The sequence below is a fragment of the Phyllobates terribilis genome, unplaced genomic scaffold (assembly GCF_046119375.1).
Source record: "Phyllobates terribilis strain yellow unplaced genomic scaffold, ASM4611937v1 Scaffold_2__4_contigs__length_985480577, whole genome shotgun sequence".
Classification (NCBI taxonomy): domain Eukaryota; kingdom Metazoa; phylum Chordata; class Amphibia; order Anura; family Dendrobatidae; genus Phyllobates; species Phyllobates terribilis.
The window spans coordinates 784129414-784201502 of NW_027362762.1; positions in this window are offsets into that span (position 1 = coordinate 784129414).

Genomic DNA, 72089 nt, shown 5'->3' on the forward strand with positions numbered 1-72089 from the left:
ACAAGAGGAGGTGGAGGAAGTAGAGGAGGAGGAGTTGTATGTGTGTCACCCTGGCCTGGATGCCACAAGTGTAATTAAAGCTGTGTCTGAGAGCAAGGGGGAGGTTCTCTAGTTAGGGGAACATTAGCATGCAGTACCTCCTGTCTCAGGCCAGCAGGGGGAGCAGGCTGCCCCTATAAATGCTGGTGCTGGGGGCAGGGTTAGGGAGAACTTGATGGCCTGTCTCAGCACTGAGACTTGTCCCAGAGCAGAGCAGGGACAGACAGTTGCACTGCACCTAAGAGGAAGTGTGGCAGGAGGAGAGCCACAAGCCAGAGACAAGAGGCGAAGCAAGCCTGTCTTGGCAGATAAAAGACTTACTTTACCAGACTTTGGTATCTGAGGCTGGGAGGATTCTACATCCCCCAGCAGAGAACCAGTCCGCAAGGGACTGTATATTCCTTGGCCTAAGAAGCCTGGAGGCCCTGCCACAACCGAAGGGACCAGCAAAGCCGTACAAGGCTGGGAGTAGAAAGGAACCCACGTCGCAGGCCATACAGGCGAGAATACACGGAAAGCTCGGAAAAGTGGGCTGTTACCCTATAACGAGGAGATAGCCAGAAGGAGCGCAGAAAGCACGGTAGGCCTACACCCTCACCCTGACCAGGGCCAATTTCCCCGTTGCTCTCAGACATCCAGGTCCCCTCCTAGCCGGGACTGTTTATGGGTCAGTTTACCTGTTTTAGTAAAGACCCTGCACTGCAACCTGTTGTCTGTATGCTCCTTGCTCCTCCAGCACTATGAACACTGGGACTCTCACTACCATCACTCCCACCATCCATTATACTGCCCTGGGGCCGCACTCTTCCCGTGGGGAGTCACACTACCCTAGCTGCACACCTCATCAGCCCCAGCGGTCTGCATGCAGCGGCGGTTCCTAATAACCGCAATCCACGTTTGGCGTAGTCGGACATAATCAATAACACATAACGGACTACCACTGGTCTGACCACCCTGAGCCACGGACCGGGTCGCCACTACTACCCCCATCGTTCCCCTATTGCCCGGATCCGAGTGCCCCACGGCCCAGGGGGCGAGTCAGCTTTGGCGTAGTCGGCAGGATTTCGTGCCCGCAACCACCGGGTACTGCGTGCCTGAAAAAGACTTTTGTAACTTACCTGTGGCGAAGTTTCCCTCCATCCGGAGCTCATTCCCTCCATCAGACGCCATCTTGGACCATTCCCCGCCGTTTTCTGCTGTCTTCCCGCCATCGGCAGCTGCTTCCCGCTATCGGACGCCATCTTCGGGATGAAGAGGGGCGTGGACGTCAAAACTGCGCGAGATCCGAAGCTCCGCCCCACGCACCGACGCTGCGCAAGGTCCTGGAAGGGAGAGAGAGCGACGCTGATGTCATCGGAGCGCGACGCCAGGTCCTCGTCCATAGCAGCAGCAGCGGAGCCGCGGCCTACAGAAGAGGATCGTCGGAAGGTAGGCCACGCTTAACTAGGGGGGAGCACGATGTCGGATACAGAGGCGCCCACTACCACCAACGCAGCTGCAGCAGCGATGATGCCCTTTTGCCTGCCCTACATCCCTGGAGCGGCCTGGCTGCCCAAATACTCAGGGGAGCCCCATGCCCTAACTGACTTCAAGGAAAGGCTATACAGTTTGTTCCACGTTTACCCCCTGACAGAGGAACAGAAGGTCAGCATATTAACAGGGCAGTTAACTGGCGCAGCCCAGAGGGAGGTAAAATCATGGCCCACTGAGGAGAAAAGAACTGTGAAGGGTATTCTGGCCCAGCTGCGGAGTACCTTTGACACACGTACCTCCGCTGAAATTAAAATGAGGTTCTATTGGTGTAAGCAGCGGGCACAGGACAGCATCAGAGACTATGCCCTAAATCTGCAGGAAGCCCTGAGGGCTATTCAACAAACTGACCCTGGCAGTGTGCAGGAAACGGATAAGCTGCTAACAGAACAATTCATAGAAGGTCTGCTGTCTAGCGCCCACAGGGCCCAACTGCGCCTCTTGTTATTTCAGAACTCCGACCTGACCTTTGCCCAATTTAAGGACAGGGCCATAAGGGTGCTCCGTGAATCTGTAACCAGTGGCGCTATAAACCCCGGCGCCCTGCTCTCACCAACCACCAGGAGGCGGTGCCCTCCTCTATGGATCCCGTGGGGGATGATGCACAGGCCCTGAACCAAGCCCCGTCGAAAGACCTGCACCACCAAGTCCAGGAGCTGACCAGGAGCGTCGCGGCGTTGACCAGGACCGTCCAGGCGTTGCAAGTGGACCCGTCAAGACCCATCGAGCTGGCTTCAAGTCCGGAGGATGTCCCGTGGCGTCGACAGAGGAGGATCCCGTCGTTCAGAGGGAGGCCCACAGACCGCTACGCAGAGGGTGGACAGCCCATTTGCCGTCAATGCAACCAACCCGGACACATTTCCAGGTACTGTAATTTAAACGGGTCCAACCTGGGGCAGAGGGCCAACCCCCAGGCATAAGATCACCAGGCCCTTACAATTGGCGTAATAAGTACGTTGGGGGGCGCCAGGTTTTACCCGTGGTGCTGGACGGTATCCCCATGAGCGCCTTGCTGGATACTGGGTCACAAGTAACCACTATCCCTTATGTACTTTTTAAGCAGTATTGGACTGATGCTGATATCACACGGTATCCAGACAGTAACTTGAGCATCATCGCCAGTAATGGCTTACCCGTGCCGCAGATGGGGTTCAAGGAGATGACCATTAAAATTGGTAAAGTTGAACTACCGGCACAGGGAGTGATTATTGTGGACATTGACCGTCGTGAAAGTCACCCTAAAATAACTGTGGGTACTAACGTAATTGAAAATTGTCTTTCAGAGGTAATTGTAATCTTACAACAGGTGGCGGTGAATGCTAGTTCCAGCCAACAGAGAGTCCTCAACAAGGAGATAAAAGCCCTGATGAGACGGCAGCAGGTAGAACTGTCTGGTGGTGAGATCGGTAGCGTAAGACTGAGTGACCCATTCCCCATTTCCATGCCTCCCAAAAGTGAAATGATGATCTGGTGTCGGACTGCAATCGGGTTGAGAGGTAGAGACTACCAAGCCATGGTAGAAACCGTGTACTCAGACAGCAGGCCCACCATTTTGACAGCCCGGGGGGTGGTTGATGTCCGTCATGGGAGGGTGCCCATCTGCATTCTCAACATTGGGGAGAGGGAGGTACACTTACCCAGGTACGCTACACTCGCCAAGCTGTTTGTGGTCGAACACAAAGCTATCAGGGCCGTGGAACCCTTGCCTCCATCTCCTCAGGCAGAGGGTAATGGCTCCCAGAAACAAAAGGAGGACTGGTGCCAGAAACTCAACGTGGGTGCTGACTCCACTCCCCTGCACCAAAAACAAGGAGTCTACCGGGTGGTACAGGAGTACGAGAGAGTCTTTAGTAAGCACCCGCTAGACTTCGGCAGAGTAAAAGGGATAGAACACCACATCCCCACAGGGAGCCACCCACCAATAAAAGAAAGACACCGACCTGTACCCCCTGCACATTATCAGAACGCCAAGGGCATGCTAAGAGAAATGAAAGAAGCTGGGGTCATTAGAGACAGCTGTAGCCCCTGGGCAGCCCCCTTGGTTCTGGTGAAAAAGAAAGACGGCACCATGAGAATGTGCGTCGACTATAGACAAATCAACCGTATCACCCACAAAGACGCATATCCGCTGCCTAGAATAGAAGAGTCTTTAGCCGCACTAAAATCTGCTAACTTCTTTTCTACTTTGGACCTTACTAGCGGGTACTGGCAGGTTCCTGTGGCAGAGGCTGACAAGGAGAAGACCGCCTTCACCACCCCGATGGGACTGAGTGAGTTCAACTGTATGCCCTTCGGGCTCTGCAACGCACCAGGGACCTTCCAGCGGCTGATGGAATGCTGTCTAGGGCACTGAAACTTCGAGACGGTCCTCCTTTACCTGGACGACGTGATCGTCTATTCGAAGACCTATGAGGACCATCTAAAGCACCTGGCCGAGGTGTTCGAAGCCCTGGCAGGCTACGGCCTGAAGGTAAAACCATCGAAGTGTCACCTGCTGAAACCAAAGGTCCAGTACCTAGGGCACGTGGTAAGCACGGAAGGAGTGGCACCCGACCCTGACAAGGTCACGGCAATCAAGAGCTGGCCAAGCCCCTCGAACATCAAAGAGGTGAGACAGTTCCTCGGGTTGGTAGGCTACTACCGAAGGTTCATCCCCGGGTTCACTAAGATGGCAGCTCCTATGCAGGACCTCCTGATCGGACAGTCTAAGTCCAGAAGTCAAAAGCCACCCTTCAAGTGGGATAAACCGGAAGAGGAGTCCTTCCACCAGTTGAAGATGGCCCTCACGGGGGATGAGATCCTGGCCTACCCTGATTATGGCCAGCCATTTATCCTTCACACAGACACCAGTAATGTGGGACTGGGAGCCGTACTGTCCCAAAACCAACAGGGCAGAGAAAGGGTGATCGCGTACGCCAGCCGGAAGCTGAGACCCACCGAGAGGAACCCGGAGAATTACAGCTCCTTCAAGCTAGAATTCTTGGCGGTGGTGTGGGCCGTGACGGAATGCTTCAAGCATTACCTGGCCTCCGCAAAGTTCACCGTGTACACTGACAACAACCCGTTGACACACCTGGACAATGCAAGACTGGGTGCCCTGGAACAGCGGTGGATGGCCCGTCTCTCCAACTATGACTTCGTGATCAAGTACCGGGCAGGCAAAACCAATGCCAACGCGGACACCCTATCAAGGATGCCTCACTTACCTGAAGGTGACGAAGACCCAGAAGAGCTGGAGGAGGTAGAACTCCCCGCGTTTCACCGGTATGGAGCAGCTCAATACTGTCACCGCGTGAAGGAGGAGGATCTAACAACCGTGATGATCAATCCCCTACCTCACCACAGCTGGGCCGAGACCCAAGATAGTGACCCTGCAATCCGCCTGGTAAAAGATCTGCTGACCCGGGAAGACGCCCGCTTAGATCCAGATGCCCTAGAGGAAGCCAAGCAGCTATGGAAAGAGAAGAGCAAGCTGTTCCTCTACGAAGGCAAGTTGTGCAGAAGGATTGTCAACCACCGGACGCACGAGCTGACCTGGCAAGTCGTGGTCCCAAGCCGAGATGCAGCTATGGTCCTGGGGGCTTACCATGACAGAGCGGGGCACTTCGGTTGGAAGAAACTGGAGTTCCTGCTAAGAGGAAGATTCTTTTGGGTCGGCATGAGAGGAGCTGTAGAAAAATGGTGCAGAGACTGTGGCCCTTGTCACCTAAGGAGGAAGGACCGCACCAGCCAGAAGACACCCTTGAGGCCCATCGTCACCACGCAGCCTCTTGAGCTGGTTGCTCTAGACCATGTCAAGTTGGCTCCAAGCCAGTCAGGGTACATCTACGCCCTGACAATCGTGGACCACTATTCCCGTTTTCTCGTGGTGATCCCGGTAAAAGACTTGACAGCCCAAACAGCGGCCAGAGCCTTCCAGCAATATTTCTGCCATCCACACGGGTATCCGGAACAGGTCCTGACAGACCAGGGTCCAGCGTTCGAGGCTGAAATCTTCCAGGAGTTCTGCAACCTCTATGGCTGTAAGAAGATTCGTACAACGCCTTACCACCCCCAAACCAACGGGATGTGTGAGAAGATGAACAATATAGTCCTTGATCTCCTGAAGACGTTGCCCCTGGAGGAACGCAGCCTGTGGCCAGAAAAACTGCCGGACCTGATAGACCTATACAACAATATCCCGGTGAATGCTACAAACTGCACCCCGGCTTACCTGATGCGAGCTAGACCAGGTAAGCTGCCGGTAGACCTGGAGATGGGAGTCCTAATACCTGAGTACACCTCCCCAGATGCGGACTGGGATATGGAAAGGCAACTGCAGTACAAGAAGGTACAGGAGAGTGTGGAGAAGAGCCTGGCCCAGGTGAGAGAGAGGCAAGAAAAACTCTTCAACCAACACGCCCCTGCTGGTCCCCTAGAACCTGGTGAGCAAGTCCTGAAGCGGAAGAGAAGGCTACATAAGTTGGACGACCAGTGGGAAAAGGAACCCTACACCGTACTGCAGTCTGACCACGACAACCCAAAGGTGTGCGTAATCACCAAGGACGGAGGAGAAACCACTAGTGTCATCTCCAGAGACCACCTCAAAAGGTGCCCCGAGCAACTCCGTAGTGCAGAAGAGGATCAGAGTGACCTTGAACCCGCAGAGGACAAGGAAGAAATGATCAGCACTGTTCTCGGAGAGTTCCCTCAGTCCTGGACTCGCATAAATGATGCCATAGTGGTACCTGTCCTGCATTTCCTGCAACCGGCACAGCAACAACCAACACCAGAGCCGGAAGGTGAAGAGGAGCAAGCGGTTCCAGAGGCAGAAGAGCCTGTACCAGCAGCCCAGGAGAGTCAACCCTCTGCTGACAGTGAGCCTGCCATGCCTGCGGTAAGCCAAAGGACCCGCAGACAGCTGCCTGCCCTACCTGTACACCCAGCTGGTAGCGGTACCCCTAACGCTAGTGGGGAAAGCCAGGTTGGTCAACCACCAGACAGTGGGTTAAGGAGGTCAACCAGGAGCACAAAGGGGCAGATACCCGCTCGCTGGAAAATATAGAGCGCGCTAAGATTGTAAATCACCCTGTTGCCAAATGTTGAATTGTTTGAAAAGTTACATGCATGTTTGGTAATTCTGTGTTTCAGTTTCTTGCAGCTACCGTAAGGACTCAAAGGTTTTGGACTTTTTATAACCGGGACCTTGTATGGACTGCGTTCGGAGCCTAACCCAGGAATGAACTAAGACTGTAAAGGACTTGGGGTAGGACAGACCCCCACCTGGTTAAGGCTCCCCGTTGTGCTGGTGATATGGACACCCGGTCACAGGCCACACTGTGACCTTAAGAACTCAATCTGTGCATCGTTTGTCTATTAATGTTTTATAGTTATGCATATTGTCTATGTTTATTGTTTAGTCCCAGAGTAGTAAATTTCACTAGGGGGGAATGTGTCACCCAGGTCTGGATGCCACAAGTGTAATTAAAGCTGTGTCTGAGAGCAAGGGGGAGGTTCTCTAGTCAGGGGAACATTAGCATGCAGTACCTCCTGTCTCAGGCCAGTAGGGGGAGCAGGCTGCCCCTATAAAAGCTGGTGCTGGGGGCAGGGTTAGGGAGAACTTGATGGCCTGTCTCAGCACTGAGACTTGACCCAGAGCAGAGCAGGGACAGACAGTTGCACTGCACCTAAGAGGAAGTCATGGTGCAATACATTCTGACGTATAGCCTGGGCCAACGGGATCCAGAGGTGGGGCAAATCACGCTGGAGGAGTGGTCTCAGATCAGGGACCTATGCACCCTTCTGCACAGTTTTGAAATGGCGACGAAGATGTTTAGTGCTGACGATGCCATTATCAGCATGACTATTCCAGTGATTTTCATGCTGGAGCACATGTTAAACTGAATTCGGAGTCAGGTGGTGGCACAAGAGGAGGTGGAGGAAGTAGAGGAGGAGGAGTTGTATGTGTGTCACCCTGGCCTGGATGCCACAAGTGTAATTAAAGCTGTGTCTGAGAGCAAGGGGGAGGTTCTCTAGTTAGGGGAACATTAGCATGCAGTACCTCCTGTCTCAGGCCAGCAGGGGGAGCAGGCTGCCCCTATAAAAGCTGGTGCTGGGGGCAGGGTTAGGGAGAACTTGATGGCCTGTCTCAGCACTGAGACTTGTCCCAGAGCAGAGCAGGGACAGACAGTTGCACTGCACCTAAGAGGAAGTGTGGCAGGAGGAGAGCCACAAGCCAGAGACAAGAGGCGAAGCAAGTCTGTCTTGGCAGATAAAAGACTTACTTTACCAGACTTTGGTATCTGAGGCTGGGAGGATTCTACATCCCCCAGCAGAGAACCAGTCCGCAAGGGACTGTATATTCCTTGGCCTAAGAAGCCTGGAGGCCCTGCCACAACCGAAGGGACCAGCAAAGCCGTACAAGGCTGGGAGTAGAAAGGAACCCACGTCGCAGGCCATACAGGCGAGAATACACGGAAAGCTCGGAAACGTGGGCTGTTACCTTATAAGGAGGAGATAGCCAGAAGGAGTGCAGAAAGCACGGTAGGCCTACACCCTCACCCTGACCAGGGCCAATTTCCCCGTTGCTCTCAGACATCCAGGTCCCCTCCTAGCCGGGACTGTTTATGGGTCAGTTTACCTGTTTTAGTAAAGACCCTGGACTGCAACCTGTTGTCTGTGTGCTCCTTGCTCCTCCAGCACTATCAGCACTGGGACTCTCACTACCATCACTCCCACCATCCATTATACTGCCCTGGGGCCGCACTCTTCCCGTGGGGAGTCACACTACCCTAGCTGCACACCTCATCAGCCCCAGCGGTCTGCATGCAGCGGCGGTTCCTAATAACCGCAATCCACGGGTGGCATAGTCGGACATAATCAATAACACATAACGGACTACCACTGGTCTGACCACCCTGAGCCACGGACCGGGTCGCCACTACTACCCCCATCGTTCCCCTATTGCCCGGATCCGAGTGCCCCACGGACCAGGGGGTGAGTCATATGCGGAAGGGCTAACATCTGCAAGGTCCAGACGGTCGGCAGCACCAAGGCGGCAGGCATGTGAGGGTGGGGGAGATGGTTTTACCAGGGCGCATGGTAGCAGCCAAACTAGTGAGGAAGGTGCAGGAGCCCAGGAAGAAGTGGAGGACGAACTGATGGAAGACTCATCAGATGAGGGAGACCTTGATCACATTTCTGTTGTGCGAGGTTGGGGGGAGAGGACAGAGGAAGGAAGCATGATTGTTACCTCGCCACCAACACAACAGGGACTTGGTGCTCCTGGATGCGCAAGACACATGAGTGCCTTCTTGCTGCACTACCTGCAACATGACCCTCGAATTGGGAGAATTAGAAATAATCCTGACTACTGGGTTGCCACACTGTTAGATCCCCGGTACAAAAGTAAATTTGCAGAAATAATTCCTGCCATAGAAAGGGATGCACGCATGCAGGAGTATCAGCAGAGACTGTTGCAGAATCTTACATGTGTTTTTCCACAAAACACCAGTGGTGCACGCAGTGAATCTCACAGTTCCAACTTGCCAACCGTGGGACTGTCGAGTGTTCAGCACTCAAACCGTAACAGAAACACAGTATCTGCTGGTAACATCAATTTTGCGGAATCATTTCACCACTTTTTTAGCTCATCCTTTGCAAGGCCACAGGAAACAAGAAGTCTGACACATAGTCAACGCCTAGAGACGATGGTACAGGAGTATCTCCAAGTAAACATTGAAGCCATGACTGTGTCACTGGACCCTTGCTCTTTTTGGGCTTCCAATCTGGATAAATAGCCGGAGCTCGCCACTTACGCCTTGGAGATCTTGTCATGCCCCGCAACCAGCGTTCTGTCTGAACGTGTGTTCAGCGCTGCTGGTGGTGTGCTGACAGATAAAAGCGCACGCGGCTCTCCACTGATAATGTAGACACACTCACGTTCATAAAGATGAACAAATCATGGATCCGAAATGACTTTTCTACCGCTGTGTCATCCTGGGGAGAGTAAAAGCTTGATGATTGGTTAAAATCACCTCACCAACCATTTTAAGCTTTCAAATTACTAATCATGTTTATCTGTATCTTGGCTGGAAAATTATTAGGGCTTTGTAGCAGTGTGCAGTAATGATTCTATTAGGCCATCTATACTAAGCTCCACCAGATTTAAAATTACTAATCATGTTTATCTGTATCTTGGTTGGAAAATAATTTGGGCTTTGTAGCAGTGTGCAGGACTGATTCTATTAGGCCATCTATACTAAGCTCCACCAGATTTAAAATTAATAATAATTTTTAGCTGCATCTAGCCCGGAAAATAATTTTGGGGCTCCGAGATGCGCAAGACACATAAGTGACTTCTTGCTGCACTACCTGCAACATGACCCTCAGATTGTCAAACTTCAAAGTAATCCTGACTACTGGGTTGCCACACTCTTAGATACCCCACTCTTCAATCAACCTTTTCATTTTAATAAAGAACAAAAAAATGGTCATTTTTGAAATTATAAGCATTAGCAGGTTATTAGAAACTGAAATCAAACAGTTTTCAACTCAAAACTTTATTCTAGGTGATGTTACATTTGCACATAGGACCCCTTGTTCGAAAGGAGCTTCTGAACTCTCTCGTCCATTGAACTTGTCAGGTTTTGGATGGTTTCTGCGTCAATTGTTTTGCATGAGGACAGAATACCTTCCCAGAGCTGTTGCTTAGATGTGAACTGCCTCCCGCTGTAACGGGTCTGGGAGGCGGAACCTCTGGGCTACAATACTAGGGGGCGGTCCTTGTAAGGGAGCGGGTGGCGACCAGGTAGGCAGTCACAGGAGGTGACCTGGACAGTCTCTGAGTGAACGGGACAGTCTCTGAGTGAACGGGACAGTCTCTGAGTGAACGGAACAGTCTCTGAGTGAACGGGACAGTCTCTGAGTGAACGGGGCTGGAGGTCACGGCAAGTGACCGGGGCAGTCTCTAGGTATAGGGTTGGTACGACCTGTGGCGGCTGAAGATAGACGAGAGCTCCCAGATGAGCAGGCGAGAGTCTCTGGATGAACGGGTGGTCACAGCATGTGACGGCGGAGCCTCCAGGAAGACCAGCGGACAGGCGACAGATGAGCGCTCCCAGGTGAGCGGGCAGAAGTCTCTGGACAGGCGGGTGGTCACAGCACGTGACGGCAGAGCCTCCGGGTAGGCAGACAGACAGGTAGCAGATGAGCGCTCCCAGGTGAGCGGGCAGGAGTCACTGGACAGGCAGGTGGTCACAGCATGTGACGGCGGAGCCTCCAGGTAGGCTAGCAGGCAGATAGCAGATGTGCGCTCCCAGGTGAGCGGGCAAGCTGGTCCATAGACAGACTGACAGGAGTTGGTAGGCAGACCGTCGGACCTCAGGCAGGCAGGCAGGTAGCTGATGTGCGTTCCCAGGTGAGCGGGCAAGAGTCTCTGGAATAGCTGGTGGTCACAGCACGTGACAGCGGAGCCTCCGGGCAGGCAAGCAGGCAGGTAGCAGATGTGCGCTCCCAGGTGAGCGGGCAGGCTGGTCCTTAGACAGACTGACAGGAATGGTAAGGCAGACCGTCGGACCTCAGACTAGCAGGCAGGTAACAAGTAATCAGGCAGGAATCTGGCAGGTAACTGGCAGGTATCTGGCAACGGGACCTGAGGGCTGAAGCACAGGTGAGACACTGGTGCAAACAACATTGCTCGGGCACCTCCATTTTGGAGGAGGTGCCTTATATATGATGAAGTCCTCCGGCCATTGGCCGGGGACTCCTTACGACGACGCGCGCGGCCCCTTTAAGAGGAGGGGAGCGAGCGCGCCCTAAGCACAGGGGCCGGGAAGGAGCGCGCGCTGACAGCAGAGCGGGAGAGGGACGCCAGGCACGGGGCAGAGCGGTGAGGGGAGCAGCGTCCCTGCCTAGCAGAGGGCAGGGACGCCGGCACTACACCCGCCATCATAAACACTCCTTTTGATGATGCTCCAGAGGTTCTGAATGGGGTAGAGGTCAGGGGAGCATGGGGGTCACACCATAAGTTTGTCCCCTTTTATGCCCATATCAGCCAGAGATGCAGATATGTTATGTGCAGCATGAGACGGTGCATTATCATGCATGAAAATGATCTTGCTGTGGAATACACGGTTCTTCTTCTTGAACCATGGCAGGAAGCGCTGTTTGAGAAACTCCACATACATTATGGAGTTCATCTTTACCCCTTCAGGGATCCTAAAGGGGCTGACAATCTCTCTCCCCATGATTCCAGCCCAAAACATTACTCCACCTCCTCCTTGTCGGCGCTGTAGCCGTGTTTGCGTGGGGTGTCTATCAACCAGCCATCCTCCACTCCATCCATCTGGACCATCGAGCGTTGCACGGCACTCATCCGTGAACAAAACAGTTTTGAAATCAGTCTTCATGTAATGTTTTGCCCACTGGAGCCGTTTTTGCTTGTGTACAGTAGATAGAGGAGGTCGACAGGATGGCGTACTCACAGCTGCAAACCTCTGAAGGACCCTGCATCTTGTTGTTCGGGGGACGTTGGAGGCACCAGCAGCTTCAAAAACTTGTCTGCTGCTATGACAAGGCTTTTTTGCCGCTGCTCTTTTAACCTGACGTAATTGCCTGTAGGAAAGAGTCCTCAATTTGCCCTTATTAGCTCGCACACGTGTGTACTGTGAATCAGCTACATACTTCTTGATTGCCAAGACACTTCATCCTGATCATCGCACAATGTTGATTGTAGTCATGCCTTGACCTAAACACTCCACAATTTGTCGCTTCTCAGCAGCCGACACATCCTTTTTCTTTCCCATTTTGGCAGAAAATGTAGGCTGCTTATTAATGTGGGACAGCCTTCTTAAGTAGTCTTGCCTTTCATTGGACACACCTGCCAAACTAATTAGCACAGGTGTCTGCAATTGCTTACAGTGATATAAGGAGCCCTGACACACATTACCATCAATGAGTTTAACTGACAAACAAACAAATTCTTCCCTTATCACTCCTAAACACTTTTTGCATAATAATTTGGAACACAGTGTACATGTGCTTTTCCACAAAACACCAGTGGTTCACGTAGTGAATCTTACAGTTCTAACTTGCCAACCGTGGTCTGTATGGAGTTGTTCAATAAAGGGCCCAAAATTAAGATAACATAGATGGGAGAGGTCTCTATGAATAGGAATTCCTAAGAATTTGATACCCTGTGAGGGCCAGGCAAAGGGAAAGTTGGACTGGATGGAATCCTGTATAGATTTGGGGAGGGAGACATCGAGGGCCTCAGACTTCGCTGTATTGATTTTAAAATTTGACCATGTAACAAAGTGATCTATTTCAGCCATAACAGCTTGCTGATGGATATATGTGATTGACATCATCAGCAAATGCAGAGCACTTGTACTCGGTGCCTCCCACCTCAATCAACCTAATATTGGGGTTATGGCGAATTGAAGAGAGCAGGTGCTCCGTCACTAGGATGTATAAGAGAGGGGACAGAGGACATCCCTGCCTTGTCCCATTGGTGATTATGAAAGGTGATGAAAATGTTCTGACGCGCCCCCTGGGCCTTGGGACATCCGGAGCCGGACCCTTTTTGGTGGATGCTGGTGGTTGTAGTCTCCGTGGCGGCGACCCGGTTCCGTGGCTCAGGGCGGTCAAACCAGTGGCGGAACTATTTATGTGGTTTTGATGTTTAAATGTCCGACTACGCCACCCGTGAATTGCGTTCAGAGTGAACCGCCGCTGCAGGGCAGACCGCTGAGGCTGGTGTTGTGGGTGCAGCAGAGCGTAGCATAACTCCCCACGGGAGGAGTATAGCCTCAGGGCAGTGTATGCGGAGGATGGGGGTGATGGTGCAGGGCAGCAGCAGTAATGACACGGAGTCAGTGATGCAGTCCAGGGCCCTTACTCACAGTTCTTATTATCCAGACCACTTCTGCACGTAACGGCTGCCCACGTCGTACTGTGCTCACCAGGTGAGGGGCTCAGACAACTCCCAGATAACTTTGGAGCGCTTCACAGGACCCCCTTTGTGTGTCCCTTATCTGGCCTTTCTTACCAACCCTTCTGTCCAGCCGCCTCGGGCCTCCTCTTGGTAAACTTGGCGCCAGTTTCCCTGAACCTATGTGCTGCCCTCCTAGCGGATGTAGCGAGGGGCTGCGCCACATAAAATGCCACAGCCTCCGGTTTCTAGCTGAGGGTCATTTCCCGCCTCCCCTAGTTTCGGGGACCGGTCTCCCCCTTTGGCCTGACCCCTCCACGCAGGTGGATTCGGGCGTGCGGTGGCGACTCGCCCGTCCACACCCCTGGGATCCCTTCGTTCCTCGTTCCTGGAGCCTTCTCCACTCCTCTTCCTTCGTTCTCCCTCTTCCAGGCCTGGGCCTCTGTTACTATGCCCACCTCTGGAGCAGAGCTCATACAGAGCCCCTGCTCCCTGTCACTTCTGCTCAGACTTCTCTGCACTGAACTAAGATGGTGCCCACCTTTTATACTCCCTTCTCAATGCACCCAGGAACTGCTTACACCCTGCTCCTGCACTACAGGGTTCCCCTTCCTCAGTGTTCCCTCCCCCCACTCCAGCCAGGGACAGGGACTGTCGTGCCCATCTTAGGGGCATATTGGTCGCCCTGCCCCACGGCAATGTGGTGTAATGCATGCAGGTGTCGGGGTCCTGATCCACACTCCATACTTACCTGAGAGTGAGATATCACACCTCTGGGTGAGGTGCAATGCCTCTGCAGCAACCGAGCCCTTGGGATGCTACAGTTCCATTTATCTTCAGCCTAGGTGACGCATTGCTATACAGGGCCATGATTTTGGCTATAAAAGGGTCCCCTAGACCCCTACCCCAAGCTATTTAAGAGAATAATATATGGCGTGCCAGGAGACTCTATGGAGTGCTTTCTCAGCATCCAACGAGAGTATCTAATTACAAATTTTTAACTGCATCTAGCCCAGGAAATACTTTGTGCCTAGTAGCAGTGTCTGCTAGTCAGCAGATTATCCCGGCTGTTAAGCAAGCTACACCACCAGTAGTTTGGACACTTAATTTTTTCAAAGGAAATGCGTCGGGACCACGGGATACTCAGTGAAGAGCATCAGGAGGCACCCCAAGGAATAGGGGCTGGGACTGGCGGTAGGACGCCTTGCGGTGGACAGCCGAGCTCGATCCATATAAAAGCTTTTTAACTTCAGCAGCTTTAGTGGACGCTACTGGAGCTGGAATTAAGCGGCTGCTGGCATGAGACTTGCCCTTCAATAGATCCTTGTAAAAAGATTTAAAGTGTATTCATTCAAATTAGAGAGGCAATTTAAATTAAAAAGCTTAGAGCTGCCTCCACCACAGGGGGGCTCGCTCGACCCACCAGCGGACAGGCACCAGTATTGGGAGAGGGGGGCTGGCCGTCAGGGTCCACCGCGGCTCTGGCACAAACGGAGGTGGCACAGGCAGGAACGGACTGGCCGTGTCGGCTTTTCACTTTTTGGATTTTAGAAGGGCATGACATGCCTATACCTGTGTCTCCCCCTCCTTTTACTCCTCCACCTCTTTTCTTTTCTCATGACTATATGTACTTGTCACTTTTCCATGTGTTAGTTATGTCTTCTGAGCAGTTTGTCAGCTTTTGGACCCCTTTGAAGGTGTTTTCTATGTGTTTCTATGTGTTTTTGTTTGCCTGCCATTGGTTTTAACGGTGTTCGAAGGTGTTCGACGAACAGTTCGACGAACAGTTCGGCGAACACAAGGGTGTTTGACGAACCGAACCGAACTCGAACACTACGGGGGTGGCTCAACACTACTCCTAATCACACCACTTTAATGAGGCTTTCAGCAATTGACAGGCAAATCAAAGGATTTGAACAGCACTGACCGGAGGTACAACCCCTGGCAAAAATTATGGATTCTCCGGGCTCGGAGGATGTTCATTCAGTTGTTTAATGTTGTTGAAAAAAAGCAGATCACAGACATGGCACAAAACTAAAGTCATTTCAAATGGCATCTTTATGGCTTTAAGGAACACTAAAAGAAATCAAGATAAAAATGTAGTACTCAGTAAGGGTAATTTTTTTCAGACCAAGCAGAGGGAAAGAATTATGGAATCACTCAATTCTGTGGAAAAAATTATGGAATCACCCTGTACATTTTCATTTCCAAAACTAACACCTGCATCAAATAAGATCTTCTCGTTAGTCTGCATCTAAAAAGGAGTGATCACACCTTGGAGAGCTGTTGCTCCAAGTGGACTGACATGAAACATGGCTCCAACACGAGAGATGTCAACTGAAACAAAGGAGAGGATTATCAAACTCTTAAAAGAAAGTAAATCATCACGCAATGTTGCAAAAGATGTTGGTTGTTCACAGTCAGCTGTGTCTAAAATCTGGACCAAATACAAACAACATGGGAAGGTTGTTAAAGGCAAACATACTGGTAGACCAAGGAAGACATCAAAGCGTCCAGACTGGAAACTTAAAGCAATATGTCTCCAAAACAGGAAATGCACAACAAAACAATTGAGGAACGAATGGGAGGAAACTGGAATCAATATCTGTGACCAAACTGTAAGAAACCGCCTAAAGGAAATGGGATTTACATACAGAAAAGCTAAACAAAAGCCATCATTAACACCTAAACAGAAAAAAACAAGGTTACAATTGGCTAAGGAAAAGCAATCGTGGACTGTGGATGACTGGATCAAAGTCATATTCAGTGATGAATCGCGAATCTGCATTGGGCAAGGTGATGATGCTGGAAATTTTCTTTGGTGCCATTCCAATGAGATTTATAAAGATGACTGCTTGAAGAGAACATGCAAATTTCCACAGTCATTGATGATATGGGGCTGCATGTCAGGTCAAGGCACTGGGGAGATGGCTGTCATTACATCTTCAATAAATGCCCAAGTTTACATTGATATTTTGGACAGTTTTCTTATCCCATCAATTGAAAGGATGTTTGGGGATGATGGCATCATTTTTCAAGATGATAGTGCATCCTGCCATAGAGCAAAAACTGTGAAAACATTCCTTGAAAGAAGACACATAAGGTCATGGCCTGCAAATAGTCCGGATCTCAATCCAATTGAAAATCTTTGGGGGAAGTTGAATAAAATGGTCCATGACAAGGCTCCAACCTTTCTTAGTTCACAGGCTTGCCCAATTTAAAATGACTGACTGAAGTGGACACAATTATAAAATATAACTTTTATTATGATCGTTAAAATAAATTAATCCCAATCCACCGTGCTGTTTACAGTCTATTCACACGCCACCACAGCCTCTTGCAGGGTCTTATAGTGAATACTAATATTTAATAAAATGTTATTTATTTATTCAAGTGCCGTCTATTGTTTCTCATTCCAACTGAGAGAACTTGCTATATTTCTCTGTTGGGGAGTAACTACCAAAAAGCTTTTTCTTATATATCTGTATTGTATCTTTGGTATATGTGCAAATATCCATCCATAATTTATTGCGAATATTGCACTATGCCCTTTAGATTAGTGGAGTAAACACCAACCTGAGCATTTGGGATCTTATAATTAATGATCCTATAGCAGTTTTGCACTGTGCTCTTGTAATTTCATCAAATCACACTACTACAAATATTGCACCCTGCCCATCCCGAACAATACATCTCCTTGTCACTTTAATTCACAAATGTTCCACCCATAGAGATATAGGTCACTCCTCCTAGCCTGTCACAGCTTAATAGAGGGCGCTTTTCAGGTATACCGTGATAGGACTGCCTCATATCACTACCCATTTTGTGTAATGCTACAGCGTCGCATGTATACACAGGAATTCCTTCTCATTAATCACTGTTTAGATCACATGAGTAAATCCTGTCTCACATACTTAAATCCTGCCCCAACGCGCTTCACCCCCTGTATACATTTGGTGGGCACATCAGAAGGCTTTAATGTTATTAATGCCACATACACTCTTTCATTGGAGTGTGATTCAAAACTCCAGGTCACAATGTCAAATTTATAAAAAAAACTAATTAGCTCTACTCATCAAATACTGTTTCATTGTTGAGTGTCCATGATGTCACAAGAACTCTATGTGATCACTGCAGTCAATCACTGGGCTTAGTGGCCATGCCAATATAGACCACATACCTTCAGTGATTCCCTGCAGTGCTCAAGTAGTATAGCTGTGATCTCATTGCTGCAACCTTCTTAACCAAGACCAGGGACAGTTTTGGTGAAGCAGCAGTGGAACTACAGTCGGTGAATAAGGCTAATTGTGTTATTTTAAAACTGGAAAGCCTGTGAACAAAATAGATATTAAACCTGGAAAACCCCTTCATGGGGTTATGGCAATGGAAGACAAAGAGAATTCCTTCCTTTTGATCACTTACTTGTCTTGGTCACCATCAACAGCACTACCCATGTAACGCTAGTGGGTGTGGACCCACTGCGTCCCCGGCCGGGCTTACCCTCTGGATGGGTGTATCTAAGTGACTAAGTGAATACCGGGTATTCACTAAAGCCTCTGATGGTGAGGATAAGCTTTGCCGCTGGTAGTCACCAGGTATCACACCAAAGCAGTTTCTGGGTCTGCAGCAGCTGATCAGAGGGTCATAAGCTCGGTTACAAGATACAGAAGAGTGAGACAAAGGCAAAGTCAGAGGGTCTGAGGTCAGGGCAGGCAGCACAGGATCAGTAAATGTAGCCGAGGTCAGGAGCGGAGAAGGCAGACAGGACAATTAAACAAGGCGTGTCGTTAGGGGATACAGAATATGGAGGAATGCATAAACGGGTGCTATCAGGAAAGCAACCAATGTTCGGGCGAGGAGTGGTAAGAGGGGCTGTCTAATAAAGGCTCTGCTAGCATGTCATAGACCAGGGAACCTAATCTCTGCAAGACACAGCAGGGTAAAATTCCTGCAGAGAATGGCCATGCCCCCTAAGGCTAAATGAATGCCAAAAGCAGACGCAGTAGTGCTGCAAGAAGCAGACTCAGACTGACGCAAGGAGAAATCACATGGTGAGTAGAGGGGCGCCGAGGAGGCATGCAAGTAACCGACATGAAAATCTAATCATGTTTAATAGCCCAGATCTGAGTTATATTTTCATGTACTTTAGTACTCCATACTGTAATTTCAACTTTAGTCATGTCTGCTTTTCTATATTACTTTATTGTAACTGAGCTGTCAAGCATCTTATGTCCAACCTAGTCAACTTGCATCATTATGACTCAAGTAGGACCATACCCATACTCTTCTTTTTGATTAAACTGTCAATCAGTTTATGTCCAGCCAAACTAGTTTCCATCATGAATCTGTCACTCTGACCGAGCAGTGTTATACATCCTGGTATATATGCCCCCATTCAGGTATATGCTCCTCATCCTGGTCCCCCATCCTGGTATATTCTCCCACATCCAGGTATATGCTCCCACATCCTGGTATATGCTCCCCCATCCTGCCTGCTCTGCTGTTCTTCCATCTATAAAAAAAAAACACTCCTACTCACCTTTTCCCCTCTCCCTTGCTGCTCGTCCTCGAACTCCAGCGCCACACTCCTCCAGCCTCGCCAGTGATTGTGGTATGTGTCCTAATGGCTCCGGAGATGGCCATATACAGACAGCGCTTACACATACCGTGATCTCCAGCATCACAATCCTTTATCCTCGTCCTCCTCCCTGTCACCTGTAACGGCTGATGTGTTCTTCTGTCTCTGGCCAGACTGCTCAGGGGCATGGTAAAAGTTATTTTTTAAGCTCTGATTCTGTGCTGTAGCGATTAGAGATGAGCATTGTTCGACTCGAACTGTTCGCCAATCTCAAATTCGAGCTGTTTTGGGTGGTGTTCGAGCCGTTCGGCGAACACGAACGATTTGAGAAAAATTCGGCTGTTAGAGGTTATGTTCGATAACTGTTCGTGCACCAAAATCATAACTGGATTTTTTCTCAGTAATGATGAAAATTAATGTTAATACGCAGTTTGAGTGTACAGCGGGGTGGTGGGAGGGGCAGGGGATGGATCTCTGCAGGAATAATAAAGATCTCCATTTTTTTTTCTCTTTCCCGCATTTACAGTGGGGAGGTGCAATCTGTCAGCCTATCAGCAGCGCACACACGGAGCAAAGTGCTTTTTTTCACACAAGCAAGGGCATGTGTCATTGGCAGTGTATGTCACATGTCCTTGCCCTATAAGACCAAGCCATTTTTCCCGTCGCCACCATTTTCTCACTGCTGCAGCTGCGTGTTAGACGGCACCGCTGTTGCTGTGTGCGCTATACCTTGTTAATTTCAAGCCAATTTTCGCACAAATCTACAGATAGCTTGGGAGTAGGGAATAGTTGTGATTGCAGTCCTTTTAAGGACTAGGTTACAGCATTTCCTACGACTTTTATCAGGCAGGTCTGTGCTCTTAAATAGATAGATTGTGGGAGTAAAGACTAATTGTAATTGCAGTCCTTTTCAGGACTAGGTTACATCAGTTCCTATCAGTTTTTGCCAGGCAGGTCTGTGCCAGTGCTGTGCAAATTTTTTTCACAGCATTTGGCTGAATCTAGCAAAGCTAATCCTTTTGGCCTATTGCAGAGTGTGTTAGTCAGTGGAGTAGCCTATCTGTGTTGCAAGATATACCACCTGTGTATAGAATACCAATTTTTTTACTGCACCTAGTGAAGTAAAATCTTTTGGGCATAGCATCATTCTATTACACCATCTATACTGACCTCCATCAGGTTGCAAATTGAAAATAATTTTTTTCTGCATCTGGCTCTGAAAAAATATTTGGGCTTCTAGCAGTGTGTGGGACTTGTTCTATTAGTCCATCTATACTGACCTCCATCAGGTTGCAAACTGAATATATTTTTTTTCTGCATCTAGCTCTGAAAAAATATTTGGCCTTCTAGCAGTGTGTGGGACTTGTTCTATTAGTCCATCTATACTGACCTCCATCAGGTTGCAAATTAAAAATAATTTTTTGTCTGCATCTAGCTCTGAAAAAATATTTGGCCCTCTAGCAGTGTGTGGGACTTTCTCTATTAGTTCATCTATACTGACCTCCATCAGGTTGCAAATTAAAAATAATTTTTATCTGCATCTACCTCTGAAAAAATATTTGGGCTTCTAGCTGTGTGTGGGACTTGTTCTATTAGTCCATCTATACTGACCTCCATCAGGTTGCAAACTGAATATAATTTTTTTCTGCATCTAGCTCTGAAAAAATATTTGGCCTTCTATCAGTGTGTGGGACTTTCTCTATTAGTCCATCTATACTGACCTCCATCAGGTTGCAAACTGAATATATTTTTTTTCTGCATCTACCTCTGAAAAAATATTGGGCTTCTAGCTGTGTGTAGGACTTGTTCTATTAGTCCATCAATACTGACCTCCATCAGGTTGCAAACTAAATACAATTTTTTTCTGCATCTACCTCTGAAAAAATATTTGGGCTTCTAGCTGTGTGTGGGACTTGTTCTATTAGTACATCTATACTGACCTCCATCAGGTTGCAAATTGAATATAATTTTTTTCTGCATCTAACCCAGACAATAGTTTTGGCCTAATACCACAGTTTGGCCACTCAGCTCTGCTCGGTTCCCATCCATTGTTTTTTTGTGCAAACAACTCCAGAGTTGTGAATTAGTTAACCACCAAAATGAGTGGAAAAAGGCCTGCCGCTGGTGGAAAGGGGAATAGGCGTGTTGTGAAGAGGAAAAAAGGTTGTGTCCGTGGGGTAGGTGTTAAAGCAACAGTAACATCTGCAGAAGAAAGACCATCTTCCAGCCAAACTAAAATGTCTACTTCTTTTAGCGGACAATGTGATAAGATCCCTTTCTTACGGCCACGCCAATCGCTACAAATTCCAGATGAGGCACAAAAACAGCAGGTGCTTCAACGGATATCAAGTGCTCCTTTAAGTGGGCTCTCCTCCACATCAACTTCAACATCACAAATACTCCAGTCCTCAAAGGTGTCACCCCAATCGCACTTGCTTCCTCACAGCTCCCAAATCTCCAGCTGCCCGTCTGAGTATGAGGTAGAACAGATGGTTGAGTCTGCAGAGCTGTTTACTCATACTATAGCCTGGGAATCAGAGGTCGACTCCAGCGCTTCTGTGAATCCAGACGAGGAAATGATCTGCACTGATGCCCAGAATCTTTATGAATCGGATGCAGGACCAGACGCAGAAGGTTCTGACCATAATGTAGACCCTCATTCCCAAACTGTAACTCCTGTTGGTGGAGACAATGAGGAAGACGATGATAAGACTCAAATACCTGATTGGAGCGACAACTTTAGTTTTTTGTCAGGGCAGGAACAGGTTGGCTCTGAGGACGACGGGTGTGATAACGCACAGGGTGATGATGATGAGGTTGGAGATCCCACTTACTGTCAACCCACAGTCAGCCAAGAGATGAGGTCAGCAGAGGAGGTGGAGGAAGATGCTAGTGACGACGAGGTCAGGTTGTGCCTTCCTGGACAGAGACGTAGTACTGGAAGCACGTCAACAACTGCATCCTCAAACACAACTCTGCCTCTCACCACAAGTCGTGGTGGCTCTTCAGGTCGCATGGGTGCTAAGCCTTGCATAGCCTGGGCATTTTTTCAGATCGATAAAGATGACCCAACTCGTGTTATCTGTAACATTTGTCAGCAAAAGCTAAGTAGAGGCCAAAAAATACATAGTTTGAGTACTTCATGCATGAACCGGCACATGGACATGAAGCATAAGTTGCAGTGGGAAGCTCAGTGTGCTACAATGCGGCCTAGCCGGCCGGGCCAACCTCCGTCTGCCATATCTTGTGCATCCGCGGCCTCTTCATCCTCTGTGACTGGGGGGACAGCAGTCACACCTGTTTTGGGGCGCAGACCTGCCACCTCTTTACCCGCAACAGCCAGCGTGATTGGCAGGTCATCATTTTCTATGGAGGTGGTAACACCAGCTGGTGTTGAGCGCTGTCCGACATCGATAGCACCAACTTTGGATCAAGGCAACCTAACATGTCCGCCTGTATCTTCCTCACAGACCGGCAGTTTGCCGGGGACACCCTTATCAACCCCGTCTAAGCACAATAGCCAGCCATGCCCAGTCGGCACTACTTCTCAAAGAAAGGTGTGCCTGCGCTCCACCAGCATGTCGCACACAACATCACCGCTTCTTTGAGAAACTCTGTGTGTGACAGGGTGCATTTCACCACAGACACTTGGACGAGTAGGCATGGACAGGGGCGTTACATGTCGCTGACTGGGCACTGGGTAACTATGGTGACAGCAGGACAAGGGGCTGCTGTCCAAGTCTTGCCGTCCCACGAGTTGTGCGTCAATCCTCTTTATGTCAAAGTTCCTCCACTGCTTCTGCCTCCTCAACCTCCTCTCGGTCTTCCACCTGCACCCAAAGCCTGTCTGGTCATGCCACAAGCTTTCTAACTGCGCAGAAGGGATCCTGCACACCTCCTTACTATGCTGGCAGTAGGGCTCAACGTCATCAGGCGGTTTTTACTTTGAAATGTCTGGGAAATGTGAGTCACACAGCTGAGGAGTTGTGGTCAGCTCTGGAGAACCAATTTCATGAATGGTTGTCTCCACTGGACCTGAAACCAGGGAAGGCCGTGTGCGACAATGCTGCAAACCTGGGTGCGGCCCTTCGCCTGGGCAATGTCACACACGTGCCTTGTATGGCTCACGTGTTGAACCTGGTTGTCCAGCAATTTTTAGCCCACTATCCCAGACTAGATGGCCTTCTGCAGAGGGCGCGGTCGCTGTGTGCTCACTTCCGCCGTTCGCATCCCGCAGCTCAGCGACTTACATCTCTACAGAAGACGTTGGGCCTGCCACTTCACCGGCTAAAATGCGATGTGCCTACCCGGTGGAATTCAACTCTGCACATGTTGCAGCGACTGTGGCAGCACCGACAAGCCCTGGTGCAATACGTTCTGACGTATAGCCTGGGCCAACGAGATCCAGAGGTGGGGCAAATCACGCTGGAGGAGTGGTCTCAGATCAGGGACCTATGCACCCTTCTGCACAGTTTTGAAATGGCGACGAAGATGTTTAGTGCTGACGATGCCATTATCAGCATGACTATTCCGGTGATTTACATGCTGGAGCACATGTTAAACAGAATTCGGAGTCAGGTGGTGGCACAAGAGGAGGTGGAGGAAGTAGAGGAGGAGGAGTTGTATGCGGAAGGGCTAACATCTGCAAGGTCCAGACGGTCGGCAGCACCAAGGCGGCAGGCATGTGAGGGTGGGGGAGATGGTTTTACCAGGGCGCATGGTAGCAGCCAAACTAGTGAGGAAGGTGCAGGAGCCCAGGAAGAAGTGGAGGACGAACTGATGGAAGACTCATCAGATGAGGGAGACCTTGATCACATTTCTGTTGTGCGAGGTTGGGGGGAGAGGACAGAGGAAGGAAGCATGATTGTTACCTCACCACCAACACAACAGGGACTTGGTGCTCCTGGATGCGCAACACACATGAGTGCCTTCTTGCTGCACTACCTGCAACATGACCCTCGAATTGTGAGAATTAGAAATAATCCTGACTACTGGGTTGCCACACTGTTAGATCCCCGGTACAAAAGTAAATTTGCAGAAATTATTCCTGCCATAGAAAGGGATGCACGCATGCAGGAGTATCAGCAGAGACTGTTGCAGAATCTTACATGTGCTTTTCCACAAAACACCAGTGGTGCACGTAGTGAATCTCACAGTTCCAACTTGCCAACCGTGGGACCGTCAAGTGTTCAGCACTCAAACCGTAACAGAACCACAGTATCTGCTGGTAACATCAATTTTGCGGAATCATTTCACCACTTTTTTAGCCCATCCTTTGCAAGGCCACAGGAGACAAGAAGTCTGACACATAGTCAACGCCTAGAGACGATGGTACAGGAGTATCTCCAAGTAAACATTGAAGCCATGACTGTGTCACTGGACCCTTGCTCTTTTTGGACTTCCAATCTGGATAAATGGCCGGAGCTAGCCACTTACGCCTTGGAGATCTTGTCATGCCCCGCAGCCAGCGTTCTGTCTGAACGTGTGTTCAGCGCTGCTGGTGGTGTGCTGACAGATAAGCGCACGCAGCTCTCCACTGATAATGTAGACAGACTCACGTTCATAAAGATGAACAAATCATGGATGCTTAACGACTTTTCTACCCCTGTGTCATCCTGGGGAGAGTAAAAGCTTGATGATTGGTTAAAATCACCCTACCAACCGCTTTAAGCTTTCAAATTACTAATCATGTTTATCTGTATCTTGGCTGGAAAATAATTTGGGCTTTGTAGCAGTGTGCAGTAATGATTCTATTAGGCCATCTATACTAAGCTCCACCAGATTTAAAATTAATAATAATTTTTAGCTGCATCTAGCCCGGAAAATAATTTTGGGGCTCTGAGATGCGCAAGACACATAAGTGCCTTCTTGCTGCACTACCTGCAACATGACCCTCATATTGTCAGAATTCAAAGTAATGATGACTACTGGGTTGCCACACTCTTAGATCCCCCAAACTTTTCGATCAACCTTTTCATTTTAATAAAGACCAAAAAAATGGTCATTTTTGAAATTATAAGCATTAGCAGGTTATTAGAAACTGAAATCAAACAGTTTTCAACTCAAAACTTTATTCTAGGTGATGTTACATTTTCACATAGGACTCCTTGTTCGAAAGGAGCTTCTGAACTCTCTCGTCCATTGAATTTGTCAGGTTTTGGATGGTTTCTGCTTCAATTGTTTTGCATGAGGACAGAATACCCTCCCAGATCTGTTGCTTAGATGTGAACTGCCTCCCGCCATCATAGACACTCCTTTTGATGATGCTCCAGAGGTTCTGAATGGGGTAGAGGTCAGGGGAGCATGGGGGTCACACCATAAGTTTGTCCCCTTTTATGCCCATATCAGCCAGAGATGCAGATGTTTTATGTGCAGCATGAGATGGTGCATTATCATGCAAAAAAATGATCTTGCTGTGAAATACACGGTTCTTCTTCTTGAACCATGGCAGGAAGTGCTGTTTGAGAAAATCCACATACATTATGGAGTTCATCTTTAGCGCCTTCAGGGATCCTAAAGGGGCCGACAATCTCTCTCCCCATGATTCCAGCCCAAAACATTACTCCACCTCCTCCTTGTTGGCGCTGTAGCCGTGTTTGCGTGGGGTGTCCATCAACCAGCCATAGTCCACTCCATCCATCTGGACCATCGAGCGCTGCACGGCACTCATCCGTGAACAAAACAGTTTTGAAATCAGTCTTCATGTAATGTTTGGCCCACTGGAGCCGTTTCTGCTTGTGTGAAGTGGATAGAGGAGGTCGACAGGATGGCGTATGCACAGCTGCAAACCTCTGAAGGACCCTGCATCTTGTTGTTCGGGGGACGTTGGAGGCACCAGCAGCTTCAAAAACTTGTCTGCTGCTATGACAAGGCTTTTTTGCCGCTGCTCTTTCAACCTGACGTAATTGCCTGTAGGAAAGAGTCCTCAATTTGCCCTTATCAGCATACACACGTGTGTACTGTGAATCAGCTACATACTTCTTGATTGCCAAGACACTTCATCCTGATCATCGCACAATGTTGATTGTAGTCATGCCTTGACCTAAACACTCCACAATTTGTTGCTTCTCAGCAGCCGACGCATCCTTTTTCTCTCCCATTTTGGCAGAAAATGTAGGCTGCTTAATAATGTGAGACAGCCTTCTTAAGTAGTCTTGCCTTTCATTGGACACACCTGCCAAACTAATTAGCACAGGTGTCTGCAATTGCTTACAGTGATATAAAGAGCCCTGACACACATTACCATCAATAAGTTTAACTGACAAACAAACAAATTCTTCCCTTATCACTCCTAAACACTTTTTGCATAATAATTTGGAACACAGTGTACATGTGCTTTTCCACAAAACACCAGTGGTTCACGTAGTGAATCTTACAGTTCTAACTTGCCAACCGTGGTCTGTATGGAGTTGTTCAATAAAGGGCCCAAAATTAAGATAACATAGATGGGAGAGGTCTCTATGAATAGGAATTCCTAAGTATTTGATACCCTGTGAGGGCCAGGCAAAGGGAAAGTTGGACTGGATGGAATCCTATATGGATTTGGGGAGGGAGACATCGAGGGCCTCAGACTTCGCTGCATTGATTTTAAAATTTTACCATGTAACAAAGTGATCTATTTCAGCCATAACAGCATGGATGGATATATGTGATTGAGTGATATATACTAGGACATCATCAGCAAATAGAGAGCACTTGTACTCGGTGCCTCCCACCTCAATCCACCTAATATTGGGGTTATGGCGAATTGATGAGAGCAGGTGCTCCGTCACTAGGATGTATAAGAGAGGGGACAGAGGACATCCCTGCCTTGTCCCATTGGTGATTGTGAAAGGTGATGAAAATGTTCTGATGCACTCCCTGGCCCTTGGAACACCCGGAGCCGGACCCTTTTTGGTGGATGCTGGTGGTTGTAGTCTTCGTGGCGGCGACCCGGTTCCGTGGCTCAGGGTGGTCAAACCAGTGGCGGAACTATTTATGTGGTTTTGATGTTTAAATGTCCGACTACGCCACCCGTGGATTGCGGTCAGAGTGAACCACCGCTGCAGGGCAGACCGCTGAGGCTGGTGTTGTGGGTGCAGCAGAGCGTAGCATAACTCCCCACGGGAGGAGTATAGCCTCAGGGCAGTGTATGCGGAGGATGGGGGTGATGGTGCAGGGCAGCAGCAGTAACGACACAGAGTCAGTGATGCAGTCCAGGGCCTTTTCTCACAGTTCTTATTATCCAGACCACGTCTGCAGGTAACGGCTGCCCACGTCGTACTGTGCTCACCAGGTGAGGGGCTCAGACAACTCCCAGATAACTTTGGAGCGCTTCACAGGACCCCCTTTGTGTGTCCTTTGTCTTGCCTTTCTTACCAACCCTTCTGTCCGGCTGCCTCGGGCCTCCTCTTGGTAAACTTGGCGCCAGTTTCCCTGACCCTATGTGGTGCCTTCCTAGCGGGTGTAGCGAGGGGCTGCGCCACATAAAATGTCACAGCCTCCGGTTTCCAGCTGAGGGTCGTTTCCTGCCTCCACTAGTTTCGGGGACCGGTCTCCCCCTTTGGCCTAACCCCTCCACGCAGGTGGATTCGGGCGTGCGGTGGCGACTCGCCCGTCCGCACCCCTGGGATCCCTTCATTCCTCGTTCCTGGAGCCTTCTCCGCTCCTCTTCCTTCCTTCTCCCTCTTCCAGGCCTGGGCCTCTGTTACTAGGCCAGCCTCCGGAGCAGATCTCATGCAGAGCCCCTGCTCCCTGCCACTTCTGCTCAGACTTCTCTGCACTGAACTAAGATGGTGCCCACCTTTTATACTCCCTTCTCAATGCACCCAGGAACTGCTTCCTCCCTGCTCCTGCACTACAGGGTTCCCCTTCCTCAGTGTTCCCTCCCCCCACTCCAGCCAGGGACAGGGACTGTCGTGCCCATCTCAGAGGCATATTGGTCGCCCTGCCCCACGGCAATGTGGTGTAATGCATGCAGGTGTCAGGTCCTGATCCACACTCCATCCTTACCTGAGAGTGAGATATCACACCTCTGGGTGAGGTGCAATACCTCTGTAGCAACCGAGCCCTCAGGGTGCTACAGTTCCATTTATCTTCAGCCTAGGTGACGTATTGTGATACAGGGCCGTGATTTTGGCTATAAAAGGGTCCCCTAGACCCGTACCCCAAGCTTTTTAAGAGAATCATATATGGCGTGCCAGGAGACTCTATGGAATGCTTTCTCAGCATCCAACGAGAGTATCTAATTACAAATTTTTAACTGCATCTAGCCCAGGAAATACTTTGTGCCTAGTAGCAGTGTCTGCTAGTCAGCGGATTATCCCGGCTGTTAAGCAAGCTACACCACCTGTAGTTTGGACACTTAATTTTTTCAAAGGAAATGCTTCGGGACCACGGGATACTCAGTGAAGAGCATCAGGAGGCACCCCAAGGCATAGGGGCTGGGACTGGCAGTAGGATGCCTTGCGGTGGACAGCCGAGCTCGATCCTTATAAAAGCTTTTTAACTGCAGCAGCTTTAGTGGACGCTACTGGAGCTGGAATTACGCGGCTGCTGGCATGAGACTTGCCCTCCAATAGATCCTTGTAAATTGATTTAAAGTGTATTCATTTAAATTAGAGAGACAATTTAAATTAAAAAGCTTAGAGCTGCCTCCACCACAGGGGGGCTCGCTCGACCCACCAGCGGACAGGCACCAGTATTGGGAGAGGGGGGCTGGCCGTCAGGGTTCACCGCGGCTCTGGCACAAACGGAGGTGGCACAGGCAGGAACGGACTGGCCGTGTCGGCTTTTCACTTTTTGGATTTTAGAAGGGCATGACATGCCTATATCTGTGTCTCCCCCTCCTTTTACTCCTCCACCTCTTTTCTTTTCGCATGACTATATGTACTTGTCACTTTTCCATGTGTTAGTTGTGTCTTCTGAGCAGTTTGTCAGCTTTTGGACACCTTTGAAGGTGTTTTCTATGTGTTTCTATGTGTTTTTGTTTGCCTGCCATTGGTTTTAACGGTGTTCGAAGGTGTTCGACGAACAGTTCGACGAACAGTTCGGCGAACACACGGGTGTTCGACGAACCGAACCGAACTCGAACACTACGGGGGTGGCTCAACACTAGTAGCGATAGTAAAATTCTTTAATCATATACACTCAATCTGTTTGTGGCTGACACTTTGTATTTAGATCTTGTTGATGGACTATGATTCTTTCTACTCAAAGTGCTCAAACTATGTTTACTCTGTCTGAGGACCTTTAAGTTCTTACCAGCCAACTCTTCCCCCTCATTTTCTCAGTTGTCTAAGGGGATCTTATATGCATTAGAGGATTACAAGTTACTCACTAATTTCCATTGTTAAAATACGCAATATTTTCATTTTCTGACATATATAGTGGTATGTAGATATATCTTTAGAGCATTATTTGTTCTTTATAGAAGAGCACTTGCAGATATTATGATTCAACCAATTCAAGATCTTTATTTAACTCATCTTGTTTTTCCTCTTTACTGCAATTTCTTCTCTTTGTGCCTGGTAATATTGTATTATGTATTTTGTTTCTATCAGTTGTAGGTATTTTTCCTTTCACATTTCTCTGTGTTCATATCATTTATTCTCTTGTATTGGTTTCTGTCTGGACACAAAATTATTGTTCAGTTGTATCATGAATTTTAGTGATCCTCCTTTTTGTACACGCTTCTGCTTGCCAACAGTTTGTATTTGTTTTTATAATCTTGTTTACACCTCCTCTTTTACACTAAAGTCTGATACTTATTAGGTATCCATTATTTATTTTCTAGATCCCTTCTCCTATGGGAATTAGTAATTTCCACACTCTCTTTGGATTCCTAGACAGCCAAGTAATTCCATCTCTTTATATAGTTACATAGTTATGACGCGCCCCTGGGCCTGTGCTGAGTAGCGTTGCGCACGCGGGAGCCTACCCGGAGCCGGATCTGATAGGGGTAGTAGTCTCGTGGCGGTGACCCGGTCCGTGCCCAGGGAGTCAAGCTGAGTGGCAGAGTTTAGCAGAAGATGGTACGGTGTTCGACTACGCCACCCGTTGAATGCGGCTATGAGGCCGCCGCTGCAGGGCAGACCGCTGAGGCCGGTGGTAAGGTTGTGCAGCGGGGATGGTATAACCCCCAACGGGAGGGGTATGGCCTCAGGGCAGCAGACGTGGATGATGAAACACTCGGAGACGGTGAGGTGTAGTTCAGGGTCTTTACTGGTGGCAAAGGTAGACCCTCCCGGAGTACTGGCTAGCGATCGGGGCCTGGTCAGTCCGTGAGCTGATGGGATCTCCCCTGGCCAGGCGGAGTTGTAGGCCTCCCCAACTAATCGTACTCTTCTGGCTACCTTGCTAGAGGCGGGTAAAAGTAGCCCACGTCCCTGAGTGTACCGTGTGGTGCTCACCCGTATGGCCGGTGACTCGGGGCCTTTTGGCAGCTTCCGCTCCACGTCGCGGTGCTGGTCCCTTGCGTGTGACCGTGCCTTCGGGTTTCTTGGCCAGAGGACCTGAAATCCCCTGCCGGGCGGTTTCTGCTGCTGGGTAAGGATTAGTCCCCACAGCCTCGGACTCCGGGTCCGGTAAGAACTCTTCAATCAGGGCGAGCTCTACAGCTTCCAGCCCCTGATCTCTTTTAGCACAGCTCCCACAGAGCTCCTGATCTTTCTTGTTCCTAAAGCTGCTCCACTACAGACCAGACTGTGTCTCTGTCTGTGTTCTCTGCTCTTTCTCTCTCTCTCTAACCCTGCCTCAGCCCCAGTTTTATATAGGGGAAGTTCTTCCCTTCCCAGGACTGGGCAGGAGGTGTGGCATGCATAGGATGTCTGACCAGGAAACCTCCCACCTGCTCACAGACGTAATATTGCTATTACTGTGGAAACCAGACCCCTGGGGTGCCACATTCCCCCCTAGTGAAATTTAGTACTCTGGGACTAAACATATTTTTTGTAAAACATAACAAGTAAAAACAGAAACAGTACAATAAAGAAAAACACATTAGGATGGTCACGGCATGTCTGCAACCGGGTGCAGTCTTTGAAGAAAACAAAGGTGTCCATTTCACCAAGAAACAGGGAGCCGTAACCAGGTAGGGGTCTGTCCTACCCCGAGTCCTTAACAGTCTTTAGTCCTTTCCTGGGTTACGCTCCAACATATGTACAAAGGATTCCGGATAATCCATAAACGACACCTATAAAATAACTAAAAATACACAATTATTTACAGGTAACAGAAAACAGGTAAATACAAATAAACAGTCTAAACACTTAGATCCTCCAACGTACGGGTAACTGGCCTCTAGTGGCTCTAGTGGACCTACGGAGCTGACTGACTGGTCCTGAGCTACCAGGTGTAGGAGCTGTCAAAGGTAAACTGGGCAGCTGTCTACGGGCTCTTTGGCTCACTAGGGTACGGCAGGCTCACTATAAGCAGAGGGTTGATCCTCCTGGTCTGCTTGTGTGGGGTCTTCTGCCTCCTGGACTGGCTGCTCTTCCAGCTCTACCTGTTTCTCCGTAGGTACTTGAGATGCTGGTTGGAGGAAGGTGAGGACGGGTACCACAACTGCGCCATTGACTTGAGTCCAAGACCGAGGGAAGTCTCCGAGCACAGTACTAACCATATCTTCCCTTTCCTCTGCGGGTCGAGGGTCTTCTTGTTCTTCTTCAGGGCTTCGTAGCTGTTCGGGACACTTCTTCAGGTGATCTCGGGAGACAATGGCTGTGGTTTCTCCTCCGTCCTTACTGATTATGCAGACTTTCGGGTTCTCATGGCTTGAGGGCAGTACGGTGTACGGGTCCTTCTCCCACTGGTCGTCCAACTTGTGGAGCCGTCTCTTCCTCTTCAAGACCTGCTCTCCAGGTACCAGGGGAACAGCGGGAGCATACTGGTTGTAAGTCTTCTCCTGTCTTTCTCTAGCTTGACAGAGACTTCGCTCCATGCTCTCCTGTACTTTCCGGTACTGCTGCTGCCTTTCTGTGTCCCAGTCTGCTTCTGGTGAAGTGTCCTCGGGTGTCAAGACTCCCATCTCCAGATCAACAGGAAGCTTACCAGGTCTTGCTCTCATTAGGTAAGCTGGGGTACAGTTGGTAGAACCTACCGGGATGTGGTTGTATAGGTCCACCAGATCAGGTAGTTTCTCAGGCCACAGACTGCGTTCTTCCAGGGGCAATGTTTTCAGAAGATCTATCACCACCTGGTTCATTTTCTCGCAGAGCCCATTGGTTTGCGGATGATAGGGTGTTGTTCTTATCTTCCGGCAGCCATACAGAGTGCAGAACTCCTGGAAGACTTCCGCTTCAAAGGCAGGTCCCTGGTCCGTCAGCACCTGCTCCGGGTATCCGTGTGGACGGCAGAAGTGCTGCTGGAAGGCTCTAGCTGCTGTTTGAGCCGTTAAGTCCTTGACCGGGACCACCACCAGGAACCGGGAGTAATGATCTACGATTGTGAGGGCGTAGACATACCCAGATCTGCTTGGAGCCAGTTTCACATGGTCCAGGGCTACCAGTTCCAGTGGCTGTCGGGTGATGATGGGCTGCAAGGGAGTCTTCTGGCTGGCACGGTCCTTCCTTCTTAGGTGGCATGGTCCACAGTCTCTGCACCACCTCTCGATGGTTCCTCTCATGCCTACCCAGTGGAACCGCCCGCGCAGCAGGAACTCCAGCTTCTTCCATCCGAAGTGCCCAGCTCCATCGTGGTATGCCTCCAGTACCATAGCCGCGTCTCTTCTTGGCACCACTACTTGCCAGATCAGTTCATGCGTCCGGGAGTTAACCATTCTGCGGCACAACTTCCTCTTGTAAAGGAACAGTCGACTCTTCTCAATCCACAGTTGCTTGGCCTCCTCCGGAGCGTCTGGGTCAAGGTGGGCATCTGGCTGAGTCAGCATCTCCTTCACCAGTCGGACGGTGGGGTCACTGTCTTGCGTTTCCGCCCAGTTGTAATGAGGTAAGGGGTTGAACGTAGCGGATTGCTTACTCCTTACACGGTGGGAATACTGGATAGTCCCATGCCGGTGGAACGCGGGAAGTTCAACCTCTTCCAGTTCCTCTGGATCTTCCCCCACGTCCGGTAGGTTTGGCATTCTGGACAAGGCATCCGCGTTGGTATTGGAGCGTCCTGCCCGGTATTTGATTGTGAACTCAAAGTTGGACAGGCGGGCCATCCATCTCTGCTCCAGGGCACCGAGTCTTGCTGTATCCAGGTGTGTCAACGGGTTGTTATCCGTGTACACGGTGAACCGGGAAGAGGCGAGGTAGTGCTTAAAGCGTTCGGTGACTGCCCACACCACTGCCAAGAATTCTAACTTGAATGAGCTGTAATTCTCAGGGTTTCTTTCGGTGGGTCGCAGTTTTCGGCTGGCGTAAGCAATTACTCGTTCTTTCCCCTGCTGGATCTGGGACAGTACGGCTCCTAGCCCGATGTTACTTGCGTCGGTGTAGAGGATAAAGGGCTGGCTGTAATCCGGGTACGCCAGGATTTCATCCCCCGTGAGGGCCATCTTCAGCTGGCGGAAGGACTCTTCTTCCAACTTCTCCCATCTGAAGGGCGGCTTCTGGTTCTTGGCCTTCCTGGACTGGCCTATCAGGAGGTCCTGCATAGGAGCTGCCTTTTTGGTGAAACCGGGAATGAACCTTCGGTAGTAGCCTACCAACCCGAGGAACTGCCGCACTTCCTTTACGCTGGAGGGGCTTGGCCATTCCTTAATTGCGGTGATCTTATCAGGGTCGGGAGCCACTCCGTCAGCACTCACCACGTGTCCCAGGTACTGCACCTTTGGTTTCAGGAGGTGACACTTGGAGGGTTTCACCTTTAGGCCGTAGTTTGCCAGGGCTTCGAACACTTCTGCCAGGTGTTTCAGGTGGTCCTCGTAGGTCTTGGAGTAGACGATGACATCGTCCAGGTATAATAGGACCGTCTCGAAGTTTCGGTGTCCCATACAGCATTCTATCAACCGTTGGAAGGTTCCTGGTGCGTTGCAGAGTCCGAACGGCATGCAGGTAAACTCGCTAAGTCCCATCGGGGTGGTGAATGCGGTCTTCTCCCGGTCCACCTCTGCTACAGGAACCTGCCAGTACCCGCTAGTGAGATCCAAAGTAGAGAAGAAGTTAGCAGATCTTAAAGCAGCCAAAGACTCCTCTATCCTTGGTAAGGGGTACGCATCTTTGTGTGTGATACGGTTGATTTTCCGGTAATCTACACACATCCTCATGGTGTTGTCTTTCTTTTTAACCAAGACTAGTGGAGCTGCCCAGGGGCTACAGCTATCCCTGATTACCCCAGCCTCCTTCATGTCTCTAAGCATCCCCTTGGCGTGTTGGTAGTGTGCAGGGGGTACGGGTCGGTATCTCTCCTTTATGGGAGGATGGTCTCCCGTGGGGATGTGGTGTTCTACCCCCTTTACTCGCCCGAAGTCTAACGGGTGTTTACTAAACACTCTCTCGTACTCTTGAACCACCCGATAGACTCCCTGTTTCTGGTGTGAGGGAGTGGAGTCAGTACCCAAATGTAGTTGCTGACACCAGTCCTCTATTGTTTTCTTAGAGCCGTTACCTTCCTCTGGTTGAGATGGAGGCAAGGGTTCCACGGCCTGTACAGAATTCTGGTTTATGGTGAACAATTTAGCTAGCGTGGCATACCGGGGCAGGTGTACTTCTCTTTTCCCGATGTTTATTATGCGAACGGGCACCCTCCCATGGCGTACATCAACCACCCCCCGTGCTGTCAAAATGGTGGGCCTACTGTCTGAGTAGACGGGTTCTACCATTGCTTGGTAGTCTCTACCTCTTAGACCAATAGCTGCCCGGCACCAAATCATCATTTCACTTTTTGGGGGCATGGCAATTGGGAAATGGTCACACATTCTCACGCTACCTATCTCACCACCAGATAGTTCCACCTGTTGCCGCTTCATCAGTGCCCGGATCTCTTTTTGGAGCACACGCTGCTGGCTGGAGCTGGCGTTCTTGGCAACCTGCTGTAAAATGAAAATCACCTCTGCAAGACAATTTTCAATCACATTAGTTCCTAGAGTTATCTTTGGGTGACTCTCGCGCTTGTCAATGTCTACAATGATCAGTCCCTGTGCTGCCAGTTCGACTCTACCGATTTTAATGGTCATCTCTTTGAATCCGATCTGTGGCACGGGTTGACCATTGCTGGCGATGATACTCAAGTCGTCGTCAGGGTAGCGGGTTATATCCGAGTCATTCCAGTACTGCTTGAAGAGCACGTACGGGATGGTGGTGACCTGTGACCCGGTGTCAAGTAGGGCACTCATAGGAATGCCATCCAGTACCACAGGCAAGACTGGACGTCCTCCCACATATTTGTCACGCCAGTTCGATGGGCCTGGTGATCTTATTCCTAGGGGTCGGCCCTCTACCCCAGGTTGTGCCAGTTTAAAGGACAGTACCTTGCCATATGTCCGGGTTGACTGCAGCGGCGGCAGATGGGTTGTCCGTCCTCGTTGTATCGGTCGCTGGGTCTTCCTCTGGCCGGTGGGGTCCTCATTGGTCGACGCCACGGGATGTCCTCCGGTCCGGATGCCAGCTGGATCTTCCCTGGAGCAGAAACCGGTAACGACTGCACAGTTCGGGTTAGCGCGGCAACGCTTTTAGCTAGCTCTTGGACCTGATGGTGCAGGTCTGGAGCCGGGTCATTGTTCAAAGCCTGCGCATCAGCTCCCACAGGCCCTGCCGATAAGGGCGCCGCCTCCTGGTGGTAAGCGGTAGTAGGGCGCCTGTGGGTCACAACGCCACCCGGTGCAGGTTCTCGGAGCACCCGGATGGCTCTGTCCTTGAACTGTGCAAAGTCCAGATGAGGATCCTGTAAGGCCATTGCCCGCAACTGGGTTCGGTGGGCATTGCAATATAGTCCCTCTATAAATTGTTCGGTCAACAGCCTGTCCTCGTTTCCCACGCTGTCAGGGTCGGTCTGCTTAATGGCTCTCAGGGCCTCTTGTAGGTTTAAAGCATAGTCTCTTATACTCTCATGTGCTCGCTGTTTGCACCCGTAGAATCTAAGCTTAATCTCGGCTGAGGTGCGGGTATCAAAGGTGTCCTTCAGCCGGGTTAATATCCCTGCGACAGTCCTCCTCCCAGGTGGCCAGGACTTTACCTCCCTTTGGGCTGCCCCGGTTAGTTGGGCCACCAGGATGCTCACTTTTTGCTCTTCTGTGAGGGGGTACACCTGGAAGAGGCTATCCAGCTTTTCTCTAAAGTCATTCAGGGTATGTGACTCCCCTGAGTACTGAGGTAGCCAGGCTGCCCCCGGGATATAGGGCATAGAGAAAGGCATGACCGCAGCAGCGGTGGCGCTGGCGGTGGCTGCGGCAGTGAAGCTCTCCTCCGTATCCGACATCTTCCTCCCCCCTAGTGGACCGTGGCCTAGCTTGCGATGATCCTCTTCCGTAGGCCGCGGCTCCGCAGTGGATCGTCAGGGTCGAGGACCTTCCGTCGCGCTCCTGTGACGTCGGCGTCTGCTGGGTTCCTTCCAGGACCTTACGCAACGTCCGGACGTGAGGCGGGGCTTCAGTTCTCGCGGGCTTTTCGGAGTCCACGCCCCTCTTCTTCCCGCGCGGCGTCTTCAAGATGGCGTCCAACGGGGGGAAAACTCCACGGATGGCGGGAAGAAGGCAGAAGATGGCGTCGGATGGTGGGAATCTTCACCACAGGTAAGTTTAAAAGTCTCTTTTTCAGGCACGCAGTACCCGGTGGTTGCGGGCACGAGATCCTGCCGACTACGCCAAAAGTTGACGCGCCCCTGGGCCTGTGCTGAGTAGCGTTGCGCACGCGGGAGCCTACCCGGAGCCGGATCTGATAGGGGTAGTAGTCTCGTGGCGGTGACCCGGTCCGTGCTCAGGGAGTCAAGCTGAGTGGCAGAGTTTAGCAGAAGATGGTACGGTGTTCGACTACGCCACCCGTTGAATGCGGCTATGAGGCCGCCGCTGCAGGGCAGACCGCTGAGGCCGGTGGTAAGGTTGTGCAGCGGGGATGGTATAACCCCCAACGGGAGGGGTATGGCCTCAGGGCAGCGGACGTGGATGATGAAACACTCGGAGACGGTGCGGTGTAGTTCAGGGTCTTTACTGGTGGCAAAGGTAGACCCTCCCGGAGTACTGGCTAGCGATCGGGGCCTGGTCAGTCCGTGAGCTGATGGGATCTCCCCTGGCCAGGCGGAGTTGTAGGCCTCCCCAACTAATCGTACTCTTCTGGCTACCTTGCTAGAGGCGGGTAAAAGTAGCCCACGTCCCTGAGTGTACCGTGTGGTGCTCACCCGTATGGCCGGTGACTCGGGGCCTTTTGGTAGCTTCCGCTCCACGTCGCGGTGCTGGTCCCTTGCGTGTGACCGTGCCTTCGGGTTTCTTGGCCAGAGGACCTGAAATCCCCTGCCGGGCGGTTTCTGCTGCTGGGTAAGGATTAGTCCCCACAGCCTCGGACTCCGGGTCCGGTAAGAACTCTTCAATCAGGGCGAGCTCTACAACTTCCAGCCCCTGATCTCTTTTAGCACAGCTCCCACAGAGCTCCTGATCTTTCTTGTTCCTAAAGCTGCTCCACTACAGACCAGACTGTGTCTCTGTCTGTGTTCTCTGCTCTTTCTCTCTCTCTCTAACCCTGCCTCAGCCCCAGTTTTATATAGGGGAAGATCTTCCCCTCCCAGGACTGGGCAGGAGGTGTGGCATGCATAGGATGTCTGACCAGGAAACCTCCCACCTGCTCACAGACGTAATATTGCTATTACTGTGGAAACCAGACCCCTGGGGTGCCACAGTTACACTGTACATAGGTTGAAAAAAAGACCTAGGTCCATCAAGTTCAACATTTCTCCACCAATTATACATGTTGGCACTAAATTATCTATAAGCCACAATTCTATATGTAAAAATGGCTGGAACCTGTGTCAGGCTAGTTGTATGTCCCAACACAGATATGAAAGTCTGGCTAGCCTGTTTGTGGCTTGTTGCTACAGTATATTTATAGCTCCCAACCATCCCAGATTCAGCCGGACTGTCCCACTTGGAGGGCTCTGTCCCGCCGTCCTGGTAAGTCAGAGCTTTTCCCGACTTCTAAATGCTCACTTCTTTCCGACATCTTCATTGCTCCACAACTCCTCCTCCTCTGGGGGCGGGGCTGATTCTCTCTGCTCAGTGCATCAATTAAATTATAATATTCACTGCTTCTTTTCCTGTGATCTGCTCTCCCCAGGAGAACTTGTATCTTAATGTTCATAGGCAGCAGCTTTATCTATGAGCCACAGCTCATGCATACTGGTATATTACCAGTATTAGCTATTGTCAGTTAGTGACGTTGTCTGTAGCTTAATCTTTATTACATTTATGTCTTAATTAATATAATTTGTTTTCTGCTGACACTTTCAGGTATAAGTTGATATTTAGCATTTTTTTCATCCATGGAAGACATTCCACACATATCCTATTCATAGATATTAACATCTTATAGAACCCTTGTTACTGTATTTTACAATGACTCCCTAGTAGAGATGAGTGAACATGTTTAGAAAATGTTAATTTTTTTCAAATTCGGCACGAACATTACACATTCGGATTCGTGATCGGATCCCCGAGCATTTTTACTTAAAATCGACAACATTCATTCAAAGTTCTGTAAATGATTGCGTTTCCACTAGTGTATTTTTAGGACTTTGGCTAGGATAGTAGTGCTGTATGATGAGCGAGGGGAAAGTGTTTGACGAGGGGAGGGGGTGCGGAGAAGTCAGAGGAGCGAAAGACTGTTATTCTTAATTTTTTTTTTTAACAATGTGTGGAGATTCTGACAAGCCAAACAGGGCGCAGGAACCATTCACAACGTCCAGACACAAGTGCTTGTGTCATTGGCTGCCTAAGTCACATGTCTCTCCCCATATAAAGAGCAGACATGTTGTTTTGGTGCCATTTTGACAATGTAACAGCGCTGAGAGGCTGCTACTGCTGCTGCTCCTGGATAGTGAGAGAATGAGATAGTTAGCTAGATGGTTGCTTGTCAGATAGTTTAGATAGATATATAGATAGATATGATCCTGTGTGGCTGTGAAATCGATCCAGGGCTGCTCAGTAAAAAATTTTTTTTTTTTCTGTTCTTACCGTGCTACATTTGAGCTTTTAATTCATTTGCACTGATATTCTGCTCCATCCAGGGTTTGACATTATAAAATCTAATTTTTTTTCTGTTACTACCGTGCTCCATAAGCAAGGCCACATCTGAGCTTGAAATTGTCTTTTGCTGATATTCTGCTCCATCCAGGGGCTGACATTATAAAATCGAAATTTTCCTGTGACTACCGTGCTACATAAAACATGCCACAACTGAGCTTGTAATTGATTGGCGCTGAGATTTGTCTCTATCCAGGGCTCCACAGTACAAAATGTAAATTTTTTCTGTTACTACCGACCTACATAAACAAGGCCACATCTGAGCTTGTAATCATTTTTTTGCTGAGATTCTGCTATATCCAGTGCTCCACAGTAGAAAATCAAATTTTTCTGTTACTACCGTGCTACATAGAGAAGGCCACATCTGAGCTTGTAATTGTTTTGCTCTGAAATTCTATTCTATCCTGGGCTCCACAGTAGAAAATCTATTTTTTTTCTGTTACTACCGTGCTACACAAACCATGCCACATTTGAGCTTTTAATTCTTTTGCGCTGAAATTCTATTCTATCCAGGGGTTGACATTATAAAATCTATTTTTTTTTCTGTTACTACCGTGCTACACAAACCGTGCCACATTTGAGCTTTTAATTCTTTTGCGCTGAAATTCTATTCTACCCAGGGGTTGACATTATAAAATCTATTTTTTTTTCTGTTACTACCGTGCTACAGAAACTATGCTACATTTGAGCTTTTAATTATTTTGAGCTAGTATTGTGCTTCAGCCACAAGTCCACATTTCAAATTATTTGTGCTAATAGCGTGGTCCAGAAACCAGGCCATATTTCAGCATATAAATATTTTGTACTAATATTGTGCTCCATCCAGGAGTTTAAATGTCAGAATCTAAATTGGTTGTGCTAATATAATAGGCCACATTTCAGCATTGGACAAGGCTTGAAGACGCATTTTTTAATTAAACTTTGATCAGTAACAGTTGGATGAGTGACAGGTGTTGGCCTGGTGCTCTGCGAGCTCTGCCAAATTCAGGCAACACACATGATGGAGACCCCACTTGGAGTCCAAATATTACCAAAAAATCGGGGCAGACACCCCAGAGTAGAAATAGTATAATGTGACACCAATGCAGCCCACTAAAAACTACACCATCGCCTAGTCTGCCCATTCTGCAACTGGGGTGCAAAAGTCATTGGAGATCCATGACTTGTTCATCTTGATGAAAGTTAGGAGGTGTACACTTTCAGGTGACAGCCGGATGCATTCATCTGTCAGGACACTACCAGCAGCGCTGAAGACACGTTCTGAGAGAACGCTGGCTGCTGGCCATGACAGCCATGACAAAACTTCCAAGGCGTGACACAGGGGGGATAGTATCTGCCAAAATTTACTCTTATACCTTGGATCTAACAGAGTGGCAACCCAGTAGTCAGCACTATTTCTAATCCTAATAATACGGGGAACAATCATGTTGCAGATAGTGCAGCAAAAAGGTGCTCATGTGTCAGGTTTCCATGAGGTCCAAGTCCATGGAGTGTTGGTGGCGGGATAACACTCAAGCTTGCTTCCTCCATCCCCTCCAGCCAACCACAGACAACAGAGATGGGATCATTATCCTCTTCATCTCCTAACTGTAGCGCACCCATCACCTCTTCCTCCTCGTCCTCCTCCATTTGTTCCTCAACTCCTGCACCTTTACTAACAGTTTTTCTGGTACATTGAGCCTCCCTTGATCACTGTAATCCACTCTCCCATGGCAATCGCCTGTATGACAGGAGTCTAGAACTTAGAGATATTGTTATCCTTCCACATCCTCCTCTGCTTCCTTCTCTTCCTCCTCTTCCCCTGGGACCACCACCTCCTCCCCCAGACTATTCAAAGTGTGCTCCAGCATGTAGATGACTGGAATAGTGATGTTGATGATGGTATCGTCAGAGCTAACAATCTTAGTAGCCTTTCTGAAAATGTGCAGAAGGGTGCAGAGGTCCTTCATCTGTGTCCATTCCGCAAGTGTGATTTCCTCCACGTCCATACTGCGTTGGCCCAAGCTAGGCTCTGGTTTCATTTACACTGGCCATTTATCATGAATGAGCATTCCTGAGAACACTCAGGTCCTAATATTTGGCCACTGTAAAGTGGCTGCATATCACCCGTTGCAAAACGCTTGTTCATTGGGTGAAATTATTTTTCAGCTTACTTAAAAATCAGCGACGTACCACTGATGACAATGATATTCAATGCCCACTTAAGAATTATATAACAGATAGTTCTGTGCACATGAAAATGCGGTTGGCTGATCTTAGCAAGCTAATAAACGACCAGCAATCAGCTTAAAGGGAACCTGTCAAGTGAGAAAACGCTATTAACCTGCAGATATGGGGTTAAACTTCAGGATAATAATGTCCTAAACCTGCTTGGTGCCAGCACTCAGAGCCCCGCTGCTGGGAGGAATAAACTGAATGCCGCCCGCTGTCAGAAGGAATAAAGTTAAATTCCTACCAGTAGCAAGGCTGTAAGTGAGGGCGCCAGGAAGGTTCACAACACTATTAAGATGAACCCCATCTCTGCAGGTTAGTAGCGTGTACTCAAATAACAGGTTCCCTTTAAAAGTAGCTGATTGGTGGTTGTTTAATGGCTGCTGTTGATAAGTGTGAATCCAGCTTAATTCTGGGTTTATTTATGATATACTGTGTCACAGAGAGGTGAGTGTGACTATTGAGCCCCATGTTAGTGCTGTGTTAGTTACTTTTATGTTATGCAGTGGGTGATTGCTGCAGTGATGAGGGTCCCAGTCTAAGATAATCCAGTCAGACGGCTCTCAGTAGAGGTCTCTGCTTACTTTCCGGCTTCAGTGAACACTCAGTATGGAGTAGGCATATAAATGCTGTCTGCGATTGTGTACAGCTGTTCCTCTACGGCACTAAGCAGAGGGTGCGTAAAGGAGAACTATTCAATTACTTTCAGAGACCACTGTCAAAATGATATATAAAGAAAAAAAAAACAGACTTATTTCGGGGGCCAAATTGGAAGACACTCTACTATCCATCTATAATTGCATAATAAAACATGCATTCCATCAGCAGTTGTCTTACCTAAACTGTTCATACTTTTCTCCAGTGCATTGGCTCCTGTCACAGAGTATCAAAGTGTGTGTGCCAGAAACCACCCAGCAGCCAGTGAGCTTCCATAGTACCCAATGAGCACAGAAGAAAGTGCTCATTGGTTAATGTAGATTCCTGTCAAACTGTTACTGGGTGACATGAGCCTGTAATAACCAATCAGTGCTTTGTTCTGTGCTCATTGGTTACTATACATGCTCACTGGATACTGTGTGGCCGGGCACTCATCACAGCCTGTATTAGCCAATGAGCACTCTCCTCTGTAGTGAAGGAAAAAAAAATTTTCTCCAAAAAATATGATGTAGTGGTCATGGGAGATTTCAACTATCCAGACATTTGTTGGGAATCTCTCTCAAGTAAAGCTACAGGTCAAGCAAATTCTTATCCTCTCTTGCTGACAACTTTATCTTCCAAAAGGTAGGGGAGAAAACAAGGGGATCTGCTACTTTGGATCTAATCCTTATAAACAGGCTGGAAATGGTTGAGGAGGTAAAAGTGGCTGGAACCCTAGGAGGCAGCGATCATGCTATTATAGAATTTTGGATAACTAGAGGAGGAAGACATGTGAAGACTCAAACTGGAGCAAGTTCAGAGAAGAGCGACCCGAATGGTGACTGGTCTGCAAACCATGTCCTAAGAGGAACGGTTGCAGGATATGGGAATGTTTAGCTTGCAAAAAAGAAGACTGAGAGGAGACTTAATAGCTGTCTACAAATATGTCAAGGGCTGTCACATTGTAGAAGGATCATCTTTATTCTCATTTGCACAAGGAAAGACTAGAAGCAATGGGATGAAACTAAATGGGAGGAGACACAGATTAGATATTAGAAAAAACTTTTTGACAGTTAGGGTGATCAATGAGTGGAATAGGCTGCCATGAGAGGTGGTGAGTTCCCCTTCAATGGACGTCTTCAAACAGAGGCTGGACAGACATCTGTCTGAGATGATTTAGTGAATTCTGCTTTGAGAAGGGGGATGGACCAGATGACACAGGAGGTCCCTTCCAACTCTACCATTCTATGATTCTATGATTCTATGAAACTTCAAGGTTAGATTTCAGAAAGGCAGATTTTAAGTGACTCAGAAAGAGAAGACGAGGGATCCAATGGCTGGATGTCCTTAAGGACAAAAATGTCCAGGAAGGATGGGAAATTTTTAAAAATGAGATTCTCAAAGCACAATCGTTATCAATCCCGATAAGTAGGAAGCATGGGAAGCATTTAATGAAACCAGGATGGATGAACACAGAACTTAAACACATGCTAAAAAGAAAGAAAGAAATGTTTGTCAAATGGAAAGAGGGAGGCATATCTAAAGAAGATTATAATGCAGTCTGCAGATCCTGTAGGGCACGTATCAGGTTAGCTAAAGCTGACAATGAATTAAAGCTTGCAAGAGATGTCAAAACCAATAAAAAAGGATTTCGGTATGTCAAAAGTAAAAGAAAAGTCAAAGATGCTATAGGATTTTTACAGGATGAAAATGATGAATTGGTAAGAAAGGATGTAGAGAAGGCAGAACTTTTTAATTCCTATTTTGCATCTGTTTTCTCTCAGAAAGAAAATGTAACATCAACTGATCTTCACTGTTCTATTAAAGGAATAGAAGAATCCAAGTTATCTGTAAACAGAGAGATTGTGAGGGAATATTTAGCTAACATAAATGAGTTCAAGTCTCCAGGTCCAGATGAATTATACCCCAGAGTACTGAAGGAGATCGTAGAAGAAATTTTAGAACCACTCTCCATAATCTTTGAAAATTCTTGGAGAACAGGAGAAATCCCAGAAGACTGGAGAAGAGCAAATGTTGTTCCTATCTTCAAAAAGGGGAAGAAGGTGGACCCAGGGAGCTATAGGCCGGTGAGTCTGACTTCTATACCAGGAAAGATCTTTGAACAAATTATTAAAAATCATGTATGTAAGTACCTGGATAAGAATGAAGTGATTAACCTGAGTCAGCATGGGTTTGTAACTAACAAGTCATGTCAGACTAACTTAATTTCCCTCTATGACAGAATCACTGACTGGGTAGATCAGGGAAATGCTGTAGATATAGTATATCTTGACTTCAGCAAAGCATTTGACAAAGTATCTCACACCATCCTTATTGAAAAAATTACCAAGTATGGAATGGACAAGGCAACTGTTAGTTGGATTCAAAACTGGCTTAGTGATCGGACTCAAATAGTAGTCGTAAATGGCTTCACATCCAGTTGGATGAATGTCTCAATTGGGGTACCACAGGGCTCTGTCCTGGGACCTGTATTGTTCAACATCTTTATCAATGATTTAGATGAAGGAATTGAGGGTAAACTGTTTAAATTTGCTGATGACACAAAGCTAGGAGGGATAGCTAATACTAGAGAAGAGAGAGTGAGGATTCAAAAAGACCTAAATAAACTGGAGCAGTGGGCAGTAACTAACAGAATGGTTTTTAACAGGGAAAAATGCAAAGTACTACATCTGGGGAATAAAAATGAAAAAAGCATATACAAAATGGGAGGAATAGAGCTAAGCAACAGTACATGTGAAAAAGAATTAGATATACTAATAGATCATAGACTGAACATGAGTCAACAGTGTGATGCAGCAGCAAAAAAGGCAAATACAATTCTGGGATGTATTAACAGAAGCATACAGTCTAGATCACGTGAAGTCATTATCATACTTTACTCATTTTTGGTCAGACCTCATCTGGAATACTGTGTCCAGTTTTGGGCACCACATTTTAAAAAAGACATCGACAAACTGGAGCAAGTTCAGAGAAGAGCGACCAGAATGGTGACCGGTCTGCAAACCATGTCCTATGAGGAATGGTTACAGGATTTGGGAATGTTTAGCTTGCAAAAAAGAAGACTGAGAGGAGACTTAATAGCTGTCTACAAATATCTCAAGGGCTGTCACATTATAGAAGGATCAACTTTATTCTCATTTGCACAAGGAAAGACTAGAAGCAATGGGATGAAAGTGAAAGGGAGGAGACACAGATTAGATATTAGAAAAAACTTTTTGACAGTTAGAGTGATCAATGAGTGGAACAGGCTGCCACGAGAGGTGATGAGTTCCCCTTCAATGGATGTCTTCAAACAGAGGCTGGACAGATATCTGTCTGAGATGATTTCGTGAATCCTGCTTTGAGCAGGGGGTTGGACCAGATGACGCAGGAGGTCCCCTCCAACTCTACCATTCTATGATTCTATGATTCTTTGAAAATGCTCATTGGTTAATTCATACTCCTGTCATACTGTCACTGGGTGCCTGTAATATCAAATCAGCGCTTTCTTCTGTGCTCATTGGTTACTATACGTGCTCACTGGATACTGTATGGCCTAGCATTCATCACAGCCTCACACTGGTAGAAGCCTGTATTAGCCAATGAGCACTCTCCTCTGTAGTGAAGTGCTCATTGGCTACTCAGCAGCTCAGTAGCTATCGACCCCAGTGATAGTCCCAGCAGATATTCGATCAGCTATGTCTCAGTTCAGCATGGCGGGGGCCACCACTAGCAGCAGCATGGGCCTCGTGCAGCTCGTGGACCATGGGGTTTGCACTGCTGGTCTATATCTTTTATATGAGTTATTTGAATATCATCTACACACAAATGGATTGACCACTAGGCACACATTTAATTTAATATTTGTCAAGCTTGCAGGAAACCTATTAATAGATTTTTGCTTTGATAGCGTACAATAGAATTCTAAAATTCAATCTTCCATTAAATGAGGACAATCGTAAAGTGTTGTTTACATGCAGCTTTATAGTGTGTGAAATGGCTTATTGTCTCACTATATTAGAGGATGGCTGTGTGAAAATATGGCTTTAATAGTGTCCAAAATATTTACCACAGGTCTAACTAGTTGTTGACAATTTAACATAAAGACAGAGGACTGAAATGTTTCGAAAAATCTGCTGTACGTTGCCTCACTAGCAAAAATAAAGTCTAGCAATAATTTTAGAATAGTCTTTAGGTCTTAAAGAAAACCTGTCAGCAGGATTTTACTAAGTAAACTACAGGCATTGCCATGTTGGTGCTGTTGCACTGATTAAAATGATACATGCAGTGAAGAAATCCGCTTTGTGATTCTTGTGTAATCTTTGTTTGAAGTTTTCATTTCATGATAGGCTCATGCTTCAGGGTAGGCCAGTGGGCAGGTCTTTTCTTGGTGCTCTTGGCTCTATTACTTAAGCCAGGATTCAGGAATTCCCCTGCTGGGAGTGCAGGGACTCCTCTGTCAGCCAGACTCTTTCTCAAATACATCAACCATGCATACATACACAGCCAACTCTAGAGACCCTGCCACAGCAGCATAGAAGATGTGAGAGACCCTGCCACAGCAGAAGAGAGGATGTGAGACCCTGCCACAGCAGCACAAAGGATATGAGAGACCCTGCCACAGCAGGATAGAGGATGTCACAAACCCTGCCACAGCAGCACAGAGGATGTGAGAAACTCTGCCACAGCAGCACAGAGGATGTGAGAGACACTGCCACAGCAGCAAAGAACATTCGACCAACAGCCATCTAATGTTTATGGCCAGCTTTAAATAGGAAACAACAACTCTAAGGTGCCAGTTGCTAAATATCTAACTTCTGTTTAAAGGAAACTTGTCATGTCTTATCTACTATGTAAACTGCCCCCATTGCATTGTTAGTGATGCAACGTGCACCACTTACACTTAAAATTAGTGCTAATATCATGAGTCTATAACATTTTATACACTTATATCCAACCTCCTCATTTAGTCATGGGGTGTGATCCTCGCATTCAGTCAGGGCTGGCGCCACACACGCATTTGAATTTTTCTCCTTGCTAGCGCTGATGTAAGGGGGGCACTTGCGCAGTATGACATGGCCAGTCACGGCTCCCCGTGCGTGCACTGTGAGGCTGTGTAGTTCCCAGTTTCACTGCGCATGCGCTATGAGCCATGGCTCCCTGTGCGTGCACAGTGAGACTGTGTAGTTTCCAGCTTTACTGGGAACTTCACTGCGCACACGCCGGGACCCGCTGCTGACCTTGTCATACTGCGCAAGTGCCCCACTTACATCAGTGCTAGCCAGGAGAAAAATTCCAATACATGTGCGGCCCCTACCCTGACTGAATGCGAGGATCACACCCCTATGACTAAACGAGTTGGTAGGATATAAGTGTTTAAAATGTTATAGACTCATGATATTAGCACCAATTTTAATGAAAAAGCATGATAGTGATGCACACTGCATCACTAACAACGCAATGGGGGCAGTTTACATATTAGATAAGACATGACAGATTCCCTTTAACTTGCAGTCCCCTGTCTATTGTTAAGTGTAACTCATCTCTAGTAGCAGATATATGGAGGTAATTTCCAGGAAGTGGTAGCAGGTCTTTGTCTCTGTGCTCCTGCTCTCCTCCATGTCAAACTGCATACATGCATAATAGATACATAGGCTTTTGGTTTGAAGCAAGTGAGCCATTGAACAAAAGCAAAGGCAAAGCAAGCCAGTAAGAAAGTGAAAGAAGGTTCCAACATCTAAAATGATGGCAGAATGCCCATAGGAAGAAGCACCCATTAAGAAATAAGTGGATGGTAAGTTACAGACCATAAGAATCAGGACAGTTCATGGAAATATGAGACTAGTATGTGTGGTTTTATCTATTGTGGGGGTAAGGACAGCAAGTTCATACTTTTCTACATGTTTTGTGTGATAAGGCATGCCCACTTTAACTTCAGTTTTAGAACACGTTTGTGCAATTAGCTGCAAAATATTAGAATATACTATTTAGTAAGAAATTGTATTTTTTGGGTTTGGTGCATTCTGATTAATGTCTTTTGAGTAATCAGGTTCTGTCTGTATAAATTACCCTTAGGCTCTCCTGAGCACAGAATGTTTTTTTTCTAGTGATTGATCCTGCGGCTGTTTAGATCTCTCTCAGATGTCACACAGCAGGCTACAGTCATGGAAAAGAACCATCTCAGCAGCAGCTAAAGATATTACAACCTATAGAGGTGAGAGGGGATCAAAAGAAGTGGTTGCATCAAGGTAGGAGAGTATGAAATGGCACAGCAGGAAGGAAGTGGAAAGTGTATAGGACAGCATGTGCCACAATGCATTTTGCTAGTAATAGAGTAAGATGAAGGATGGAGGGGAATGTGCAGCATGTACAGGTGCAAGTCAAATGTTTAAGTCAAAATTACAAACAAAAACAATCTAATAAACAGCTGAACAGTTTATGTATTTTACTAAGCACATTGGGTAAACATCCACAGCGCACGAAGAAACAATAAGAGAAGATCTGTGTTACAGGGGATTTCCCGCATTAAAAAAACTTGGCTCTCATTTGTTTTTTTCACTTGATAAAGACGCCGGTATGGCATTGAAACGTGTGGTCAATAAAAAACTCTTTTATTATCATCATTGTTGAAGAATCTATTTACTCCAGCAGCACAGCCCACCTTACATGCTAACCAAACTAGATTTATCACTTCTTCTTTGATGGACAGATCTGGCTTTATATAGCAGGAGAGGAGTGGACATAGCTGGAAAACAATTGGGTGGAAGGTGCACTTAAATGTTTGGCCATGCCAAGGGCACATGGAGTATCTGTATTTGGTTTGAACAGTCATTCTGTACCTAAATCTCTAGGAATTTGCCCTGACAATTCAATTTAAAGCTGCCAAGCAGTCCCATGATGCTGTGTTAGTGGCCACATTGGTAACATTTGGTTTAACATTTTTTGTAATAATTTTCAGCCTATTTGCCTGTAGATTGGTGTGGATCTAATTCCTAAGACTGGTGAACAAAATGATGGAACAGGGATCCATCAGCTCCCTCTTCCATCATTGAACCTAAGCATGTGAGAGCACAGCAGGCATGATGACATCATTACATCAAACCAGCAATGCCTCAGTATACAGCACAGACCAGAACCACGGGGGAATGGGGTTAGTTGAGTAGCTTTTTTTACAACTTTCTGTGGTAGTGTGGGGACAGAATACTGTGTAAGTAGACTATGTGGGGCAAAATTCAGTGTATGGGGACTCTGGGGAAATCATATTGCATTGGGAGCTGCTAATCAAGGTACATGGACTGCACAACAAGAGCAGAATGATTTACTGATTTATATAAACTTTACAAAAAGCAGTAAATTATATGGTTGTGATTCGGTGCTGCAGGTAAGAATATATATTACAACAAGTCCTACAGTAACATGTATTAACAGTAGCAGCTAGTCAGCATACTTAATTCTGCAAGATATTAAGTGATATATATATATATACATATATATATATATATATATATATACAGGGTGGTCCAAAAGTAGGTGGACAGAAAGTGTAATAAGGTTATGAAGGGGGAGATTTATCAAACATGATGTAAAGTGAAACTGGCTCAGTTGCCCTTAGCAACCAATCAGATTCCACTTTTCATTCCTCACAGACTCTTTGGAAAATGAAAGGTGGAATCTGATTGGTTGCTAAGGGCAACTGAGCCAGTTTCACAGATCTAGTTTTCACAGATAGATCTCCCCCAAATCTGTTTTCTTTACAGATAATTCAGATGACACATAATGGCAAATAATTTAAATACATATCAAAGAAAATTGATTTTAACAGAGTATTGGAAATCTCAAAATTCTGAAACATTTAGAGCAAATTGGGTTGAAACATTTGGTACTCAAGCCCCAAAGAGACAAACCATTTACCGCAATCGTGACAAATTCAATGCCACTGGCTCAATCCTTAATGCTCCAAAAACTGGTCGACCCAAAACAGTCTGTACAGAAAATAATAAACAACTTGTTGCTGAAACATTTGTTCAGAGTCCAAAAAAGTCCACCAGAAGAGCCTCTTTGGAATTGGGAATTTCATGAGCTTCTATCATGCGAATCCAGAAATCTATTGGGTGGAAATCTTATTGTCCACATCAAATTCATGGTTTATTGGAGGATGATCCAGACAGGCGGCTGCAATTTAGTGTGTGATAAATCTCCCCCTTCATAACCTTATTATACTTTCTGTCTATCTACTTTTGGACCACCCTGCATATATATATATAAAACAATAAGATATATATGGGTGGTTCAGTCCTCCATAGCAGTCACAGTCTCTTATGTGGTCCCTTGGGAAATTTAATTGCCCACCCCTGCTTTAAGTGATTGTGGGGGTGTCAGAACTCAAAGAGACTGTGATTGTGAAGACTAACAATAGGCTAACAAGAACTGTACAAAAAGTAGTATATAACAAGGAAATATACCAATTAAACAAAGTAACATGTAGAAATAACTTTGCTTATATTAAAAAGACAGCTACCCAGCTGCACATATATCTACATACACAGTCATATTTAAAAGTTTGGTTACTGAGAAAAATTTAGATTTTCACAAAGTTTGCTGCTTCATTTTTTATGATGGCATTTTGCATTAACTTCAGATTGTTAAGGAGAGTGATCAGATGAAATGCAAAAAAATGTAAAGTCTATCATTTCCACGAAAATTAACTTAATCACAAAATCTCCATTTTCACTGAATTTCTGCCTGCCAGAAAATGACCTGCTTAAATCATTTATGTCATCTTCCCATTAGCTTAGAAGAAAGTGTTAATAAGAGCATGCCAGCTGACATCACTCTGTCATGCCGATTGAGTTTTAAGAACAGATTGGTTGTCTTAAAAGGGGGCTGGTGCTTGAAAACATCTTCTGTTAATCATGGTTTTCTTTAAGGAAACATGTGAAGTCATCGTTGCTTTGGATTAAAAAAAAAGGCTTTACAGTCAAGGACATTGCTGCTTGTAAGATTACTCTTAAATCAACCTTTTATCGGATAAGCAAAAACTTCAAAGAGAGAGGTTCAGTTGGTGTGAAGAAAACTTCAGGTTGCAGAAGAAAGTCCAGCAAGTGCCACGACCAACTCCTAAAGAGCATTCTGCTATGGGATCATTTCAACACCAGTGCATATAGTTTGCTATGTAATTGCATTAGGCAGGAGTCAGTGCATTAGCATGAAAGAAGGGGGAAGACTTTCCATGGCTTGCCTGGTTTTCAAGAAAGACAGCAAAGGAGTCACTTTTTCCAACATGATGGAGCAGCATGTCACACGGCAAAAATGATACCTAAGTGACTCAGTGAACAAAACATTGAAATTTTAGATAAATATAATACTGGCAGGATTTCAATACCATTGAGAACCTGTGGTATACCCTAAAAAACCAAATGGACAGCTAAAAACACAGAATTTGTAATAAATTGAAAAAAAAAAACTTATTAGTAGAGATGAGCGGTTTAATCCACGAAAGATCGCTTTTGGTCAAATTTCTTTAAATCCGCAGTTTCATGCAAATTTGAACAATCTGCAACAAGAGTATCGATTTGTAATTGAAAAAAAAATGCCCGCTTCAATTCACACATATTGCAAACTCAGTGAGCAGTCTAATGGCATCTGATGTGACAGCACAGGCTTCCCAATATGTAAGGGAGGGGTATCACAGGCAGTGTAAAGCATAGGGGCTGGACATAGATCTCCAATTTATGCTGGTGTAAAATAGAAGCAGCACACAGGATAGGGATAGAGAAAGGCCTAATGCAATTGTGGTGTGTGCAGCTTCTGTGCCATAGTGTAAAACAGTAGTGATAATTTCAGTCTGTGAATAGAAATAAAAGATTGAAGTGATACACAGTGATCTTGTTATGATAGGCTACAAGCACTAAGGAAAGACAGGAGATCTGTCCCTACAATAGAACTAAGCTAGATCCCTACGATGTAATGGGGAACCTGATCCTGCGATCAGACCCTCTAAAGTCCTCAGCTAGTCTGAATGAAGACCTATAGATGTGAGGGAGGGATCCCTACAAGAACTAGGGACTGGGAGAAAGTTGGACACCTCCTAGCAGAAATTGTAGCAGTAAAAAGACAAACACACAACATAGAACATAAAGGTCAAAAGACCTAGCTAAACTGACTGAAAAAGGTTACAAAGCACCTGGCTAGCTTAAGAGTAGAAATTACAATGAAGTCCAGCATGGCCAGAAGGGCGGAGCAGGATTAAATAGGCAAAAAGGTCATGTGACCAGCAAAATAGAAAAAACCTAACAGGAGAGTTCTAACAGTACCCCCTCTTCTAAGAGGATCCTCCGGATCCCCTAGGCTCAGGCTTATCCGGAAATCTCTTGTGAAACGCTCTGACAAGTCTGGAAGCAGAAACATCATCCGCCCTCACCCATGAGTTATCCTCGGGACCGAAACCATTCCAAGCAACGAGATACTGCAAACTCCCCTTATGCCGTCTAGAATTAAGGATGCGGGAAATTTCATATTCCTCGTCCTCCACCACCGGAGGAACAGTGGCAGTGGCATCTCTATCTGATACATCTGCTTTTTTCAATAGAGAAACATGAAACACCGGATTAATCTTCCAGGAGGTAGGAACCTCCAACCTAACAGCAGGTTGGCTAACTACCTGAAGCACCTTAAAAGGCCCTACAAACTTGGGACCCAATTTTTTAGAAGGAATACTCAACTGCAGATTCTTAGAGGACAACCAAACTATGTCACCAACTGTAATCAAAACCTCTTGACGTTTCCTGTCAAAGTGCCTCTTCCATTTTTGTTAGCCTCCTGAAGATTACTGTTATGTTCTGATACCAGAGCTAAGGAAAGAGAGGAGATCTGTCCCTACGATAGAACTCAGCTGAATCCCTACGATGTAACAGGTAGTGTTGAGCCACCCCCGTAGTGTTCGAGTTCGGTTCGGTTCGTCGAACACCCGTGTGTTCGCCGAACTGTTCGTCGAACTGTTCGTCGAACACCTTCGAACACCGTTAAAACCAATGGCAGGCAAACAAAAACACATAGAAACACATAGAAAACACCTTCAAAGGTGTCCAAAAGCTGACAAACTGCTCAGAAGACACAACTAACACATGGAAAAGTGACAAGTACATATAGTCATGCGAAAAGAAAAGAGGTGTAGGAGTAAAAGGAGGGGGAGACACAGATATAGGCATGTCATGCCCTTCTAAAATCCAAAAAGTGAGAAGCCAGTCCGCTCCTGCCCGTGCCACCTCCGTGTCGCCGGGTTTGTGCCAGAGCCGCGGTGAACCCTGACGGCCAGCCCCCCTCTCCCAATACTGGTGCCTGTCCGCTGGTGGGTCGAGAGAGCCCCCCTGTGGTGGAGGCAGCTCTAAGCTTTTTAATTTAAATTGTCCCTCTAATTTGAATGAATACACTTTAAATCCATTTACAAGGATCTATTGGAGGGCAAGTCTCATGCCAGCAGCCGCGTAATTCCAGCTCCAGTAGCGTCCACTAAAGCTGCTGCAGTTAAAAAGCTTTTATAAGGATCGAGCTCGGCTGTCCACCGCAAGGCATCCTAGTGCCAGTCCCAGCCCCTATGCCTTGGGGTGCCTCCTGATGCTCTTCACTAAGTATCCCGTGGTCCCGAAGCATTTCCTTTGAAAAAATTAAGTGTCCAAACTACAGGTGGTGTAGCTTGCTTAACAGCCGGGATAATCCGCTGACTAGCAGACACTGCTACTAGGCACAAAGTATTTCCTGGGCTAGATGCAGTTAAAAATTTGTAAGTAGATACTCTCGTTGGATGCTGAGAAAGCATTCCATAGAGTCTCCTGGCACGCCATATATGATTCTCTTAAAAAGCTTGGGGTAGGGGTCTAGGGGACCCTTTTATAGCCAAAATCACGGCCCTGTATCACAATACGTCACCTAGGCTGAAGATAAATGGAACTGTAGCACCGAGGGCTCGGTTGCTACAGACGTATTGCACCTCACCCAGAGGTGTGATATCTCACTCTCAGATAAGGATGGAGTGTGGATCAGGACCCGACACCTGCATGCATTACACCACATTGCCGTGGGGCAGGGCGACCAATATGCCCCTGAGATGGGCACGACAGTCCCTGTCCCTGGCTGGAGTGGGGGGAGGGAACACTGAGGAAGGGGAACCCTGCAGTGCAGGAGCAGGTAGGAAGCAGTTCCTGTTTGCATTGAGAAGGGAGTATAAAAGGTGGGCACCATCTTAGTTCAGTGCAGAGAAGTCTGAGCAGAAGTGGCAGGGAGCAGGGGCTCTGCATGAGCTCTGCTCCGGAGGCGGGCCTAGTAACAGAGGCCCAGGCCTGCAAGAGGGAGAAGGAAGGAAGAGGAGCGGAGAAGGCTCCAGGAACGAGGAATGAAGGGATCCCAGGGGTGCGGACGGGCGAGTCGCCACCGCACGCCCGAATCCACCTGCGTGGAGGGGTCACGCCAAAGGGGGAGACCGGTCCCCGAACTAGTGGAGGCAGGAAACGACCCTCAGCTAGAAACCGGAGGCTCTGACATTTTATGTGGCGCAGCCCCTTGCTCCACCCGCTAGGAAGGCACCACATAGGGTCAGGGAAACTGGCGCCAAGTTTACCAAGAGGAGGCCCGAGGCAGCCGGACAGAAGTGTTGGTAAGAAAGGCCAGACAAAGGACACACAAAGGGGGTCCTGTGAAGCGCTCCAAAGTTATCTGGGAGTTGTCTGAGCCCCTCACCTGGTGAGCACAGTACGACGTGGGCAGCCGTTACCTGCAGACGTGGTCTGGATAATAAGAACTGTGAGTAAAGGCACTGAACTGCATCACTGACTCCGTGTCGTTACTGCTGCTGCCCTGCACCATCACCCCCATCCTCCACATACACTGCCCTGAGGCTATACTCCTCCCGTGGGGAGTTATGCTACGCTCTGCTGCACCCACAACACCAGCCTTAGCGGTCTGCCCTGTAGCGGCGGTTCACTCTGACCGCAATCCACGGGTGGCGTAGTCGGACATTTAAACATCAAAACCACATAAATAGTTCCGCCACTGGTTTGACCGCCCTGAGCCACGGAACCGGATCGCCGCCACGAAGACTACAACCACCAGCATCCACCAAAAAGGGTCCGGCTCCGGGTGTCCCAAGGCCCAGGGGGTGCGTCAGAACATTTTCATCACCTTTCACAATCACCAATGGGACAAGGCAGGGATGTCCTCTGTCCCCTCTCTTATACATCCTAGTGATGGAGCACCTGCTCTCATCAATTCGCCATAACCCCAATATTAGGTGGATTGAGGTGGGAGGCACCGAGTACAAGTGCTCTCTATTTGCTGATGATGTCCTAGTATATATCACTCAATCACATATATCCATCCCTGCTGTTATGGCTGAAATAGATCACTTTGTTACATGGTAAAATTTTAAAATCAATGCAGCGAACTCTGAGGCCCTCGATGTCTCCCTCCCTAAATCCATATAGGATTCCATCCAGTCCAACTTTCCCTTTGCCTGGCCCTCACAGGGTATCAAATACTTAGGAATTCCTATTCATAGAGACCTCTCCCATCTATGTTATCTTAATTTTGGGCCCTTTATTGAACAATTCCATACAGACCACGGTTGGCAAGTTAGAACTGTAAGATTCACTACGTGAACCACTGGTGTTTTGTGGAAAAGCACATGTACACCGCGTTCCAAATTATTATGCAAAAAGTGTTTAGGAGTGATAAGGGAAGAATTTGTTTGTTTGTCAGTTAAACTCATTGATGGTGATTTGTGTCAGGGCTCTTTATATCACTGTAAGCAATTGCAGACACCTGTGCTAATTAGTTTGGCAGGTGTGTCCAATGAAAGGCAAGACTACTTAAGAAGGCTCTCTCACATTATTAAGCAGCCTACATTTTCTGCCAAAATGGGAAAGAAAAAGGATGTGTCGGCTGCTGAGAAGCAACAAATTGTGGAGTGTTTAGGTCAAGGCATGACTACAATCAACATTGTGCGATGATCAGGATGAAGTGTCTTGGCAATCAAGAAGTATGTAGCTGATTCACAGTACACACGTGTGCGTGCTGATAAGGGCAAATTGAGGACTCTTTCCTACAGGCAATTACGTCAGGTTGAAAGAGCAGCGGCAAAAAAGCCTTGTCATAGCAGCAGACAAGTTTTTGAAGCTGCTTGTGCCTCCAACGTCCCCCGAACAACAAGATGCAGGGTCCTTCAGAGGTTTGCAGCTGTGCATACGCCATCCTGTCGACCTCCTCTATCCACTTCACACAAGCAGAAACGGCTCCAGTGGGCCAAACATTACATGAAGACTGATTTCAAAACTGTTTTGTTCACGGATGAGTGCCGTGCAGCGCTCGATGGTCCAGATGAATGGAGTGGAGGATGGCTGGTTGATGGACACCCCACGCAAACACGGCTACAGCGCCAACAAGGAGGAGGTGGAGTAATGTTTTGGGCTGGAATCATGGGGAGAGAGATTGTCGGCCCCTTTAGGATCCCTGAAGGCGCTAAAGATGAACTCCATAATGTATGTGGATTTTCTCAAACAGCACTTCCTGCCATGGTTCAAGAAGAAGAACCGTGTATTTCACAGCAAGATCATTTTTCTGCATGATAATGCACCATCTCATGCTGCACATAAAACATCTGCATCTCTGGCTGATATTAGCATAAAAGGGGACAAACTTATGGTGTGACCCCCATGCTCCCCTGACCTCTACCCCATTCAGAACCTTTGGAGCATCATTAAAAGGAGTGTCTATGATGGCGGGAGGCAGTTCACATCTAAGCAACAGCTCTGGGAGGGTATTCTGTCCTCATGCAAAACAATTGAAGCAGAAACCATCCAAAACCTGACAAATTCAATGGACGAGAGAGTTCAGAAGCTCCTTTCGAACAAGGGGTCCTATGTGAAAATGTAACATCACCTAGAATAAAGTTTTGAGTTGAAAACTGTTTGATTTCAGTTTCTAACAACCTGCTAATGCTTATAATTTCAAAAATGACCATTTTTTTGGTCTTTATTAAAATGAAAAGGTTGATCGAAAAGTTTGGGGGATCTAAGAGTGTGGCAACCCAGTAGTTATGATTACTTCGAATTCTGACAATATGAGGGTCATGCTGCAGGTAGTGCAGCAAGAAGGCACTTATGTGTCTTGCGCATCTCGGAGCCCCAAAATTATTTTCCGGGCTAGATGCAGCTAAAAATTATTTTTAATTTTAAATCTGGTGAAGCTTATTATAGATGGCCTAATAGGATCAGTGCTGCACACTGCTACAAAGCCCAAATTATTTTCCAGTCAAGATACAGATAAACATGATTAGTAATTTGAAAGCTTAAAACGGTTGGTAGGGTGATTTTAACCAATCATCAAGCTTTTACTCTCCCCAGGATGACACAGGGGTAGAAAAGTCGTTTCGGATCCATGATTTGTTCATCTTTATGAACGTGAGTCTGTCTACATTATCAGTGGAGAGCCGCGTGCGCTTATCTGTCAGCACACCACCAGCAGCGCTGAACACACGTTCAGACAGAACGCTGGCTGCGGGGCATGACAAGATCTCCAAGGCGTAAGTGGCTAGCTCCGGCCATTTATCCAGATTGGAAGCCCAAAAAGAGCAAGGGTCCAGTGACACAGTCGTGGCTTCAATGTTTACTTGGAGATACTCCTATACCATCGTCTCTAGGCGTTGACTATGTGTCAGACTTCTTGTCTCCTGTGGCCTTGCAAAGGATGGGCTAAAAAAGTGGTGAAATGATTCCGCAAAATTGATGTTACCAGCAGATACTGTGGTTCTGTTACGGTTTGAGTGCTGAACACTTGACGGTCCCACGGTTGGCAAGTTGGAACTGTGAGATTCACTACGTGCACCACTGGTATTTTGTGGAAAAGCACATGTAAGATTCTGCAACAGTCTCTGCTGATACTCCTGCATGCGTGCATCCCTTTCTATGGCAGGAATAATTTCTGCAAATTTACTTTTGTACCGGGGATCTAACAGTGTGGCAACCCAGTAGTCAGGATTATTTCTAATTCTCACAATTCGAGGGTCATGTTGCAGGTAGTGCAGCAAGAAGGCATTCATGTGTGTTGCGCATCCAGGAGCACCAAGTCCCTGTTGTGTTGGTGGCGAGGTAACAATCATGCTTCCTTCCTCTGTCCTCTCCCCCCAACCTCGCACAACATAAATGTGATCAAGGTCTCCCTCATCTGATGAGTCTTCCATCAGTTCATCCTCCACTTCTTCCTGGGCTCCTGCACCTTCCTCACTAGTTTGGCTGCTACCATGCGCCCTGGTAAAACCATCTCCCCCACCCTCACATGCCTGCCGCCTTGGTGCTGCCGACCGTCTGGACCTTGCAGATGTTAGCCCTTCCGCATACAACTCCTCCTCCTCTACTTCCTCCACCTCCTCTTGTGCCACCTCCTGACTCCGAATTCTGTTTAACATGTGCTCCAGCATGTAAATCACCGGAATAGTCATGCTGATAATGGCATCGTCAGCACTAAACATCTTCGTCGCCATTTCAAAACTGTGCAGAAGGGTGCATAGGTCCCTGATCTGAGACCACTCCTCCAGCGTGATTTGCCCCACCTCTGAATCTCGTTGGCCCAGGCTATACGTCAGAACGTATTGCACCAGGGCTTTTCGGTGCTGCCACAGTCGCTGCAACATGTGCAGAGTTGAATTCCACCGGGTAGGCACATCGCATTTTAGCCGGTGAAGTGGCAGGCCCAACGACTTCTGTAGAGATGTAAGTCGCTGAGCTGCGGGATGCGAACGGCGGAAGTGAGCACACAGCGACCGTGCCCTCTGCGGAAGGCCATCTAGTCTGGGATAGTGGGCTAAAAATTGCTGGACAACCAGGTTCAACACGTGAGCCATACAAGGCACGTGTGTGACATTGCCCCGGCGAAGGGCCGCACCCAGGTTTGCAGCATTGTCGCACACGGCCTTCCCTGGTTTCAGGTCCAGTGGAGACAACCATTCATGAAATTGGTTCTCCAGAGCTGACCACAACTCCTCAGCTGTGTGACTCACATTTCCCAGACATTTCAATGTAAAAACCGCCTGATGACGTTGAGCCCTACTGCCAGCATAGTAAGGAGGTGTGCAGGATCCCTTCTGCGCAGTTAGAAAGCTTGTGGCATGACCAGACAGGCTTTGGGTGCAGGTGGAAGACCGAGAGGAGGTTGAGGAGGCAGAAGCAGTGGAGGAAAAATGACATAAAGAGGATTGACGCACAACTCGTGGGGACGGCAAGACTTGGACAGCAGCCCCTTGTCCTGCTGTCACCATAGTTACCCAGTGCCCAGTCAGCGACATGTAACGCCCCTGTCCATGCCTACTCGTCCAAGTGTCTGTGGTGAAATGCACCCTGTCACACACAGAGTTTCTCAAAGAAGCGGTGATGTTGTGTGCGACATGCTGGTGGAGCGCAGGCACACCTTTCTTTGAGAAGTAGTGCCGACTGGGCATCTGGTACTGGGGCACTGCGACGGACATAAGGTCTCGAAAATCCTCTGTGTCCACCAGGCGGAAAGGCAGCATTTCTGTAGCCAAGAGCTTGCAGATGGTGAAATTCAACCTCTTAGCTTTCTCATGGCTAGGAGGAAATGGTCTTTTACTTGTCCAGATCTGAGGGACCGAGGGCTGGCTATTGTGCTTAGACGGGGTTGATAAGGGTGTCCCCGGCAAACTGCCGGTCTGTGAGGAAGATGCAGGCGGACATGTTAGGTTGCCTTGATCCAAAGGTGGTGCTATCGATGTCGGACAGCGCTCAAGACCAGCTGGTGTTACCACCTCCAAAGAAAATGATGACCTGCCAATCACGCTGGCTGTTGCGGGTAAAGAGGTGGCAGGTCTGCGCCCCAAAACAGGTGTGACTGCTGTCCCCCCAGTCACAGAGGATGAAGAGGCCGCGGATGCACAAGATATGGCAGACGGTGGTTGGCCCGGCCGGCTAGACCGCATTGTAGCACACTGAGCTTCCCACTGCAACTTATGCTTCATGTCCATGTGCCGGTTCATGCATGAAGTACTCAAACTATGTATTTTTTGGCCTCTACTTAGCTTTTTCTGACAAATGTTACAGATAACACGAGTTGGGTCATCTTTATCGATCTGAAAAAATGCCCAGGCTATGCAAGGCTTAGCACCCATGCGACCTGAAGAGCCACCACGACTTGTGGTGAGAGGCAGAGTTGTGTTTGAGGATGCAGTTGTTGACGTGCTTCCAGTACTACGTCTCTGTCCAGGAAGGCGCAACCTGACCTCGTCGTCACTAGCATCTTCCTCCACCTCCTCTGCTGACCTCATCTCTTGGCTGACTGTGGGTTGACAGTAAGTGGGATCTCCGACCTCATCATCATCACCCTGTGCGTTATCACACCCGTCGTCCTCAGAGCCAACCTGTTCCTGCCCTGACAAAAAACTAAAGTTGTCGCTCCAATCAGGTATTTGAGTCTTATCATCGTCTTCCTCATTGTCTCCACCAACAGGAGTTACAGTTTGGGAATGAGGGTCTACATTATGGTCAGAACCTTCTGCGTCTGGTCCTGGATCCGACTCATAAAGATTCTGGGCATCAGTGCAGATCATTTCCTCGTCTGGATTCACAGAAGCGCTGGAGTCGACCTCTGATTCCCAGGCTATAGTATGAGTAAACAGCTCTGCAGACTCAACCATCTGTTCTACCTCATACTCAGACGGGCAGCTGGAGATTTGGGAGCTGTGAGGAAGCAAGTGCGATTTGGGTGACACCTTTGAGGACTGGAGTATTTGTGATGTTGAAGTTGATGTGGAGGAGAGCCCACTTAAAGGAGCACTTGATATCCGTTGAAGCACCTGCTGTTTTTGTGCCTCATCTGGAATTTGTAGCGATTGGCGTGGCCGTAAGAAAGGGATCTTATCACATTGTCCGCTAAAAGAAGTAGACATTTTAGTTTGGCTGGAAGATGGTCTTTCTTCTGCACCTACCCCACGGACACAACCTTTTTTCCCCTTCCCAACACGCCTATTCCCCTTTCCACCAGCAGCAGGCCTTTTTCCACTCATTTTGGTGGTTAACTAATTCACAACTCTGGAGTTGTTTGCACAAAAAAACAATGGATGGTAACCGAGCAGCGCTGAGTGGCCAAACTGTGGTATTAGGCCAAAACTATTGGCTGGGTTAGATGCAGAAAAAAATTATTTTTAATTTGCAACCTGATGGAGGTCAGTATAGATGGACTAATAGACCAAGTCCCACACACTGCTAGAAGCCCAAATATTTTTTCAGAGCTAGATGCAGAAAAAAATTATTTTTAATTTGCAACCTGATGGAGGTCAGTATAGATGGACTAATAGACCAAGTCCCACACACCGCTAGAAGCCCAAATATTTTTTCAGAGCTAGATGCAGAAAAAAATTATTTTTAATTTGCAACCTGATGGAGGTCAGTATAGATGGACTAATAGACCAAGTCCCACACACCGCTAGAAGCCCAAATATTTTTTTAGAGCTAGATGCAGAAAAAAATTATATTCAATTTGCAACCTGCTGGAGGTCAGTATAGAAGGACTAATAGAACAAGTCCCACACACTGCTAGAAGCCCAAATATTTTTTAAGAGCTAAATGAAGAAAAAAATTATTTTTAATTTGCAACCTGATGGAGGTCAGTATAGATGGACTAATAGACCAAGTCCCACACACTGCTAGAAGGCCAAATATTTTTTCAGAGCTAGATGCAGAAAAAAATTATTTTTAATTTGCAACCTGATGGAGGTCAGTATAGATGGACTAATAGACCAAGTCCCACACACTGCTAGAAGCCCAAATATTTTTTCAGAGCTAGATGCAGAAAAAAATTATTTTTAATTTGCAACCTGATGGAGGTCAGTATAGATGGACTAATAGACCAAGTCCCACACACCGCTAGAAGCCCAAATATTTTTTCAGAGCTAGATGCAGAAAAAAATTATATTCAATTTGCAACCTGCTGGAGGTCAGTATAGAAGGACTAATAGAACAAGTCCCACACACTGCTAGAAACCCAAATATTTTTTCAGAGCTAAATGAAGAAAAAAATTATTTTTAATTTGCAACCTGATGGAGGTCAGTATAGATGGACTAATAGACCAAGTCCCACACACTGCTAGAAGCCCAAATATTTTTTCAGAGCTAGATGCAGAAAAAAATTATTTTTAATTTGCAACCTGATGGAGGTCAGTATAGATGGACTAATAGACCAAGTCCCACACACCGCTAGAAGCCCAAATATTTTTTCAGAGCTAGATGCAGAAATTTTTTTTATTCAATTTGCAACCTGATGGAGGTCAGTATAGATGGACTAATAGACCAAGTCCCACACACTGCTAGAAGCCCAAATATTTTTTCAGAGCTTGATGCAGAAAAAAAATATTTTTAATTTGCAACCTGATGGAGGTCAGTATAGATGGACTAATAGACCAAGTCCCACACACTGCTAGAAGCCCAAATATTTTTTCAGAGCTAGATGCAGAAAAAAATTATTTTTAATTTGCAACCTGATGGAGGTCAGTATAGATGGACTAATAGAACAAGTCCCACACGCTGCTAGAAGCCCAAATATTTTTTCAGAGATAAATGAAGAAAAAAATTATTTTTAATTTGCAACCTGATGGAGGTCAGTATAGATGGACTAATAGACCAAGTCCCACACACTGCTAGAAGCCCAAATATTTTTTCAGAGCTAGATGCAGAAAAAAATTATTTTTAATTTGCAACCTGATGGAGGTCAGTATAGATGGACTAATAGACCAAGTCCCACACACCGCTAGAAGCCCAAATATTTTTTCAGAGCTAGATGCAGAAAAAAATTATATTCAATTTGCAACCTGCTGGAGGTCAGTATAGAAGGACTAATAGAACAAGTCCCACACACTGCTAGAAGCCCAAATATTTTTTCAGAGCTAAATGAAGAAAAAAATTATTTTTAATTTGCAACCTGATGGAGGTCAGTATAGATGGACTAATAGACCAAGTCCCACACACTGCTAGAAGCCCAAATATTTTTTCAGAGCTAGATGCAGAAAAAAATTATATTCAGTTTGCAACCTGATGGAGGTCAGTATAGATGGACTAATAGAATGATGCTATGCCCAAAAGATTTTACTTCACTAGGTGCAGTAAAAAAATTGGTATTCTATACACAGGTGGTATATCTTGCAACACAGATAGGATACTCCACTGACTAACACACTCTGCAATAGGCCAAAAAGGATTAGCTTTGCTAGATTCAGCCAAATGCTGTGAAAAAAACTTGCACAGCACTGGCACAGACCTGCCTGGCAAAAACTGATAGGAACTGATGTAACCTAGTCCTGAAAAGGACTCCAATTACAATTAGTCTTTACTCCCACAATCTATCTATTTAAGAGCACAGACCTGCCTGATAAAAGTCGTAGGAAATGCTGTAACCTAGTCCTTAAAAGGACTGCAATCACAACTATTCCCTACTCCCAAGCTATCTGTATATTTGTGCGAAAATTGGCTTGAAATTAGCAAGGTATAGCGCACACAGCAACAGCGGTGCCGTCTAACACGCAGCTGCAGCAGTGAGAAAATGGTGGCGACGGGGAAAATGGCTTGGTCTTATAGGGCAAGGACATGTGACATACACTGCCAATCACACATGCCCTTGCTTGTGTGAAAAAAAGCACTTCGCTCCGTGTGTGTGCTGCTGATAGGCTGACAGATTGCACCTCCCCACTGCAAATGCGGGAAAGAGAAAAAAAAATGGAGATCTTCATTGTTCCTGCAGAGATCCATCCCCTGCCCCTCCCCCCGCCCCGCTGTACACTCAAACTGCGTATTAACATTAATTTTCATCATTACTGAGAAAAAATCCAGTTATGATTTTGGTGCACGAACAGTTATCGAACATAACCTCGAACAGCCGAATTTTTCTCAAATTGTTCGTGTTCGCCGACTGGCTCGAACACCGCCCAAAACAGCTCGAATTTGAGATTGGCGAACAGTTCGAGTAGAACAACGCTCATCTCTAGTAACAGGGAACCTGATCCTGCGATCAGACCTGCTAAAGTCCTAAGCTAGTCTGTACGGAGACCTATAGATGTGGGGAAGGAATCCCTACAAGTACTAAGGACTGGGAGGAAAATGGGACACCTCCTAACAGAAATAGTAGCAGACAGACGAACAAACAAAATATATAGAACATAGAGGTCCGTAGACCAAGCAAACTAACAGAGTTAGATACAGAGCACAGGCTAGCTAGAAAGTAGTTATACAATGAAGTCCAGCAAAGCCAGAAGGGCGGAGCAGGATTAAATAGGCCAACAAGGTCATGTGACCAGCAAAGGAAAAAACCTAAGAGCAAGGTTCTAACAGTACCCCCCCTTCTAAGAGGATCCTCCGGATCCCCTAGGACCAGGCTTATCAGGAAATCTCCTGTGAAACGCTCTGATAAGTCTGGACGCGGAAACATCATCTGACCTCACCCAAGAGTTATCCTCGGGTCCGAAACCTTTCCAGGCCACAAGATACTGCAAACTACCTCTATACCGTCTAGAGTTAAGGATGCGAGAAATTTCATATTCCCCGTCCTCCACCACCGGAGGAACAGAGGCAGAGGCGTCACCATCCGACACAACAGCTTTTTTTAACAGAGAGACATGAAATACCGGATTAATTCTCCAGGAGGTAGGAACCTCCAACCTAACAGCAGATTGGTTGACAACCTGAAGCACCTTAAAGGGCCCTACAAACTTGGGACCCAATTTCTTAGAAGGAATCCTCAACCGCAGATTCCTAGAGGACAACCAAACCATGTCACCAACAGCGAACAAAACCTCCTGTCGTTTCCTATCAAAGTAGTCTTTAGATTTTCTGTTGGCCTCCTGAAGATTACCATGCACATCCGTCCAAACTCTCTCCAAATCACCGGAAAAATTCTCCTCCTCAGGCACAGCAGATCCCAACTTGGAGAACGACCCAAACGACGGATGTCTCCCAGAACAACAAAAAAAAAGGCGAACAACCAGCAGAAGAAGATGTATGATTGTTCAGAGCAAATTCAACAAGTGGCAGAAACTCAGACCACCCCTCTTGATTGTCTGCCACAAAACAACGCAAGAACTGCTCAACATCCTGGTTTTTCCTTTCTGTCTGGCCATTAGATTCAGGATGATATCCGGACGAGAACGACAAATGAACTCCCAACCTGTCACAAAAGGCACGCCAAAAACGAGCCACGAACTGAGGACCCCTATCAGAAACAATGTCAGTAGGAACGCCATGAAGTCTGACAATTTCCTTGACAAAGGCCTTAGCGAGAGTTTTAGCGCAGGGCAGTTTGACAAAGGGAACCAAGTGACACATCTTGCTAAAACGGTCCACGACCACTCAGATAACAGTAAAACCCTCAGAGGGGGGAAGGTCAGTTATAAAGTCCATAGCCAAATGTGTCCAAGGAGCACTGGGAACCTCCAAAGGACAAAGCAACCCCGCAGCAGGAGTATGTGAGGACTTAGATCTAGCACCTATAGTACATTGACGCACCCACTTAATGACCTCCTTATGCCATCCAGGCCACCAAAAACTGCGACCCACCAGTCTCTTGGTCTCAGAGATTCCGGGATGACCTGCCAACCGAGACTCGTCACACTCAACAAACAAATCTCTCCTAAAGGTCCCAGGCACAAACAACCTCCCATGAGGAGTGTTAGATGGGGCATTCTCCTGTGCTTTAAGAATCTCATCTTCCAAAACCGAGTCCAAAGCAGCTATCACAACACCTTCTTGTAAAATGTTCTCCTCTTTCTCAGCACCGACTATGGGAGAAAAACTGCGAGACAAGGCATCCGCCTTAACATTCTTAGTACCAGGGATGTAAGTAACGGAGAAATTAAACCGCGAGAAAAACAGTACCCACCTAGCCTGACGGGCATTCAGGCGCTTGGCAGCATCAAGATATATCAGATTTTTATGATCCGTTAGAACCTGAACGGGAAATTCCGTACCTTCCAAGAAGTGGCGCCAGTGTTCAAATGCGAGTTTAATAGCCAGTAATTCCCGATTACCAATATCGTAATTCAGTTCAGTCTCCGAAAATTTTTTTGAAAAAAAGGCACAGGGATGTAATCCATCCCCGTTATCCTGAGACAATACTGCGCCAACCCCCACAGAGGAAGCATCAACCTCAACCAAAAACGGCTTAGTCACATCAGGCTGCATAAGGATGGGAGCAGAGGTGAACCTCTCCTTGAGATACACAAAAGCTTCAATGGCCTCAGAAGACCACTGAACCGCATCAGCACCTTTCCTGGTGAGATCGGTCAGAGGTTTGACAATACTAGAAAAAATTTTTATGAATTTTCTGTAATAATTGGCGAAACCTAAAAACCTCTGTATCGATTTCAAACCAATAGGCCTAGGCCATTCCTGTACAGCTTGAACTTTCACCGGGTCCATCTCAAAACCATCGCTGGAGATAATGTAACCCAAAAAACTAATTCTCTGTACAGCGAACTCACATTTCTCCAGCTTAGCAAAAAGCGAATTGTCCATTAATAACTGTAATACCTCACGTACGCTCCGCCAATGAGACTCCAGATCCGGCGAATAAATCAAAATGTCATCCAAATACACAACCACATTTTTGCCGATCAAAGGTCTAAGGATGTCATTAATAAGATTCTGAAAAAATGCAGGAGCATTAGTAAGACCAAAAGGCATAACCAGATTCTCAAAATGACCCACAGGAGTGTTAAAAGCAGTCTTCCATTCGTCACCCTCCTTCATGCGCAACAGATTGTATGCCCCCTTAAGGTCAATTTTAGAGAACCACTTGGCCCCCATTAACTGGTTAAACAGATCAGGAATCAATGGCAGTGGGTAAGGATTGCGTACAGTAATTTTGTTAATCTCACGAAAATCCAGACAAGGACGTAAACCGCCGTCCTTTTTTTTACAAAAAAAAATCCAACCGCCACAGGAGACTTAGAGGGCCTAATGTGACCGGTGGCCAAGCTTGTCTGTATGTATTCCTCCAAAGCCTTCCTCTCAGGAATAGTAAGGTTAAATAAACGACTTTTAGGAAGAGTCGCTCCAGGGACAAATTCAATAGAACAATCATAGTCTCTATGGGGAGGCAAAACCTGCGATTCCTTCTCAGAAAAAACTCTCCAAAAATCCTGAATAGGAACAGGCAATTCTCCCCTATCCAAAGCTGCAATACGCCCGTTACAACACTTGTCATAACATTTATGGCTCCAGGATTTAATTTCACTGGTAGACCAATCCAGTACAGGATTGTGAAATTTTAACCAGGGCAATCCCAATATTACTGGAGAAGGCAAGTTATTCAAAACTACCAAATCCAATTTCTCATGGTGAACACCATTAATAGTGAGAGGAAATTTACAGACCTTGAGAGTAATATTCTTCAAAGGGGAACCATCCACAGAAACCACAGCAATGGGGGATGATAAAGGTTCGGGTTTTAAATTGAGTCTTTCCAAGAATCCCCCATCAATTACATTCAGAGTAGACCCGCAATCAACAAACACCCGAAATTCCATTAATTTTTCCTGAGCAATCGTGGAAGCAGCTAAAAATACACCCTTGGAATTTAAACAGGCAATACGGGCATGACTGACCATTTTTTTTTCTTTCTTCATACGAAGCTCACAGCCTTTAATCAAATGACCAGATTTTCCGCAATAGAAACACAAGCCTTTAAAAAATCTACGGTCTTTTTCTTGAGAGCGAGGTGCCACCGATCCAATCTCCATCGGTTCACCACTGTTAGTACACACATTCTCATAACCAGAAACTGACATAGCAGAGGATTTGCTCTCATTAACCCTTGCACGCAGTCTCCTATCCACCCGTAAAGCTAATTGCATAGCCTGTTGCAAATCTTCAGGTGTAGGATAAGCAATTAGCAGGTCTTTAACCCTTTCATTGAGCCCAGCAAGAAATAGACTTTTCAGAGCAGAATCGTTCCACCCTGTTTGAGTAGACCAACAACAGAAATGAGTACAATATTTTTCCACATTACCTGATCCCTGTTTCAAACGTCTCAACTCAGTCTCAGCTGATGCGACACGGTCAGGATCATCATATAATAGTCCCAAAGCAGAAAAAAAACTATCCACTGATCTGAAGCATGTATCACTAGGTTGCAAAGAAAAGGCCCACTCCTGAGGCTCTTTGCGCAAAAGTGACATTATGAACCCTATGCGCTGGGATTCATCCCCAGAGGACTTGGGTCTCAAACGAAAATACAATAAGCAAGCATTTTTAAATGAAAAATATTCTCGGTGTTCACCAAAAAATAAATCCGGCAAACATACCTTAGGCTCCAAGAAATGTGCTCCAGGACAGTTACTCACGTGCTGACGGAGCTCGGCCACCTCCAGAGAGAGTCCCTGCAGGCGATGAGCCAAATCCTGAACCGACACCATGATGGAACAGAAAAATCTTTCCTTAGAGAATATGCAGGCTGGACTTACTGTTATGTTCTGCTACCAGAGCTAAGGAAAGAGAGGAGATCTGTCCCTACGATAGAACTCAGCTGAATCCCTACGATGTAACAGGGAACCTGATCCTGCGATCAGACCTGCTAAAGTCCTAAGCTAGTCTGTACGGAGACCTATAGATGTGGGGAAGGAATCCCTACAAGTACTAAGGACTGGGAGGAAAATGGGACACCTCCTAACAGAAATAGTAGCAGACAGACAAACAAACAAAATATATAGAACATAGAGGTCCGTAGACCAAGCAAACTAACAGAGTTAGATACAGAGCACAGGCTAGCTAGAAAGTAGTTATACAATGAAGTCCAGCAAAGCCAGAAGGGCGGAGCAGGATTAAATAGGCCAACAAGGTCATGTGACCAGCAAAGGAAAAAACCTAAGAGCAAGGTTCTAACAATTACCACGCACATCCGTCCAAACTCTCTCCAAATCACCGGAAAAACTCTCCTCCTCAGGCACAGTCGATACCAATTTGGAGAATGACCCAAAAGACGGATGTCTCCCAGAACAGCAAAAAAAAGGCGAACACCCAGCAGAAGAGGAAGTATGGTTGTTAAGAGCAAATTCAGCAAGCAGCAGAAACTCAGACCACCCCTCTTGATTGTCTGCCACAAAACAACGCAAGAACTGCTCAACATCCTGATTCTTCCTTTCTGTCTGGCCATTAGACTCAGGATGAAATCCAGATGAAAACGACAAATGAACTCCCAACCTGTCACAAAAGGCACGCCAAAACGAGCCACGAACTGAGGTCCCCTATCAGAAACAATGTCAGTAGGAACACCATGGAGTCTGACAATTTCCTTGACAAAGGCCTTAGCGAGTGTCTTAGCGCAGGGAAGTTTGATGAAGGGAACCAAGTGACACATCTTGCTAAAACGGTCCACGACCACCCAGATGACCGTGAAACCCTCAGAGGAGGGAAGGTCAGTAATAAAGTCCATAGCCAGATGTGTCCAAGGTGCACTAGGAACCTCCAGAGGGCAAAGCAACCCCGCAGCAGGAGTATGAGAAGACTTAGATCTAGCACACACAGTACATTGACGCACCCACTTAATGACTTCCTTCTGCCATCCAGGCCACCAAAAACTGCGACCAACAAGTCTCTTGGTCTCAGAAATTCCTGGGTGACCTGCCAACCGAGACTCATGACACTCAACAAACAAATCTCTCCTAAAGGTCCTAGGCACAGACAACCTCCCATGGGGAGTGTTAGATGGGGCATTCTCCTGTGCTTTAAGAATCTCATCTTCCAAAACGGAGTCCAATGCCGCAATCACAACACCTTCTTGTAAAATGCTCTCCTCCTCCTCAGTACCGACCATGGGAGAAAAGCTGCGAGACAACGCATCAGCTTTAACATTCTTGGTACCCGGGATGTAAGTAACGGAAAAATTAAACCGCAAAAAAAAAAAGTGCCCACCTAGCCTGACGGGCATTCAAGCGCTTGGCAGCATCAAGATAGATCAGATATTTATGATCAGTGAAAATCTGAATGGGAAATTCAGCACCTTCCAAGACATGATGCCAGTGTTCAAATGCGAGTTTAATAGCCAGCAATTCCCAATTACCAATATCGTAATTAAGTTCAGTCTCAGAATTTTTTTTTTTAAAAAAGGCACAGGGATGTACTCCATCCTTGTTTTCCTGAGACAACACCGCACCGACCCCCACAGAAAAAGCATCAACCTCAACCAAAAACGGCTTAGTCACATCAGGCTGCATAAGGATGGGGGCAGAGCTGAACCTCTCCTTTAGAAACACAAACGCTTCAATGACCTCAGTAGTCCACTGAACCGTATTAGCACCTTTCCTGGTGAGATCGGTCAGTGGTTTAACAATAATAGAAACATTTTTAATGAATTTTCTGTAATAATTGGCTAAACCCAAAAACCTCTGTATCGATTTCAAACCAATAGGCCTAGGCCATTCCTGCACAGCTTGAACTTTCACCGGGTCGATCTCAAAGCCCTCGCTGGAGATAATGTAGCCCAAAAAACTAATTCTCTCTACAGCGAACTCACATTTCTCTAGCTTAGCAAAAAGCGAATTGTCTATTAATAACTGTAATACCTCAAGTATGCTCCGCCAATGAGACTCCAGATCAGGCGAATAAATCAAAATGTCATCCAAATACACAACCACATTTTTGCCGATCAAAGGTCTAAGGATGTCATTAACAAGATTCTGAAAAAATGCTGGTGCATTGGTAAGACCAAAGGGCATAACCAGATTCTCAAAATGACCCACAGGAGTGTTAAAAGCAGTCTTCCATTCATCACCCTCCTTCATGCGCAACAAATTGTCGGCCCCCCGGAGATCAGCCTCAGAGAACCACTTGGCCCCCACCAACCGGCTAAACAAATCAGGAATCAATGGCAGTGGGTAGGGATTATGTACAGTAATTTTATTAATCTCACGAAAGTCCAGACAAGGACGTAAACCGCCGTCCTTTTTTTTTTTATAACAAAAAAAAATCCAACAGCCACAGGTGACTTAGAGGGTCTGATATGACCGGCGGCCAAGCTCGTCTGTATGTATTCCTCCAAAGCCTTTCTCTCAGGAATAGTAAGATTAAATAAACGACTTTTAGGAAGAGTCGCTCCAGGGACAAATTCAATGGTACAATCATAGTCTCTATGGGGAGGCAAAATTTACGACTCCTCAGAAAAAACTTTCCAAAAATCCTGAATAGGTACAGGTAATTCCCCTTTATCCACAGCAGCAATGCGCCCGTTACAACACTTGTCATAACACTTCGGGCTCCAGGACTTAATTTCATTAGTAGACCAATCCAGTACAGGATTGTGCAATTTTAACCAGGGTAACCCCAAAATTTCTGGAGAAGGCAAATGATTTAATACTACCAAATCCAAATTTTCTTGGTGAATACCATTAATAGTGAGGGGAAAATCATAAACCTTGTGAGTAACACATTTCAAGGGACAGCCATCGACAGAAACCACGGCAATAGCGGATGACAAAGGTTTGGGTTTTAATTTAAGTTTTTCCTAGAATCCCCCATCAATCACATTCAGAGTAGAACCACAATCCACAAATACCCGAAATTCAATTAATTCTTCCTGAGCTGCAGTAGTAGCAGAAAGAAATACCCCCTTAGTGTTTAAACAGGCTATACGGGCGTAACTGACCTTTTTTTTTTTCCTTTGTTCATACGAAGCACACAGTTCTTAATGAAATAGTCAGATTTTCCGCAATAAAAGCACAAACCTTCAGAAAACCTGCGGTCTTTTTCCTGAGAGCGGGGTGACATCGCCCCAATCTCCATCGGCTCTCCAATGTCAGTACAGACCCTCTCAAGACTAGGAGCTGACATGGCAAAGGATTTACTCTCATTAACCCTTGCACGCAGTCTCCTGTCCACCCGTATAGCTAATTGCATTGCCTCCTGCAAGTTTCCAGGTGTAGGATAAGCAATAAGCAGATCCTTAACCCTTTTACCTAGCCCAGCAAGAAACAAACTTTTCAGAGATGAATCATTCCACCCCAC